A 72089-nucleotide genomic window follows, 5' to 3' on the forward strand; every position below is an offset into this window, starting at 1 on the left:
GTTTACTAAGCTTATATTTTTTGCTATAAAACAGCAACTAAAAGAGAACTCTATATATATATATATATATCTCTTTGAGCGAACATTCTATCGCTTTCTATATTTATATGAAAAAACCAGTCTTCATCAGATCGAGGACATATGTAAGAAATTGAATTCGTCGATCTTTTATTATTAAAAAGAGAAATTGAGTGGGGTAACGTGGCGTAAATCTGCACGGGTACTTTCACTGTATAATAAAAAACGATTTTTTCAATATCAAACTTTACTCGACGTTCCCCTACGACGCGAGATTTACAAGAGAAATTCGCTGGTATTCGGGCCAATGTTACAATAATGAGGATATTAAGATTCTTTTTTACTGTATTTATTCTCGTATTAATTAGTAGGTTTTTACACGCAACAATAGCAACAAAAAGGAAAATGATTTATGATAATGATAACGGATATGTGACACTGAAAGAATATGAAGTCATGGGTCGTCGTGGGTCTTGTCGTAAAGTCAATAAATAAAATAAATTAACAATAAATAATTAAATAAACAGGTTTCTTAGCATCCTATTGGGTCTTATAGTTCTCCCATCCGCCATAAGCCACCTCGGCAGCCTCCCGTTTTCTTCGGTGGTACTCGTGGCCATGGCCAGCATGAATTACGTGATGACCTACAAAAAAAAACATTAATTAATCAAAGTACTTTATATAAATCAATCAATTTAAAATAGGATAGTTCACAAATTATACTTTCCTTAATATGTACAGTGCATCTCAAAAGTTATGTCTAAATTCATGTAAAATTCAGGGGTGTGTTTGAGAAAAAAAAACGCTCGGACCCGTCGATTTTTATTTCAAGTTGCGCATTTTTGTACGTGAAGTTCTAAGTAAAGGAAACCGTTAACCTAAAGTCAACAGTTATCGAAAAAAAGACGACCAAACATTATTATTGAATATCACCTTGCGAGTCACCTTTGAGAATTTTGATACAGAGCAAACTTCCATTCATTCGTGTTTTTTATTGTTGGTTGGATCAACCAAACACCCAGTACCCTCAAAAACTAAATGTATGGTGTGCGGAAGAGTAATAGGTCCCTTTTTCTTTGAACAGACTTTAATAGGACAAGTGTATCTCGTTTTCTCCAATTTGAATTAGTTTCAGCATTACTAGCTTTATTGGACCAAGACTATCCTGTCGAAGAACTAATTTTTCAGCAAGATGGCGCTCCTCCGCACGATGCGTACATTTTTGGATGAAACCTTTCTCAATCGGTGGATAGGAAGGAGAGGACCCATCGAATGGCCTGCTAGGTCGCCTGACCTAACATCAATGGATTTTTTTTTGTGGGGATACCTCAAGTCGAAGGTATTTGTTAATAGGCCAAATAATGTAGACGACTTGAAAGAGAGGATTCGCAGAGAAGTGCTCGCCGTTACTCCGGAAATGTGCAACGAGACTTTATTGATCGCCTTGGATATTGTCAAGCCGTGAATGGCAACATTTAACTTAATTTTTGTTCTTTTTTTATTTGTTACATAAATCGGCTTTTTTTCGATAACTGTTGACTTTACGTATAGGACATGATGCATCAAACATACGTAGAATTCCACGCGAAATTCAAAGATGAAATGAAAAAAGGCGCTTTCATTTGAAAAATTGATGGTCGTAATTTATTTTTGAGCAACCCTGTGTATACAAACTTCACGTACAAAGATGCGCAACTTGAAATAAAAATCGGCGTTTTTTTTTCTTGAACACACCCCTGAATTTTAAATGAATTTAGACTTAAACTTTTGGGATGCCCCGTATAAGGAGCATGTGAAGCGGTTTTTTTTTATAATCGATGAACGATTTTGTATTTGTATTCGTATAATTTACCTCCTCCGTCGTCGTCGTGATGCACCAACTTCTTCAGGCCGATTATGATGGACAGCATGAGGGCCAGAGCTGACACCATCAGAGCTTTCATGGCTAAAAGACCGACGCCGCCGATTCCGAGGGCGGCCAACAGTTTGCCCATCATTAGGCCCATCATCATTACGCCGCCTCCGCCGCCTCCGCCGCCGCCTCCTTTTCCTCCGCCGCCTCCTCCTCCTCCGCCGCCACGTGGTTCATCTAGTAATTGAGAAATATGAGTAGAATTATAGTTTATTTATTTTTTTTAAATTTATTAGTACAGTATTTGAGTATGAATGATATTTTTGTGATGATATTCGTGTGAATTCAAATGTCTCAAGTTTTCTGTTAGAGTTAATGAGGATAATAAAAAATATAAATCATTGCCTGGTTGGTTTATTTTTGCTGTCTTCCAATAGGCAGGGATCATCTGAATTTATATATTTTTTAAATAAAATTGGGCAGATTATGTTGATATATGACTCAAAACTGAATTTTTTGCCTTTTGAAGTTTGAAAATGACCACAAGTTTAATGGTTCAATACACTTTATCAAAAAGGCTCCTACTCTATTTAAATACCCACTAAAAGGTTTGGTCCTTAAAGCCTTTAAAGCTTTTTAATTAAAATCTTCCATTTTTACCATCACATATTTAATGCCTTTTATTTAGTTAGTAAATTTTCAATATGAGTTATACAATATGCTTTAATTTATTTCACCTGAAAATCAATGCATTTCCAACAAGGTTTTTGCATAAATTCAATATATTCCAAGAATTCTATTTATTTATTTTCCGATTCGAATATACTCAAAATTAAATTCATATCTGTGCTCTGTACTATTTATTATATTTGTGGAATACTAAATATAATTCCTGGAACATTATGTTTCATTTGCAATACGAATTTTAATGATTAATTTAATTTCAAGGCTTATCTAGAAATCTACTACAAATAGATGTGCTACTTTCAAAATGACACCACTATGCCTCACTTACTTTCACCCTCCTTACTCTCGACTTCGTCCATGGCAGTCTTGAACGCCCTACCGAAACCCTCTCCGGGCATCAATTCGGGCAATCGTATCCTCACTTCGTGACTATCCAGATAATTCTCGACCGCTCCCAGCAGAGTGGTGTCGTCGCCATAGGCCCTCGCATCGTTTTCACTCCTCGTACTGATAATATGCACCCCGTCACCGATTTTCACGTCGTCCGGTTGCGAATTAATGTACTGCCGTAAGACTTTCGCTAAGATGGCGAACCCTTGGGGCCCTTCGGCCGCCCTCACCGACCCCCTGCCAATCAACAATATCACGCCAGTTAACACGAAGAACTTCATGTTCTCGCAGTGACACACGCCGACACTAAAATGGTGCAAGTTTCGCCACTAATCCGCTACTTATACAAAGTGAAGTGCAAAAAAATCCAAAAGCAAGTTTTCTTCGATAGGAATTTAGTGGAGCATAAAAATCTAGGGAAATAATAACAAATCGGTAATTAGATCGAGATTGTCTGCGGCATGCAGCATCTTGGGTGACCTGGTTCGGACCGTGGCCAGCGGATAGACTGGATCGGATATTATTAATGCGTTTTACTATTTACATGGTGGTCAAGTCATGTTTTACAATTTTGAAAACCCTGAATTTAGTTTTTTTTATTTGGTTTTTTTAGCATAAACTTATCTATCCTTATAAAATCTTCTTTTTCTCTATTCAGACTTTCTTGAAGGATCTTATCTTATCTCTTTAGTAACTTTCTAAAATTTTATTACTAGTCACACCGGGTATCTCGAATATCAACGAGCTAGTTTTAATCATATACTGGGCGTGTCTTTTTAACACCATCATCCTTAAGCAGTGCAACTCCTGCTACCGATTCATTATTATTAGCGTCGTTTCCGTCATGATGTTCTCTTGACTCCGATTCTCGTTTGTATCATATTAAATTTTGCCATTTAATATTAAACCCACTTATAATACAAAAATCATGCTTTCTATCTATAATGGCATTAAAAAAATTCTGATTAAAAATGACCACATGGATCTTTAGTTTAAGTCCTAAAAATGAAGCATTTATTAAAGTGATAATAGAAAAAAATATTACAGAAAAACCAGTATCTTAAAATTGTCTAAATTCATACACTTGTTGAACTTATAAAAGTGTAACTAAAAAAAAAGCATGATATTTCTTATGTAGGGAAGCTGAAAAAGTAAGGGTTGACACGTGTTTCTGCTTATTGGCTTCCTTAGGGCAAGTCAACATAGAAATCAAAAAAGGGAGTAAGTCAATTAGTTCTTGTCTCATTATATAGTCAATTTGTTAAATTAAATTATTTTTTTTTTAGGCTTCTGGGGTAAAAGTGTGAAAACAATCAAATTTTTGTTTCTTCCAGGCATTTGGTCCAGAATTCTAAAAAAAAATGGGAAAAAATTATTATTTTTCCAGGCTTGAAATGTCTGGAAAATGAAATTTTTCAGCTTCATTTTTTTCAATTATTTGCAAGGTAAAAATGCCTGAAAAAAAAAATTAAGTATTTCATATATTCGAAATAATTCTGGCAGAAGTTTAAAAATATTTTCTGTTCCTTCTAGGCAATTGAATAAATTTACGACAACCCTAAGATATTTCAAATTTTTTCTGGCATTTTTGTAGCAAAAAACACTTATTTATTCTAGGAACTATATACTTAGATATATGGATTTACTCAGTTTTTTAGTATTTAATGCCTGAAATAAATAGGCATGTAAAAAATAAATTAGTAGTAAAAGTGCCTAAAAAATATGAAACTTCTTACTTCTTTCCTAATTTAATTCAAATTCTTGGAAGAAAGAGGAAATATCTTCATATGTTCATATTTTGGCTTCTTGACTTAGATGTTTAGAATTTAGGGAAATTTGATTTTTTTTTACTTTCTCCTGGAATTTTTAGCCGTAACAATGTAGAGGCTTTCATTTTCTTTTCCTTATTTTAACCATACTTGCAAAAATAAAAAAATCAATTATTTCTTAAAAATTTTCAGTCATTCATCCTGAAAAAAGGCTTGAAAAAAATTATAAAATTTTTCATATATTCCAGGTATTTGTGGAAGAAGTTCAAAAGGTTTGAAAGGTTTCTTCAGATATTTTTGCAGCAAAAATCACTTATTTATTCTATCCATTAAATACTGTAAAATTTGATGTATGGGTTTACTCAGTTATTTAGTATTTAATGCCTGAAATAAATAAGCATGTAAAAAATAACTTTGTAGCAAAAGTGCCTTAAAAAAATATGAAACTTCTTAATTCTTTTTTAATTTGATTCAAATGCCTGGAAGAATAATAATAATAAAGCATTTTTTTAGCATAAAAAGCTACATATAAGTACAAGTTTGCCTTATTAGTCTTATTGCAATAGTAGAAATAGAAAAAAAACAACATTTGTAAATATGTGAAAATTAAATAAAAATAAAAATAAAAAGTGTAATGTATGTACAGGACACAAACAAAACGAAACAAGAATAAACCTACAGTACCTAATTTAACAAAAACATTATTAATACAAATACCAGCGGGCAACAATAAAATTAAACAAAGATAAAACTTAACTTATTAACAAATAATAAATAAAATAATTAAAAACGGGCTAAAATGTGTAAAATTAAAAATAAACATGTAAAATATTGGACGAGAAACAAAAGAAACGAGAATAATCCTACAGTGCTATAAGTCTAAGTGCTATAAGTAAAAATAGTTAGTGCTGTAAGTAGTTATAGTTTATAAGATGTATAAATAAAATAAATAAAAAACGGGCTAAAATTAAAATAAATAAATATAACTATCTGTACTAACAGTTATTTAAAAGAAATTTTTTTAGGAGCTTTTTGAACCGGTTTAGATTATCACAGTTTTTTATTATCACAGGTAATGTGTTAAATTCAGATAATCCCTTATACAGGGTGAGTTTTTTAAAGTGTTACAATGCGATATGTCAAAAACGGCTGCAAATTTTTTTTTGACATTTTGGTGACATTTCAAGAATACCGGGGGGCACTTTTTGTGATATTTTTGACATTTGTTCACCCCCCTAAGAGGGGGGGGAGGGTCACTTCCTTATTTTAAATGGAATGACGTGTTTTTTATTCTTAAATACGAATCTACATAAAATATGAAGTCTGTTTACAAAAAATTTTTAAAATTGCTCTGCTGGTTACGGAATTATGATCAAAAATGTTTTGATTAAATTTAAAAATAATTCGAATATTCTACTACAATAAAAACAAATTATTTCCTACTTTTTAACTATTTATCGTCTATGTATTATGCCTAAGGAGCTGTTCGAAGTGACCGCCTTCGACTTCCAAACACTTTCTTATCCTTTCTTGACATGAGTTTCGTACCCGCTGTAACATTGCTGGTGTCACTAATAAACAAGCAAAACGAATCCTGTTCTTCATGTCCTCTCGAGTTGTAGGTGCACTAGCCATTACTTTGTCTTTTATAAATCCCCATAAAGAAAAAGTCAAGAGGGGTCAAATCTGGCGAACGAGCAGGCCAGTTGACAGGACCACCTCGACCAATCCACCTGTTTCCAAAAATCTCATTTAAATAAGTACAGGCCTGTATGGCATAATGGGGTGGAGCTCGGTCCTGCTGAAACCAAACGTTAGGATTTAAATTTTGGTTTAGTAGACGAGGTAACTGATTTCTTAAAAAATCTGTGTAGACCTGTCCATTTAAATGACTTTGGAAAAAATGCGGACTCTATCTTTGAAAATACCACACCATACGTTCACAGACCAGGGATGTTGATTTAGTACAGTTCTCATCCAGTGAGGATTATTTGCTGCCCAGTAATGCATGTTGTGCCTGTTTACCTTTTAGAAAAACAAACAACCAAAACTTGAATATGTTCTAATTTAAATAAGTTAAATCTTACATGTCCGCAATTATTAAAAGAAGCCTCATCAGAAAAAATAACGTTTCTCAAAAAATGGTTATTTTCACGCAATTTTGTTGAAATCCAAGTGCAAAAATTAATGCGATTCTCAAAATCATGTCCGTAAAGCTCTTGATGAAGTGTAATGTGGTAAGGATGAAACTTGTACCGGTGCAGAATTGTTATAATTGATGATTGACTAATTCCAGCATCTAAAGCAAGCCACCTGGTACTGATTTGAGGATCAATAGCTACTGCTCCTAATACAGCAACTGCCTTATTTTCATCTGTTTGCGTTTTAATCCGATTTCGTCGTTTACTTTTTAGACTACCAGTCATACGACTTCTGGTCTCCAGTCTCTTAAAGGCCTTTGGAATATCCGGAAACCTCTCGGCTCACACTACTGCAGCCTCCCTATAATTTTTTCTGCACTCCCCCAAAATTAACAACATATCTACTTCTACACTGAAATTCGCTTCCATTTTTTTCTTTTAAACACAATTTACTTGTTAATAACACGTCAACATTTTTATGTGACACTGCTTGTTATGTTGCCATGGAAATCCTACTGTTACTAGAATTTTCATTTCCATCCATACTAGTAAAATAAACAGTAGGAACAGTTATTATGGTAAAATATTCGAACTATTTTTAAATTTAATCAAAACATTTTTGATCATAATTCCGTAAGCAGCAGAGAAATTTTAAAAATTTTTTGTAAACAGACTTCATATTTTATGTAGAATCGTATTTAAGAATAAAAAACACGTCATTCCATTTAAAATAAGGAAGTGACCCTCCTCCCCTCTTAGGGGGGTGAAGGGACAAATGTCAAAAATATCACAAAAAGTGCCCCCCCGGTATATTTGAAATGTCACCAAAATGTCAAAAAAAAAATTTGCTGCCGTTTTTGACATATCGCATTGTAACACTTTAAAAAACTTTAAAAACCCTGTATAAAACCGAGTTTTGCATTTGGGTCGCATTGCACCGTTCCAATAAAATAAAATCTGTACGATTTCTCGTATGATAACTATGAATATCACTAAATATCTTCAATCCATCATACAAATAGTTAGGTAACAAATTATGTTTAACCTGAAAAAATTTTTTTTCTAGGCTATATAGAAATACCTGGAAAATAATCAAAATTTTCTTCTCAATAATTTATAAATTCACACCAAAAATATGAGAAAATTCAAAAATTTCAAAAAATTTATTTCAGGCCTTTTCATTCATTCGGGCATTTCAGATCATTTCTTTCAGGTATTTAACGCAAAAACCTGGACATCCTCCAATTGGAAAAGTCCTGAAATCTTTTATCGACGTTCTAACATTAAAAGAAAATTTTTAAAGTAAAATAAAGCAAAAGAAAAACGTTTTTTGTAGCAGCAGCATAACATTGGACTTTCTACAGTGTAGAACAAGAATCACTTTCTCTGAAGGCTGTGAGAGAAACTCGCACATTTTGATTCCTATTTTTTTTTCTTTTGGTAGTTATTTAGTAATAAATTGATTTTTAATAATTACAGGATTTTCTTATAAATTTTTGAAAGTTGTAGATAAATAATGGTGGTAATTTTAAAGTAATTTATAGCTCTAAAACAATTAGAATAATTATAATTGGGATTCAGAATATGAATTATTGTCATAAAAACTAGACAAAAGTTAATAATTTCACAGGCTTCTATCGTGTTGCATTTATTGATCATGGGCAAATTATTCTGCAACAAATATATATTTTTATGAAGTTAACTTTATATAAACGAAAGAATTTTTTTTTTAAATTTCTATCGAATTTTGCTCTTCGCCTACAGTCTGAATTACCTTCAACCAATTGTTCTTTTCAAAGGATTTTTATGCTTCTGGCTCCCTTTAAAGCCTGCAACTGAAAATAAACAAGAAAACCAAACAAGGAGAGTTAAAGTACGCCACTGCACATTTCCAACCTTAGGAGAATGTAAATGGCCCCGAACAATCGATTCAAGCAATCATCCCAATAGGATCACATCTCGCCGCTTATTGTTAACTTTTTGTTTCTTTAAAGTGAAAACGACAATGACTTTCGGTTCAATGTCAGTCGCTTTATGTTAAAATTTGAATATAAAAGAATTTACGTTGAGAATGTACCTGTGCTAACGGGACCGTATCGCTTAATTTATTTAGTAGGTTAGGTGCTCGCCTAATCGCTTCATAAATTGCACTTGCATCCTTCCTTTGAGCTAAATTCTTACGCAGTTAGTATAATTAATATCCTACTGATTACTTTGATAGCAAAAAAAAAATCTTATTTGCAAATTACATGCAATAAGGAAAAGCCCAATAAAGGGATATTTTTGTGTTAAACAATCTCATTGTGCAAAGATTTAAAAGGACGCGATAGTAAAGAATCTAGAAGAAAAACTATTGTTAAAAGTTTGCATGGCTTCAATCCGATTTGCCGCGTTTATTTTCTTGTCTAACAAAGAAGCGAATAAAGTATAATAAATTACATTTACAAATATTCGCTACTGAGTAACCCTCTCCCTATTGAATCTGATTATTCTAAACTTTCTTACGCCGTAAATTTCTAATCAAATAAATCAAAACAAGTGCTCTTATTCTACTGCAAAAGTAATTTTCTAAGAGCACGCCACTTTACCCTAATGAAATTATGCCGTAGCTCGCGCTTTTACACTTCATAGATCGCTTTAAATAATTTAGCAAAAAAAACATCACGCTAGTTTTTCAGGGTTGGTTACCACCCGTAAAGTGATATAAAGAGGTGCGTTTTATTTGTATAAGCCATTTATCCTTTAACCACTATATTTAGTTTTCTTCGATATGAAATCGGTTATTTTAGTGTCAATCATTGTGAGTGTACAGGCGGGTAATATTTGGTTAAAGGACCTGATTTCCCCGAAAGGTTGGGACGTTGGATACGGGATTACATTGAAAATAAACGAAAATGTTAAAGGCAGGAATTTGCCTATGATGGAACGGTTATCTTTGGACGTGAATTTGGGTGAACTGGTCGGTGTTAGTGTCAATAAAGGAAAAAGTGATAATGTGCAATTGGACTTTTTTGTGAAAAAGAACGTTGGGAATAGTGAGGGTGAGAAGCACGTTATAGAAATTAATTAAAGCCAAGTTTTTTTTTTTCTATTGTTTATTTTAGCTCGGTCGAGAAAAAATGGCGGAGGAGGAGGAGGAGGCGGAAGATACGTTTTCCCCCTGTTAATTGGCTACAAATTCGCCATAATCATCGGGGGTGCGTTTGCCGTATTAAAACTGCTTGCCCTCAAAGGAATATTCTTGGCCAAAATGGCCTTACTAATATCCCTCTATTTACTTACCAAACATAAAACCCGCTCTTCGGAAATAATTGAAATCGAGCAGCAACATACGCCTTATCATTTGGCAAAGGAACCTATTGGTAAGTAAATTAAAAACATCTAGTAAGCTTCCTGCTATAATTTTTTTTTTATAGGCCACTATGGTTATTACCATCATGGAGGAGGATATGGGGAACACGCTCAACCGAGTAACTTATACCCGGACGTGGCTTATGCTGCAAGTGCCGCAGGTGTCACGGCAGCAGGAACCGCGGAATCCCCCGCAGGATATCCGGGTAATCAGGACGATTCCAGTAACGGTATTCCATTAGGTTTAGGGAGAAATGGAAAGGAGTTTAAACGGAGACGGGATGCTTATATTAAGAGGAAAAAAGGGGATAACGTGAGTGATAGTAGTGTGGTGGTTAACACGTAGTTTATTGTTATTGAAGTTAATATATTTATTTATTTATTTATTTATCATTGCTGTTTTATTATTTGAAAAATCTTTTTTTTTCACTTTAAAAAAATAGCATCATTAATTTCAGACTAATTTAATTAATTGTACGCAATCCCAGTTGCACTAATTTCATATAAAACCATTATTACGTTGCCCTATACACTATTCAGTCGTTTATAGTAAATCGGCGATTCCTTAAACGGGGGTCCGAGCCGATTTGAAATACTTGTAATATCTGAAATGTTCCTGGCGCCTTCGCCAATTTTAAAGAATAATTTTAAATTATTTCATGTTCTGATAATGACGCGCTCTCCTGGCATGCGACGCGTGTTCGTTATTTGTTTTGATTAGGATTGTTTATTTTTAGTATGACTGAAAATAACATGAAGCAATAGACCGTAAACTAAAAATTCAATATACTGATTTATGGTATAATATTAAATATGTTAATTATGCTATGCATCCGGCATTTTTTTTACCTCTTTCAGTGGCAAACAAAACGCAATAATTAGTCTGCTGCATTTCTGGTTACTTATTTCTTAATTCTCGAAGAATGACTGTAATAAGGTTCAAGTTTGAGTTTCTGGCAACTTTTTCTTCAAAATAACCTAAGAACACTAAAATTACCACAAATATTATAGCAATAATTGACATGCGGTGAAGTTTATTCAATTAAATGTAATTGACTTGCCAAGCTCCTTGGTTCATGTGCCTTGAATATAATAAGTTTTTGATATTTGTAGTTTATATTCTTGAATTTCTGGCAATACATTTTACAAATTGTGAGGATTTAAAGTAGAATTAGTCCTTCTAGGGTTACATACTGACCGATTTTACATTTGATAAATATTTGAGTATTTTTAATAGGCAGGATCAGGAATTGTCCATCAGCAACTTGTGCAACTAATTGAGTATATATTGATATATAAATTATGGGAAAAAATTTGTTCAATAATTTAGTACGTAAGTAGGGAAGGTAGGGGGGCATCAGTACAAGGTTTTTTTTTTCAATTTCTGGGCAAATCCTTTCTTCAAACTGAATATCGTCTTCTTTTTGTAGTAATTAGATCTATTTTGAAATAATTATTGTGTACATTAGGAAGTAATTATTAACATTGGGGTTGTAAAATATTTTGATCGTCAAAGTTTGTCAAGAATTTTTAACGATCTATTGAAGCCATCTATTTGTCTTGGAATAATCTGTATAGGAGAACTCTATGGACTTGTAGAAGGTCTAATTATTCCTTTTTTTTACATGACATTTATTTGTCATATAAGAATATCTATATTTAGTATGTAAAGTAGTATTTCATCTTAAGCTTTAATTTCGTACTAAACTTTTTAAAAATATGTTTAAATTCTGCGCAGAAATTAATTATAGCTTCAAAATTTTAATGCTTTATACCTGTTACATTTTGAATATCATTAGTACTAGGACCAATACATATGTAGGGATTTTATAATTCTCTTGAGGTAGATTTTTTAATACGCATTCATAAGGATTTAAAGTTAAAGTAATATTGATATCATCGGATTGATGACATTTTATGATTACTAAAATTCATATTTTAATTACATTTAAGTCAGTGAGAACTATTAAATCCCCAAAGTAATCATGACATTTATTTTATGATCAATTCCATATTCTGATAGTAACGGAATTGTAAAACGTTACTGAGTATCATTAAAATCAATAGCTGTCCTATTTATATTTATAAAATTATAAATACACTTTAGAAAATATTTTTCAGCAATGGAAGTATTGATCTCTTTATTACCAGTATCAATTAATAATTTTATTTTAGGAAAGCTAATTTCAAAATAATGCAATGAATTATAAGAAGAAACAATTAGGTCTATTAAGGTGATTTCTTGAAAGTAATCATGTTTGTAAGCTATTCCTTGTTTATTACTATAACATCGGGAATTTCTACTCTCATCACGTGCAGTGAAATATTCTTGAAATAATCTTCATCATAACTATTATTTATGTCATATGGGTCAGTATATCTTGATGATGATCATTTTTGAAAAGTTTAGGTAAAACTCATGGATTTACTAGATTATGTTTAAAAATATGTTTTTCCCAATAATAACAAGACCCAGAGAATAACAAGAGAAGATGGATTTTTTTTCTTTTATTATAAGTAAATCACCAACTGAAATATTTAGTTTATGAATATCAGTCATAAATATAGCAGTTGAGGTTCAATATATTATCAATAATTGATGTATGAATCTAAATTCCTTTAACAACGAAATAATAGAGACAAAGACTTACAGTGACTTCTTCTTCCCGTGATTTTTGAAGCCTGCCTACAGCAGTCACTGGTTCTTTTGAAATGCACTTTCACTTTTCCTGAACGTGCATTTCAAAAACGGACGAAATTACAATCAACAGAGGAGTAAAGCAGGGAGACACCATCTCACCACAACTTTTTATTCTTACGTTGGAGGATGTCTTCCAACAATTTGACTGGCAAGAATGAACATGGGATTAATAGTGATGGAGTGCGTCTAAACTATTTGCCGATGATATTATGATCAATCCCCCTATAGGCGAAGAGCTGCTACAAATTAGATTCGAAATAAACTTAAACAAAGATCATGAGTACAGAAGACATCCAGAAAACTGTTAACGACCAATCCCTAGAAGTTGTCTTAGAATATTTTTACTTAGGCCACAATTCATAGGAGGAATAGGCCTCTCTTGAGCAGCTTTTGGTAAACTAGGATTTATCTTTAAATCTCGTGAATTTCCTATAAATTTAGAAAGGAAAGTGTTTGAAAATGGAAACTCCTGTGTGATGCCGGTGCTCATATATGGCATCGAGACAATGGCAATTTCCCAATAGACTGCAAACCAGCCAACGAGCAATGGAAAATGATAGGAATCACTAATTCTACAATTTTTTTTTTATTCTAGGGATAAAGTACGCAACGAAGAAATTCGTATAAGAACTGAAGTGACAGATACTGAGGACTACATAAGTGAAATGGAGATTGGCTGAACACTCCTAGAAGTTTCCTTCAAAGCTAGTGCTGGTTTTGGGATCTACCGACTGCACCAATAATGAACGCCGACAAATTAATAAGAAGCAACAAGTTATAAATTAAGAATGCATTTTATTATCTTAAAATTATGATGAATATGCTATGGAGAGTGAAGATACCAGATGACTTTGTCAATTACGCCATTGGAAAGTTTACGAATATCCTTGGTTTATTTGCGTTATTCAAACAGGGATTTCTTACGCTTATTTAGATGGAACTTAATGTTTTTAACACATGAATGATGATGTAGGTGTTTGAATGTAAAATAGTAATTCAATTGAGCCCAAATTAAGCTTATGTAATTAAGTTGGTTTAATTGCAGTTTGTTAAGAAAAACTTGTAGTTAAAAATTTAGCAAGAATAAATTTATTTAATTTTTTTAACCTTAAAGACTTCTCTAATAAAAAAAAAAAAACAAAAATTGCGGAAAACTGCTTTTTAAAAAAGTTATACAGGGTGTCCTATTTTCTATATGTATGACTGACTATTGCTATTTCCAAAACTATACGAGGGCAGTTAAATTAGAAAAAAGTTGCAAATTTCGATGCTTATTCTAAATCCTTTTATAGCGTTAAAAAATATTTATTAGTTCGTGAATTACAGGGTGATGATGTGAAAACGCCAAAATTTATTTTTATTATTATTTCCAAAACTATTATTTTTAGAAACTCACTTTTAATTACAAAGTTTTAGAATTTTTTTATGCTCTACAAAACTTCACCCTTAATTTTTTTTTATGACGTTTGGTATCTTGGCTATTAACTTTTTTTTTAAATACGGACCTGCATTTTTTATAACTTATTTTAAAAGAATATTTTATTCCCTTTAAAATGATATAACTCATTCATATATTTCCCAACGTTTCACCGTATTAAGAACCTTCATCAGGAATTTTTCCTTATTGTGGATCAGACTTTTTTCATTGCTAAAAACTTAAACTTACTATTAAATGTTTATTCTTTTCTTCGTGATTTAAAATTTAATTATTTAATAAGCCTCTTAAAATAGCGCTTATTTGTGTTAAACCCGATAAACCCTAATCTAAATATGTTAAAAAATGATAATACTTATTCATATTTTCCGTTCAATTTAGTTGGCTGTTACAGAAGTAGTAGTAGTAGTAAACAAAAATAATATTTTGATAAAAGTCATCAAGGTTTCGCGCCAGTTTTTATTCATGTTAGTATTTGTTGGATTGGTAATAACGGTCCTATAAATTGGCCCGCCAGATCGCCTGATATAACACCCATGGATTTTTTCCATATGGGCTATTTATTCAGCACTAGTTTTACGCAACAACGGCTCAAAATTTAGAGGACCTAAGTTTAATAATAAGAGAAGCGTGCAATAAAATTTCAACAACATTCAAAGAAAAACTGTAACCAATGCGCGCAAATGCTTACAAAATAATGGTGGTCATTTCGAACATTAAGATTAATAACAATTTATTTTATAATTATGTACATATTATTTATTTTAAGCAAGTTCTTGATTTATTTTTGTTTATTATTATATTGTTCATTAAAAAAAAATTTTAAAAAACCAATTCATTTTATGTCTAAAATGGAATTATTATTAATATTACCACTTATATATTATTTGAGCGTTTATAAAAAATTTAACTAAAAATTAACCTTTTAGTGTATTAATAAGTAATTAATTTACAATTTTAAAAAACTAGGCCCGCATGAATGAATAATTCCTGTTGATGGTTACTATTACGTCAAAACGTATGAATGAGATACATTATTTGAAAGGAAATAAAAAATGCCTTTAACATAAGTTATAAAAAATACAGGTCCGCATTTAAAAATAAGAACCTAATAGCCGTTGCCAAAATACCAAACGTCATAAAAAAAATTAAAGGCGAAATTTGGCATTTTTTATAAATCACGAACTAAAAAACAGTTTGCAACGCTGCAAATAGATTTAGAATAAGCATCAAAATTGGCAACTTTTTTCTTATTTAACCACCCTCGTATCTCCTGTAGTTTCGTAAAAATCAATTGTAAAAATAAGACACCCTGTAGCCTCATGAAAAAGGTTGTAGTCGGGATGTGGTAGTTCAAGCTACATAAAAAGCCAAGTTTAAATATAAACTACAGATTAAGGAATAAGAGAACAAACACAAAAAAAAACCATCTTATCAACAACACTTTATTATTTGACACTAAAAAATAATCACAACAAAACAATAAATTAAATTAAAACAATAAATAATGATAATAATAACTTAAAGATAGCACATACGAGACACCAATATGGTGGTACTAAAATCAATAATTTATCTTATTGGGTTCCATCGGGTACTTGGGCGCCATAAGCCAACTTTTGAGCTTGGGCAGCATCGAAGGTTCTGCCCCATCCGGGGCCCCCGTAACTGTCGTGGCCGCCGCTGCTCACGTGATGCTCATGGTGGTCGTGGTGGGCCTGAGGTACCACCTCGTAAGTCACGTGTTTCTCTTGACTCAGCAGCTTCTTCAAGCCGATGATGCCGGCCAACACAAGAGCAAGCTAAAATTAAAAAAATAAATAAATCAATTAATCTGATAGATAAACGATTTAATCGAGACTGAAAACATCTTTTTCACATCCGAATGTGCACAGTCAAATCGTGTGCCGCTTTCTCTTGGTCGGTATTTAATGTGAGGAATTTTATTTATATAAAATCCGCGCGCTTGTTCTCGCCTTTTAAGCGGATTTTCCTTTTCTTTTTTTCCATCGTTTTTATGGCCATTTATTACAGGTTGGCACGCTACCTTAAGGAACTACTGACCTCAAATTGGATGAAAATGGTTATCAAATTAGACTCTAAAAAAGTCCCTATTTGCCTCCTATTTGTTCTTAAATATTTAGAATTTAAGATGAAATATACGGGGTATTCCAGCGAAAACGACACAGAAGGATCACCCTTAAAATCTTAAATATCAAATTGAGTCGTGTTATGTCTTATTTTAAAGGCCTTTTTTGTTAATAATTAATTATTTATAAGCATAAAGAAGGCTCCCAAATATTTTTAACTTAAAGGAAATAAACACAAAATAAATCTTTATGTCTGAAATATTTTCTTATAAAATTTCTTTTTTTTTCATACAAACAAAACAAGGAAAATGCATGAAGCAATAGTACCTGTCTAAAGAAATAAAATTATTATTTGGTTCCTAAAAACTATTGCCACATTTTTATAAAATAATTTATTCATTTAATATTAACTAATATTTTAACGTTCATCTGATGCAAGAACTAAATGAGGATGATTATGATAGACGAGTGCAATTTTGTGAAACCCTTAATGAGTTCATCATTGTTAATTCACCTGTTATTTACTTTTCAGATGAATGTACATTTTTATTTACTTTTTTTGTACGTTTTTACTTAATGGATACGTAAATAGTCATAACTGGCGCTACTGGTCAGATCCTGATCCTGGATAATTTTGCAAAGTTAATACCCAATTTCCTGCATAAATATTTAGGCAGGAATCTTTGCGGACTGCATTTTTTTACCCGGAAATTTAAATGTATCAAGATCTTTTGGAAAATGTCATTGAAGGCGGAAATAATTATGATAAAGTTCAAATCGTTTTCTAACAAGATGGTATCCAAGGTTCCAACATGACGTAAAAATTTTAATTAGTGTTTCTAAATTTTGATCAATAATTTTTACTATCGCAATTAAGGTAATTAGTAGATAAAATATAAGAAAAACGATTATTTGTATATAGGGATAATTAAAATATTTATTTAAAGTTAAATTAGTTAGTTGATTTATTTGTCTTGAATTTCTTGTCTTGAAGTCCTATAAAAAGTATTATAAATCTAGGTAAAATAAATTTTTCATTTGATGCCAATCTAGTCATATAAAAATATATTACTAGTATACCTACAATTATTATAATGTATCTAAATCAGTAAATTATTCTTGAAAATTTACATATTAGAATTGTCTGCGTTAAAACTCACTTCCTAAGGACAGAGGGTGGTTTATAAAAATAAATATAATAGAGAATAAAAACTTTAAAATCAAAAAAGAAATTGTAATAACAGGAAATAGTTTATGTAAAATATTAATTTTGGAGGTGAATGAAAGAGGGTTCTCTTTTCCGAAAGTTTTAACAGAAAATCTAATTTCTGGTTTACAAATTCAGTATTTTTATTAAATTATTAAACAATGCTAATATTTTATACTAATTTTTTATTTTTATTATTCTTTACAGGGATCTTGAAATTTGTGTTAAAAAATTTCCATTTTCTCTTAATATTATTAAAATTAGAATTTATTGTTTTGTCTAATTCAGTTTTAGTATTAAAATTTTATCTTTTTCTTATTTTATAGGGTTAGATTTATTATCTTTTACATTAATTTTATTGAGACTCTGGGTTTGTGCTTCAATAATTTTAACGAGAGAAAATGTGTATTAAGAGAATTATTATTAAATAATATTGTTATGTGTAATACTTTCCTTGATACTGAGTTTACACCTCATTTTTTATGTATTTTTTTAAATAAGTTTAATTCCCAAGTTATTTTTAGTTATGGATCTTGATGATCTTGATGAAATATTTTCGGATCGTTGCATTGGAAAAAGGAGTCCGTGTATCGAATGGCCTGCTAGGTCGCTTGACTTGACGCCACCTGATTTTTTTATAGAGGCATTTAAAAACTAAAGTTTACGCTACCTAAGCGGAAAACTTACGCCAAAGGGACATAAATAATACCCGAAGTTCTAGAACTAGAAAATATCAGACTTTTTCAGAGCAAAACCTTTATTCTTGTATTTTTTTCTTACTACGCTCACTTACAGTTTCAGATTGCCCGTACCATATAGTGAGCAAATAAAAAAGTCTTTTGTAAGTGTATTGATAAGGGTTCTCCTTGACTTCCATTAAAATGTTAAATTTTTATTCCGATAAGTGATATGTCCAATTAGTTTCCTCATTTCCGATATTATAGGATTTACTTTATTCGACCATGTGTATCCACTTTCAATTTCTTGAAGTACGCACTTGAAGTCTGACGAAACCTTGAGGTTGATTGAAAAAAGTGCTTCCCTAATAGCAACAGTTTCAGATCTAAATACGCTGCAATGCCTATTAATTTGATATCTAATATCTAAGAGGGAATATAGATTCCTGCTCAATTACCTTTAGCATTTTTTGAAGCATTTGTATATATTTGTACGCTCTCAGAGTGATTTCTTATTTCTAATTTAAGCAGGCTTTCATTAAATAAAGAGTATTTAACTATTGTACTTTATATGGACTTAAATAGTCAAATTGTAAAAACTACAAATAGTAATTAACTCTAACATTGGGTAAAATACTTGTTGAAGCACATCAAGTTTGCAGATTTAATTCCAAGGGAGGTTCTATTGCTTCAACTAAAAGTGCTTTAACACGTGTAATAAGTAAGGCTTTATATTGAATTTTATCTATCTTCAATAGTAAGCTATTAGAGGTAGATTCATAGGCATAATCTTATGTAAGACTTATAAAAAATTAAATCCGTCGTTAATTCATAGCCCCATTAAATTTTTGTAACGTATCTTAGAAAGTTGAGGCCTTTTTCACATCTGAGGTACTTTTATTCCAAAATCAACGCAATATTGCATTGAGGAAATTCAAGGCAACAAGGGATATACAAGATTGGGAGAATTATACATTTCTGAGAAATCATACTCTGGCTACAATTAGAAGAGAAAAAAAGAAGCACCTAAATCTGTTGTGTAACGAAAAAAATAATACCAATATTCCGGAACTGTCTAATCCAAATCAAATTAACATCTTTTTTTCTCAATTTCTTCAAAATTCTGCGAATTGTGATGAACAAATTCAGTGTTATAATATTGGTGTATTTGATATTAGCCTGCATTTCACACTTAATCTTGCAACTGTTGAAGATGTAAGTAGAATTTTAAATATTAATATTTATATTATTTTAATTATTTGACTGTTTAATATGTATCAAACTTGCTGTTTTTTATAGAAAAAGAAAACTTTTTTTGAGTTACATTATAATTGGGAATGTTTCTTTAAATATAAAACATGTTATAATGTTGGTTTATATACTATGAATACACCCTGATCTGGTTCAGTGGAGAAGCTATATAAAGCTAGACTGCGCCAGGTTCAGGTACTTTGTTTTTTTTTGTATCAAGTTTGTAATGAATTTGAATAACAAAAGACATTTATTATTATTATTATTATTTAGAAGATATGCTTTTACTATGCGGTTTCAAAGTAAGTTTTTTGTTTAAAAATCCTTGTAATATTGATAACATTATACGCTGCAAAAAAATGAAGTTAGTGGGTCTTTATTTTCAACAAAGAAAGTGACCATAAAAAAGACATTTCTTTATATGGGTAAGAGTATCTTTAACCTCCTTCCTCTTGAAATTAAAACAGTATACTGTCATGTAAGACTTAAAACAGCTTTAAGGAAAATGATGGTCTCAAAACCATATTACACCCAGGATGAATATTTCTAGGTAACTTGAATTGGAATTAATTCTAGTCTACTTTTCTTTTATACAAGGAAGTCCAGTTTAAACGTCATTAATTTTAATATATGATAGAGAATTTAAAAAGAAATTTACTTTCATTGTAACATTTTTCTCACAAATGTTTAAGTGTGTTTAAGTTAACAATAATTAGTTGTTTATTTATCATAACTTTTAAACTAATAGCTTAATTTTAATTAAATTTCGCATGCAGGTTATTGTAGTCGATCAATGACTGATGAAGCCAGTTTTTAAAAAAAATTGTCAGTGGCGTAACATAATGGAGGTACTTTTTTGCCTTAAATCTGTGAGGTAATAAAATATTTTTTTTATATAAGAAGTCAACTGTTAGATTCTTCATTTAATTTGAAAAAAAAAGTTATTCCTGCAAAATTTTGATTTAGAGCACTTTTTTTAAATATTTTAGTTTAATTGTACAGTTGCCAAAATGCCGCAAAAACTTTGAGAAGAAAAGAAAATTAGGCTTAAATCTTAAATTAAACCTGTCAAATGAAAGTATTTCTGAACAATTAAATGAAGATATTTTAAAAACAGTGCGTTTAATCAAAATTGTGCAGTAGTCACTTTTTTTTCCAAATTAAATGGAGGATCTAACATTTGACTTAAAAAAAAAATTTTATCACCTCGCAGATTTGAGGCAAAAAATGACCGAATCCTTCCGTATGTAACGCCGCTGGCAAGTTTTTTTAAAAATTGGCTACATCAGTAATTGACAATTTACTACAATAACTTGCATGCGAAATTTAATTAAAATTGAGCTGGAGCTAAAAAATTAAAACAAATAATTATCCTTAACTTTAACACCCTGTATCTTTGTTATTAAACATTTGTGAGAAAAATGTTATAATGAAAGTCTATTTCTTTTTAAATGCTCTATCACGTATTAAAATTAATGCCGTTTACCTCGATCACCTTGTATAATTCGTGTATAAATTTTCATTGTATATTCTACAGATTTCCCATTTTTATATTCGACAATCGAGTCGTTCTGTATGCTGTGATATTAATTTGTAATTTATTAGAATTAATTTAGTTCATAATAAGGCATTTTTGTCATTGACTTTATTTGTGATAAAAAAGCTAATTTTTTTATTTAATTGAATTGAATTGAATTGAAATAGGTGAGACCTAATTGAAGCACTTAATAAATTGACCTAATTTAATAAACTTGTCTTATTTAAATGATATAAGGGTAGGTATTTCTTATCGAACTACCTTTCATTGGCAGTAGGCAGTTATTCCTTGCTTTTCTTAATTTTATTATGACTCAACATCAAATATTCTTCTCAGAAATTCAACAAGTTGTCATTATTAAAAAAGATCTCAGTCACTTTAAAGTATCTAGTAATATTTAAAAAAAAACATTAAAATTATATGACACGCGGTTGTTTTTGGCGATTTTAGTAACTGTAGGATACTTCCATGTAACCTTTATACATCTCTTTGAAAAATTAAATGAACGCATTTAAGATTTAAATAGATGAATTACTAATCAAAATGCCTGTGTTTAATTTTTGGCTAATTTCAGAGTAATAGTAATTTCAATTTAAGATCTCATATCCAGAGAAAGTTATATTCAGAACCTTTAAAATAAGATCTGGAGACCCCTGTTTCTTTCTAAGATTTTAGGAAAGATTTTACCTTCTCCTTCCTGACATAAGGATGTCTTGCTTATTAAAAATCATCTCTTTCAAAAATAAAATTGACATATAATTGCGAAAAAACAGGAACAATCCCTTACCGAAAATTCTAATAAAAAAGCGTATATATTGGCTGCTTATGGCTTACTGTGAGCCACATTAACCCATCAACAATATACTGTCTGTTTATTGGCAAAAACAATGCCCATCTAAAATATTTACTTAATGAATTGCTTTATAAGAAAAACAGATAATAAAATGCCTACTCTAGGCAGCGAAAACAATCATTACGCTCTTTTTTTATTCAGCTAAAACTTTCATTCTAACTCGACCTTCTTATGTACTTGACGTATCCGTTTTGAAAGTTCCAGTCAGTCAATTTCTCTTAGTAGTCGTTTCTGATTTTTTTTTCCTCTCGCCGAGGAAAAGTTCAATTGACCATTTAAGGAAACAGGTCTCGCCATCTGTTAACATTAAACCCAGAAACGAGGGTCATGAACAAGAAGAAATTGCTTTTATATTCTTGACCTAGAATGAGTAGAAGAGGCCGTGGGCGGCACCTGCTGGCGTGTACTTGACTTTAAACTTAAGATTTTGGCGGAAGAGAAAGTTGCGCGAATGAGTGAGTACCTGGTTGCCTAAGGAAGAATGTTTGATGAACATTCGTGAGAAGTGCAAGGAAATATTTAATTAAATAATAATAATATTAATTTAAGAAAAATGTCACAAATTAAATAAAATATGAGGTATAATGACAAATACAGTACAGATATCTTAATATGTTTGGGACAGAACAGCATCCATCATCATTAGTTCTCTCTTCAATTTACAGTCTTCCAAACTTCCCATTTTTCCAACAACATTTTTAATTTTTTTTTTAATTGACATAGTTACATAGCTTGTGTTTATTTTAAACGCTTGTAAGTGCCACTCATTTTGTATTAATTTTAAGATATTTTTTTGTTTTTTGTTTCTTTGTTCACGACCAATTCCTTCTAGTATCCTCCTGATGAAGGACATTGCTGCATCCGAAACGTGTTAGGAATGTTAACCTATATTTAAAATAAACGAATGAAATGCACCTATGTTTCTTTTTTTACCTGAATTAACGACTCTTTTGCAAGTATGGACTTAAATTTAATTTTCTTAATTACAAATTCTAACGCCTTTTTTTGATAAAAATTACTACAAGCTTCATGTTTAATTCAATTTTCCTGCATACAGTTCTGATTACAAATTTATTTAATGAATGCAAACTTTACACGAGTAAAATTATATTAATTATGCAACCCTTTTGTTTATTTACGTTCCACAATAAAAATGTTTTTATAGTTAACGTAATTTATTTTAATTTATTTAAAGTAGAGAAAGATATTATTGCTATTCCTGAAGAATTTTATTGGAGAGATTATTACTTGATTTTTATGGTGGTGCGAGGCCTTTGGCCACGCACAAGGTGTCTTTACTACAAAATTATTGTAACAATTCATTCTTGTATAATTTTTGCACATTGTACAAGAAATTTTGAACTTGTACAATTTGCAAAAATTGTACAAGAATTCGACAAAAAAAATTATTATCAACATGCCCATAACTCAAAAACCAAAAAATTTGTACAATTATTACTCGTGGAAATTGATGAGACACCTATTTTAGAGTTTTTTAAAAATTGTACAAGAAGTTGGAAAAAAAATTTTTTTTTCTTAAAAAAAGATTAAGAAAGTTATTTAATTTGTAAAATTATCACCTGCAAAAATTGAGGCATGTTTTACAAAAACCGCACATGTCCAAAATCAACGAAATTGAGCTAGTGGCACCATCTAATTTAAAAATATGATGTTTTTAATATCCTAAAATACGATTCTACAAAAACGGCACAAGTACTAAGATAGAGCTAATTGAAAATTCGATAATTCTGCAAAAAACACACATGTCCATTGTTTTTCCACCAAATACAGCATTAGTCCGTGCGACAGGATAGGACATGTGCGCTTTTTGTCGTAAAATCTCGCTGAAGCGCTCGAATTATTAGTCAGTTTGTTATTGTTTTGTCTATAAACCAGACGTGTTCTTGTGATTTTTGACTGGAGGTTAGAATTTGCGTTTTCTTGCTCAAAAATTATACTTAAAAAAATGCAAGATCATGAACTAATTGGCCTACAAAAAAGCCAAAGAAAATAAAGAAGGAGACAGTGATCAAAGAGTTAAAAGTTCATGGTGAAGAGCACATAAATCACAAGGGCAAACGTGTTTTCGCACGTAAAACTGGCGAAGCATGCAAGTATGTTAGAGGGTATATTTTTTAAATGTGGGTTTTCCAATAAAAAAAATATTTTTTTATAGTTGCAAAAATTCCTGTTTTTCCAAAGTTGCTGAAGAAAAAAGAATTGCCATTCTTACCCAGTTTAATAATATGACTGACAGAAATAATCAAGATTTTCATTTAACTGGTCGCATATCAATGAACCATATTATTAAAAGGCGTCCCCGATCTGAAATGAATAAAAAAACTCACGGTGCTAGTTTTACTTACAAATTAAGGATGGATGAATCTGAAATAAAAGTGTGTAAGAAAGCTTTCCTTAGCCTATATGGCATTAAAGATGCTCGTTTAAGGCGAATTCGAGATTCCCTTATGACTAGTGGAGCTTCTCCCAACGACAGAAGAGGAATACATGAAACTAGGCCAACAAAAACTCCAGATCACATTACAGGACTTCCATATAAAATCATTTTCCGCTAGACGCTTGCATTATTCACGTCGTAAAAATCCAAACTGTTCCTTTTTACCAGATTCTCTTACGTTAAGGGATATGCATGGAATGTTCCTATAAAATTATAATATAAAAATACCATATAAAAGTTACTGAAAAGTATTTAAGACATATTTTAACATTAAATTTGAATTTCCAAGATCTGACACTTGTTCAGAATGTGACAAACTTGCTCAGCAACTAAACCGTACAGATCTTAGCATAGAAGAACGAAATAGATTAGAATTAGAAAAGAAGATACACCTTTGTATAGCTGAGGCTTTTTTTGACCTAAAACGAAAATTTAAAATCAAAGCAAAAGCTGGAGAAGTAATGTGTATTAGTTTTGATTTTATGCAAAATTTGCCCCTTCCTCACATACCATCGAACCCTGTTTTTTATAGCCGTTTGGTATACATGACCTTGGAACTGATAATGTTTGGATGTACACTTATCTTGAAAATGAAGCCAAAAAAGGTGCCAATGAAGTCACTTCGATGTTACCGCATTTCCTTAAAAACCACATCCATAACCGCAGTTTGGTTATTTTTAGTGACGGTCGCCCAGGGCAAAATAAAAATTACGTAATGGCTCATTTTTTGTACACCTTGGTCAATATTCTAAAAATCGTTGATTCAGTAGAATACATATTGCCAATGAGGGGTCATTCCGTTTTGCCAAACGATTCGAGAAAAAGAAAAGGCGGCGCCTGGAGGGACCAGAGGATTGGGATAATATCATTTTAAATGCCAGAATGAAACCTGTCCAATTTAATTTGATAAAAATGAAGCAGTACGATTTTTTTGATATAAAAACTGCGACCTGCAACTTTTTCCTAAAAACTGCAAAGTCAGCTATCAACATTAAAAAAATTAGGATTATGAAAATAACTAACCAAACATCTTGACTTTTTTTAAAGGATTCATACAGTGGCCCATTCAGAAGCAGTCTTGTGGCCAAAGCAAATTTATCATGCAACATCCAACTGGAAAGGCTTTACAAGGAACCTCTTCCGTTTGCTTCAAATAACTGAGAATTTAAGATCACTGTTACCGTTACTACGTCTTGTAACTAATAAAAACTATGTATTCTGGATAATACTTAGAAGAAGATGATAATAGTAGTGGATGTGAAGATTAATTTACTACAAACTATTAAACTAATCCTTGTTTAGAATTTATTTTATGTTTAAATTTGTTAAATAAAACGTATGTTTTTTCTTTTTTTCCTTGCAAAAACAACTTATGTCCAACAGTTTTTTCAAATTTTTGATAAATATATTAGAATTATTTTTTTTTAAACAAGCATTAAATATATTAGTCTAATATACGCTGTAATTAATAAAAAAAATATGAAGAAATGAATTTGTTTTAAAACAAAATGTTTTTTTCATTTCCTGAAAATTTTGGATTTTGGACATATGTCTTTTTTGTATAACACGCCCTAATTGATGAGATACCTATTTCAGTGTTTTTTGAAAATTGTACAAGAAGTTGGAAAAACAATTTTTTTTTGTGAATAAATAATTATTTTCTTAAAAAAAAATTATCAACATGCTTATATTTCAAAAACCAAGAAAGTTAGACTTTTGAAAATTTGTACAATTATTATTGACACCTATTTCAGCTGTTTTGGAAAATTGTACAAGAAATTACAAAAAATGTTTGCGGATTTTTTACTTCTAATGTTGTTCACACGCAAAAACCACAAAGGTATTTTTAGTACAAATTTTTCAAAAAATACAAAGTCCTATTAACATTTGGTAAATACAATTTCTAGCTCAATTTAATAATTAAATTATACTAAAAGAAGCCTTAGGCCTAACCAGACTCCTTGCATCGCTAAGAAATCTTTAATCGATCAAACAACAGTAGTTGTCACTTTCTTTTGCAAATATTACCATGTTAATAAGACATTTAGCATAACTGTACTAAACGTTTACTAAGAGGCGTCAATATTTACCATTATAATATGTACTTTTACCATTACCACTGGAAAACTCCTTCCTATTGACTTACCTTGCTCACTAACAAAGCCTTTCCAACCAATATAACCAAAGCTTTGAAAGCCAGAGCCTTCAGGAGGCCAATTTTCATCAGTACGGCGGCCATGATGCCTCCCATGTTGTTTCCTTGATCTTTCTTTTTGCGTCCTTCCTCTGTGGCAGTTTCAATGGGTCTAATGGAGAAACCGAGGTTCAAACCTCCGTTTTTGTCACTGCCTCCTGACACTACCACGTCAGCAACGTCGGTTACCTTTTGAAGAAGAAGATGAAATTCATTAGATTGAGCTGTTTTACGCTACAAGTTGAAGGAAGCATATACTTCGTCTAGAGAGAATCATGAATTTATTATTTTTTCTAATTTTATTCTTTGCATAACATTTTAAGATTAAAGTAATGCGTCAAGTAGATTGTGCTGATAGTCGGCTATGATAAAGTGGCATGACAACAGTATCTATCAAATATTGTTAATTGTAAGCAGCTGATTGAAAATTGACACGCAGATAGACACGACAAGTTTGTAACACACGATCGCCCACTAAAAAACCCATGCTGATCAAGTAAAGACTCGTGCAAGGTTTTGATCTACATTAACTGTGACACCAGATGCTCTGACCTTGACGTCATTTTTCAAAGTTGATCATTGCCAACCCGTTACGTAATATCAAAATTTGAAGGGTACAAATTATGAAGATCTTGAATTTCAACTTTGAAAATGTTATGAATTATGAATGAAACGTAATCAATAATATTTAAGAATTTTTTTTTGGGTGATGTTGATAAGGTCAAATCGACGTCAAATGAACGACGTCTCTATAGTCATTTATAACCCCTTAAAGATATGAATGACGTACAATGGATGCGTTTACCTTAAAACCCAGTGGACCATTTAATAAATATAAAAAAAAATCTTTCTCACTTTACCAAGAATGCTTTACTACTTGATCTGTATTCTCTTTCTCTCTCTCTCTCTCTTCCTTATCTATCCTTTTTCATTCTTTTCTTGAATAATACATGCCCAGGCATGACAAATACCTCAAACAAATCTATTAGAGGTGAATATTCATTCGGATCACGTCCTGATATTAGAAGCCAATGTGTGTTCTACATTACTCATTACCCGTTGATAAGAATCGTAATTTACGACGCTGGAAACACCTGAATACGGTTATTAGTATACTCAATGAAAAGTTTATTGTGTATAGTAGAATTATGTATTTTACTAGAACGCAATGAGTTCCCTAAAGAAAAAAAACCACCCTTCAGATGAATGGTGGTTCTTGACAAAAGACGGGACAGTCTGGCGCCAGGGCTTTATTCAATACGTCCTGTTCTTTGTTAGGAATTCTGAAGAAAAATAGTAACTGAGGAATTCGATGGGTACAATACGAATTTTACTTACGTACGGTAAAACGCATTCTTGCGGGGGGTGTCAAATCCCCCATTGTCGGTCACACCTGCCTTTTGAAAATTACTTATTTTGTCGAGATAAGGGGTGTGAACGTGAGTCATTTTCAATTTCCTAATTAATAATAAGTCTATACGGGGAGATGATGCAAGTTGGAGTAAAGCACGTTTTCAGCAATTTCTGTTTATGTCAACTGTGTGAACATCTGGGAGACTACATGTTTCGATTATTTAATTAATAAACGTAGTTAATTACGTTAATTAATAAAGTATTGAGATTGGTTACTTAACTGGAGTCACCAGACTTTAATATTCGTGATATTCTTCTTCTATACATTGGGGAATTGCTCTGTAGACAGTACGAAGTTAAAAATCCTGGTAAGTGGAGCAGCCAGGACACCAAGGCAGATTTTGATAACGAAACCAGGCATAATTTTTAATCGCATTTTGCTGAAAAATAATTTCACATATAGAAAAAGGAAGAAAGGATGGAATGTTTATATAGAAAGGATGTTTCAAATGACTAAAATCGGAAAAAGTGCAATGTATGGGACAATTAAGAGGATAAAAACTGATCAGCAGATTTAGAAATCATCAACGAGGAATAATTATTTGTCCACAAATTGTGCTACCTGCAATAACACCTCTACAAAAGCAACGAATAATGGAGTTCTGTCAACGTTTTTAGGGAGATAATTGCAGTAATACCTTTATATCATTGAAGCGTTATTTCCAGACCATCTCAACAGAAAATGTTACTGTTCGAATTTCCCACTAAAATAATGCTTGGTGCTACATATCCCAATAAAGTTAATGGCATTGTTAGAGTTAATGGATATATAATAAAACGTCTCATGCCTTATATCCAGAGGGGTGGCGTTCTTAGCAGGATAATGCAAGATGACATACTCATGCTTGAATGCAAGAACGGAAACTGACAACAATTCTATGGCCAGCAGGTTCGCCAGATCTCAATTCTATTGAACACATAAATGGATTAATGAAGGTTAAACTGCAATGAGCAGATTTATGAATTAAAAAAGGTTTGATTTGCAGTATGGCAGTCCCCTACTTTTTGGTGTACCTGGACGTTTAGTTAACTGTTTAGAATTAAATTGAGATTGTATAAGCGATTAAATGAATTAATTGCTGTTATTTTATAATTCAAATAAAAAAATATAAATACTGCAAAATTATAATTAAAAATACTTTCTAGACGAACTATACATTCTATTTAAAATGATTTTAAAGTGTATTTTAAGTTTATTTAAAGGCAAAAATAAATACATATGTATTACTTTTTGTATATGGTTAAAAAAATTAATTATACATACTCGATATACAACGTAAAAAGTTCCTGTTATATTAATTATACATAGATGCTCAAAACGACAATTATTCAATAATATTCAAAAAAAAAAGACACTAATTAAACTCATTAATAATTTCGTGTTTCCTGAAACCGAAATGATAATTTATCAGTTTTCAATTAATCCGGCAGCTTGAAATTAATTATTAATTCGACTAGACAATATGGAATAATTGTTAATTAATTAAAAATTTATTATATTTAGTACTCGGTATAAAGGTGGTATTACAATGTAAAAAGATCAGTTGATTTTAGATTATTTTCAAACATAAAATAATAAGCTGGTAAGCTTCCAGAGGTGTTTTAAAAATTATAATTCATATAAGCTACAATAAGAATTAACGGAAATTGTTTGAAACAATAGTATTTCTGATGTAACTATTTTAGGAAACTTTATTCATTGGAGATTATGAAAATATTATTAATCATATGTGTCCCAGGGTTAAGATACTCCAATACCAAAAGTATGTATTATATAAAAAGTTTGTTGGTAATGGAAGTGAAAATAATTGGCTGGAATATACAGTATAATATAATTTTCAATATAATAAGAAAGGAGAACAGAGATTTTATGCAAGGATAATAGAGTTAGCTAAAAGCAACCCAAAAAACTTACCTGAAAAAAGACAAGTACATAAAATCAGGTTTGAAACAGAAATAATTAGAAAAGAAGCAGACATAACTGATGAATTTAATAAATATTTTGTATATAGCATTGATTGATAGTATAATAAAGAATCTACTACGTCCACAAAATGTCATGCATTTTTATATTAGAACCACAGTCCCACATAATAAAATATTTAGTCATTTTGATAAAAAAAATTTTATAATCGTGTTTTAGATGTTATTATAGATGTCAATCAGCAATAATGTCTTTCCAGAATCATCAGTCATCCCCGTTTTGACAGTAACCAATAGAAAATTATTTAATGAATATCGTCCAATAAATACGATGCCTATTTATGAGAAATAAATAACTAGAAGTGTTTATAAAAGAACAGTTGCTTGATTTTTTTAAATTTAAATTAAATATTTATTTATTTCCGGAATACGACTTGGCTTAATTATACGTAATATTTGCTAACTATAAATGTGCGGAAATAAATAAAACCGTAAGGCCTGCGAAAATCATAGATTTATAATATGTGGGATATATGCGTATTTATACAGGGTGGTTCAGAACTATGGGATCAAACTTGTAGGGATTATTCAGTGTAACAGTAGAAAACATTTGAGTATATGGACCCATGTCCGGAAAAGTGTCACTACGCCACTACGGCCCTAAGACGCGTTAAAATTTAGAAAGACGATTAATTACCTAAATAGGATTTAATGCATTTAATTTTTGCCTTTTTTACATGATATCACTATAAATTTATTCGTCCTACTTGAATACACCGCTTTAAAGGTCGCACATGATTTCGGCGGACTTGACTCAAAATTTTATACTCGTTTTGGATGATTTCAAATGCTGCTATAATTCGTCCATTGAAGCCTTGTTCTGCTTCTATTGGAGTTTCGTAGACTAAACGTACCCACAGGAAAAAAATCTAGCGACGTTAAATCGGGTGACCTAGATGGCCTAGAAATTGCTCCAACTCTGGCAACCGTGCCCAAACCGCTGAGCAAAATCTTCACGTACTTGTACAGAAAATAATCAGCAATGATTGCCCATACGTTGACAGACCAACGTTGCTGATGTTGAAAATCAGCAGATATACATTTTTTAAACACTGATATTGACATTTTGAACAATAATTGTTGTGATGATATCATATACAAAAGGCAAAATTAAATGCATTAAATCATATTTAGGCAAATCATCGTCTTTCTAAATTTTAACGTGTCATAGGGCCGTAGTACCGTACACTATTCCGGAATAACCCCTAGAAGTTTGATCCCATAGTTCTGAAATACCCTGTATTTATATAAGTTAAATGTACGTTCCTTGGTAAAATTTCAATTAACTTCTTTCTAACCCATTCTATCCAGTACATCCCTATCTCATCTATGTAGTCAATCTATAGTGCTCTAATGCCAAGAAACCCTTTACAAATATTTTTAGTGCCTTATCATTATTTATATGCATTCTCCTTTTTTTTGGTTGTCATCAAATGACTCTAAATTAATAAATTGGTGTATTTTCGGTAACCTTTTCTTTTCTATTCTAATAGCCATTTTTTAAAACTTAATGCAATTTATAAAATATTCCCTTAATTCTTTGGTATAAAGCGGTATACGTAGGGTCATAAAAGCTCCATAGATTTTTGTTCAATTTTTTTTAAATACCCTATAAATTTTTTTTATGTTTAATGTGTAATGTTTTGTAGTTCGGTTGTATTCTTGTGTTGCCTTGTTATCATCTTAAAGCAACATATTTGATGAATATCCAACGGACCACTCTCCCCGTATAGTAATTAATTCTTCATTAAATATTATTTAAAAAAAAAGTTGTTGCATTAATTCCTTGACTTACTTTATATACGTACTCAAAACTCCGTATTGAATATAAGAATATTGGCACGCGTCTAATATTTGTTTAATTTCTTTAAATTTAAATGTAATTGCTTGTAGAGTTTTTTGACGACATTCTCGACATGTATGTTCCACTTTAATAAATTATCCTGTATGTTCGGTTGGTGATGATTTATAGGCAAGACTGAAATAAAATAATTGTTCTTAACCAATCAAGGTTTAGGGAGAATATTGTTGTTAATATTAGTGTCGATGGTCGTTTTTGTGTTCACTTTCAAATTAAGCATATTGTTTTAAATTGGTCGAGAAGTTCAACGTATTTATTGTAAAAACTGTTTGTCTCAGTCTATAAGTGTGAAATACGGTGTATTACAAGAAACGATTTTAGGTCCATTGTTGCTTTTTGATATACAATGCTTTTCTTTAATTTTCTTTAATGCTTCAAATAGCCGTCGAGGACCTATGGAATGGCCAGCTCGCTCGCCAGATTTGACACCTCTAGACCTTTTTTTTATGGGGCTATTTAAAGCAAAAGGTGTATGGAACAGAAATATAACGAATATTTGTAGAAATATCGCTGATAGTCAATTTGAAAATGTTCGGTGTGAAATTTCGGACCGACTGTTCTTGTGTCAAAATTTATGACAGCCCACCTGACAGTTCTGGGTTATTTTTAGATTAGTTTGGTTTGGCAATTAATCATGACATGGCACAGACTCACGCCGGAGCAACGTTTCCAAATTGTTCAAATTTGTTTTGAAAGACATGGTTCTATTCGAGAAACACTTGGACACTTGGAAGCCAACATACGACGCGATATTGCCGAAATACAGCCTGCAGTACTGGAAAGAGTATGTGAAAATTGGACCTCTAGATTACGCCACGTTCATTTTCAAATTCATTCATATCAATAAAATATTTTGTGTTTAATTTCAATTTAAAATTCTCCGCCTCTAAAAAAAATACCCTTTAGTAGGTAAAGATATTGAATTTATATTCTAGGGTTATTAAGTACTCGTCAGGAGCTTAAAGATGATGTACTACAAGACCACCCTTTTCATTTATTTTTTTTCCAAGATGGCGTCCAGTAGCCATCTTGAAATTTTCATTTGTCAATTTTGCTTTAAAACATAGTATCCATTCATCAATTGCATTACCTCAAGTTTCAATATTTTGAATTGATCCGTTCAACAAATAAAGAGGAAGGGGGGGTCATTAAGCACTCTATATCAATGATATGGAAACAGTGTAAAATTATTTTGTTTGCTGATGACATGATGCTCTCTCTATACTCTGTACAGTGCTTTCATTTCAAAACGATCCTTAATTACTTTCTTAAAAAAAAAAAAAAAAAAAAAAAAAAAAAACACCTCAAATTAGATATACAGGGGGACGTTTAATTATGCATTTACTGATGTTCTGTCAATCACCTCCCCACCTCCAGCTAACGTCACTTTAATATGTCAAATGGGAACCTCCATCGTGTGATACATTATAGTAACAAATTTATTTTATTAAATATTCAAAATGCGCGCCGTTATTAGCAAGACAATAAAAAAGCCTATTTTCAAACTCCTTACGAACATTGGCAAGGGTCTGCCCGCTAATTTCTCTGCATTCTTGAAATATTCTATTTTTTAAATTCTCAATACTCTCAGGTGGGGTTTTATAAACTTTGCTTTTTAAGTAGCCCCAAAGAAAAAAGTCTAGTGGGGTTAGGTCCGGAGACCGCGCAGGCCATTCGATTGCACCACGTCTGCCAATCCACTTTTCTCGAAAATAACGGTACACATTCTTTACTTAAAAAAATAAACAATTTGCTTGAACTAAATGTACTGTTTGTTACTACATATTTTAACTTCTAAATTGCTTATATTTTTTTTGATGATCTATTATAAAAAATTTAAGAATTTTAAAATTATGCAGGTACCGCACTAAAAGTAGTCATTTAAAATACCAAAGTTTGGCGTAAATAAAATATTCATTATTTCTAGACATTTTCGCTAACTATTTGCTTACACATTTACCGATTTCATTGTTTTTGGTACCGTTGAATAGAGAATTTTACGCTCCTTACTAGGATGTATCACACGATCGGGGTTCCCATTCGACATATTAAAGTGAGGTTAGCTAGAGGTGAGGAGGTGATTGACAGAACTTCAGTAAATGTATAGTTAAACGTCCCCCTGTACATCTAATTTGACGTGTTGTTTTTTTTTTTTTAAGGACGTTATTAAGGGTGGATCGTTTTAAAATAAAAGCACTGTATATAGAGAAGGACTTACAACAAATGCATATAGGTCAAAAATCTGCATATTTGTGTAAGTGGAGAAAATATTGTTTATCATATCCAAATTAATTATTTAGGCGTAATATTAGATTGTAATTTAAACCTTCAAGCTCATGCGGATTATGTGATGTGAAAGTTTAATAAAAAAAAATTGGCTTGATACTCAAATGGGTGAAAATCTGCCCAAAATTACAGATTTAAAAATCGAGCTTAATGTCTACAAAGTAAAAATCTGGACTTTATTTAAATAAACGGTGCCAAAATAGACCTAAAAGATAACAATTTTTTAGAAATAAAATGAAAGAGAAATATATTTTTTTTAAGGTAATTTAATCAAAAATCAATTTAATATGCAATATATATACCCTTTTTTTAATTAATTTTGTCACGCACATAGGATTATCCAATAAAGAATCGTGCCGTTTCAAAATCAGCATTAAAATTTTAAACGAAAATTCAATTTCAAATGTCCGGCTCGTGTTCATTGTTTATTAAAACCTACGTAGGTACAAACTATACTAATTACAAAAAAAAAAAGAGGGCGCCGCTATAAAGCGTTAATTACCGCCCATCTAAAGAGTTAATTCATGTTTCAACTTAATCGGGGCTTCTTTAACATCCGCTTTTCTACCTAAGTACATTAGTACAAAGAGAAAATGTTTTATATAGGCAAAACAGAATACTTACATGCCACTTCATAGATCGGCTCTTAATAAAACTGTACAGCTTATCACCGATCACTGTGCTCAGCTGAGCTTCCTCGGACATCTGATCGAAATCCTTTAGGCTCCTGGATGTTTCCAGGGTCTCGGTGGTCTCGGTGCTCGTCTGAGTGATCTCGATATCTCCCAACTCGATTTGGGACTTTTTGAGCATCCGATTGAAGTACGTGACCAGTTTAAGCATCATGCATGAGGAAATGTCGTGGTTGGAGCATTTGTTGTTCAGTTTTTTCATTAGGGACTCTTCAATGGTCGGTTCATTGGAATTAACCTGATTAAAAAAAAATTAACGGTGTCAATAGCGAAGCCACACATTGATGATTTCTATCAAGAGTTATTTATTACCCGTGTCGATGCAAAAACTACTTACAGGTTTATTTTCTTATGACTTAAACCGAGTAATATAATAATTTTGTAATTTGTTATTTAACCGCTCTAGCGGGAATTTAAAATAAAGAAAATATTTCATTTTAATTATGAGTGGCTAATTAGGTAATGTTTACGTTTTGCTTCAGGTGGAGAACGGTGCGGCCATATGTACCGCGAGATAATTGTTAAACTAATGTATTTAAAAGTAGGTAAATGATGGAGCTTGTTAGGATAGAAAGATTTTAATTGGATGCCATATAATAAAATTTCGTAATAAGGAAAAACAGTGGTTTTAATTAGCTTTTACGGAAGCCATTTTTTGCGCATTAATTATTAAAATAAAATTTCAAAAAATTAACGGTTTTGGAAAAGGGGAATTTTTTGTTTGTTTTTCTAATTGTTTTCCAAAGAAAATTATAAATATTGATTAATTGACGTGTAAAGGGAGTAAATAAGGTCGTCTGCCTGGAAAATGACCTTGATATTTGGATGAAAGTCCGAAAAAATTACAATTTTAAAAGAAAAAACAGTTTTTGAGGAAATTGATTTTTTCCACTGGAAAATCGAAAACGTGATCATTAGTTAAAAATTGCTCAAAATACTTCTTTGAAAATTGAGCACGAATTCCTCAATTAATTTGACTGGATACTTGCTTCAGGGTTTTAAAAAGAAAAATGCATTATTTTGAAAAAAAAAAACAATTTTTAAGGAAGCTGAATTTTTCCATTGATATATCGAAAATCACTCCTGGGTTTTTTAAAAAATAATTATAATATTTTGAAAAAACCATTTTTTAGACAAGATCAATTTTTCCATTGACAAATCCAGGCTAACTGAAAAATTACTTAAAATATATTTTTAAAAATTTATTCACACGAATGTAGGCCTAAAGCTTTTAACTGGCAATTTAAACCTGAAATTTTTGAATAAAAAATAAAAATTTTTATTTTTTTTTTTGAATAGGAGTCTAGAATAAAAAGTCCTTGAATAATGATCTCATTTTCTGAATAAATCATTTACATATTCCAGGCTTCTGGGCGACAGGCACTGCTACTAAAAATACAAATCTTTCAAGGATAAAATTAAACCCAATAATTAAAATAGTAATTTCATATGAGTGATTTTAAAGTATCAATGCTTTCAACAAGGAAAAGATCAAAGTTTTACTTAAATTTCTAAATAAAACTATCATAAGGAATTTTTTTTGCAATCAGAATCAACAAATACCTAAAATTCCTTTGTAAAAACCTTGGTGCCCAAATGAAAATAAATTTCTAAAAAATCTAATTAAACCATGTATTAAATCCAATAGGTTTAGTTACTTACAGAATTGATATGGGGTGTCTGACTATCATCTACGACCGGTCCAGCGGCTACCAGCGCAAAAGAAACAGCAAACACGACACAAAGCACTGCACACCTCATATTGTCCCCTTTAAATTTATTTTAATAGAAAAGAAAAAACCAAAACAACAAATTAATTACGAATTATTCTTTTTTTTATATTTTTATTTAATGCGCTTAGCACATGACCAAAGTAACAAATAAAATGAAGAATGAAAAAGAAGTGGGAACATTTTATAGACGCTACCAATGAGTAGTGGTCGTACCCGGGAAGTGTGTCGTATGGACCAGCTGAAAGAAATTAGGGTTATGGCCAGAGGAGAAGAAGACGAAGAAGAAAATTTCGCCGCTTATTGGTTAAAAGCGGCCCGAGATCGCGATTGTTGTTTTATTTGGACGATTGCATTTTGCTGCCCCGTGCCGTGAGAAACGCCGACGATGCGATGGGGGCAAAAGTTGTTTTTAAGTGACAGTGAAATTTTCACTGTCGAGGTCGCATGTTTGAGCAGGTCTGGTTGAGCAGCATCTAATTCATAAGCTGACTTTTTAAGAATTTTTTATTGAGATGTTAAAAGGCTTTCGCCACTCCCTGGGAAATATCTTTAAAGTAAGTTCTTAAAACATCTAAAATGTCCTCCTGACGCACAATGTGGTAGGAAAGTTTGTACTTGAAATATAGTTTTTTGAAACTTGATAGAGGGAAGTTATTGCTGATTGCAATGGATTGTAATATATCGTACTCTTTTTTAAAGGCTACATTGGAGAGAGGTAAATTAAATAGATCTATAGAAGAGAGAGTTAAAAGCAGTAAACTTGTGTTGGCCAGGAGAAAGGGAATTAAATTGGATAATATTAACCGAAGCGGATGGTTTTCTGTACACTTCAAAAGTTATTCTATTCACTGTAAAAAATCTAGTGTTAATTTTAACACGCAAAAGTGGTCTATATAGGTCCACACTAGTGCGCGTTAAAAAACCCATTGGTAAAAAGTGGTTGTTTTTATTTAAAAAAAAACATTTATTTTACCCAATTTAGCGTGTTAATAAACGAACGAAAATAAAATTTAAAAAACCCCTTCCGTATTGTTAAAAGTATATTTTGAGTGTCAAATGTATTTAAATAAAAGTAAAATTTAATCACCCACTTTGGTTTAAATTAAATTTACACAGGTGCTTAAAATATTTATTTCGGGTTAAATATATTTAAAAAAAATAAAAAAGTACACTTAATTTATGGTTAATTGAGTTATAAAAATTGGTAAATTTAACTTATCTAGGGTTAAAATTATTTTTATTAGTGTAATAAAGAATCTATTTAGGTGGTAGTTTATACTTTAAATAAAATATATTTTCCTTTATTTCGTGTAATAAGTATTGAATTTTAGGCTTGAAAGTAATTTTTTTAGTGTATTTTTTTTATAATTGGAGTGTGTTAGCCGAAAAAGAACCTAGCGAGCACAATTTTTAATTTACAAGAAAAATATTTAAGTAAAGTATTTATGATTTATTTTAAAACCGATAATTATATTAAAATACTTCCAGCCGATAAAGGTAATGCTACTGTTCTTTTAAATATTAACACTTATGAAAATAAATTAAATTTAATAATTAATGATAGCAATTATTCTAAATTATCTAAAGATCCTACAGAAAAAATTGAAAGACAAATTTATAATTTACTTAAAAAGCATAAAAACCAATTTTCTAATATTGATAGATTTAAATTAACTCCACATTATAGTAAATCACCACATTTTTATGGTTTACCAATAATACATAAAATAAATGTTCCTTTAAGACCTATAGTTAGTAGCATAAATTCACCTACTCATCCTCTTGCAAAATATCTTTTAAATATCTTAACTCCATACACTAATAATTCTGATTCTTACATTAAAAATTCTCAACACTTTTTAGAAAAACTTTCTACAATTTCTTTTAACCCTCATGATCTATTGGTAAGTTTTGATGTTGTAAGTCTTTTTACTAATGTTCTTGTTGACAAAACTTTAAATATTGTTAAAAATAAATTAGAGAATGATAATAATTTGGCAGAACGTACAACACTAAGCGTTAATACAATTTTAGAACTTTTAACCTATTGTGTAAAAACTACTTATTTTCAATACAATAATGAATTTTATCAACAAAACTTTGGTATGGCTATGGGTTCTCCTCTTTCACCAATTTTAAGTAATATATTTATGGAAAATTTTGAATCTGAAATTATTATTACACTTGATAAAAAACCTAAAATATGGTGGCGATATATTAATGATATTTTTTCAATATATCACCATAACGAAATAGATCTTATAAATGTTTTAAATTACATTAACTCAAAAGAATCTACTATAAAATTTACTCTTGAAAAGGAGGCTGATGGTCAGCTTCCTTTTCTTGATATTTTAATTAAAAAGGATTTACAAAATTTTGAAACTAAAATTTACCGTAAACCAACTCATACTAATAGATATCTTAATTTTAATTCTAATCATCCAATAATGGTAAAAAAAGGAGTGGTAAAAAGTTTATATAATCGTGCACACATTATTTGTAATAATCAATATTTAACAACTGAAAAAGATTTTATTAAAAATATCCAAATTTAAAATAATTATCCCAAAGAATTTTTAGAAAATTGCTTTAAAGAGTTTGATAATCCACGTATAAAATTGAATCAACCACTTTTTACGACGAATCTTATTTTACCATTTATTCCAGGTTTTTCTGATAAGATAAAAAAAATTGCTAAAAAATTTAATATAAGAACTATTTTTAAATCACAAAACACATTACGATACTTATTAACAAAAACTAAACCTTTCAATGAAAATGAATTTAATAAAAATGTAATCTATAAAATTCCTTGTATTTGTGGTGAATTTTACATAGGTGAAACCTGTAGACCATTACCAAAAAGAATTAATGTCACCTGTCAATATTAGCGATGCATATACCGATATTTCGCTTAAAATGTTTCATAATTTATGCCAAATTTATGGCCAAAACAAATCTATGGTATTGGAAAGGACAAAAATCATGTAAAAAATCAGATGCAGGGGAATCTGTTAATCAGTTCAAACTGTGCACGTAAATTAGGTCTTTTGATGGATACTGATTTACGTTTTGAAGAGCATGTTAATTTAAAAAGTTTGCTCTATACCCATATCATTGCAGAAAATGCAACTCTCTAATAATTTTTGTTCTAAGTAATTTTAACTTTTGTGACGTAGTTTATGGGCCCTGCATAGATCAGAATGACCAGTTCCGAATTTAAAAAGTTCAGAAATCCTGTTTGCGATTTATTTATGTTATTTTTTTATTTTTATTTTTATTTTATTTTTATTTATTTTCTTAAGGATACAAACAGGTAAACCCACTACAGTATCCACTTATAAATATAGAAACAATATAAACTTGCAGACACTAAAGTTAAATACCCTTAACAATAAGTCTGGGATACGAATTATAGTAGCTCTCTCTTCAATACACCTCTCAGGTTTTTCTGGGTTTCAAAAAAGAGATCTATGTTATTATAAAAATTTGATAATCTCATCATTCTACACAGTGAAGATGACCGACAACTGTTAGTATTTCTGAAAGGTAAATTAAAAAGATCAGTAAGTCTTAACTGTCGTGATGGAACATTAAACCTCAACCCCTGCATCAAACATGGACAATCCACTTTATTATTCAACAGTTTATGCAAAAATAAAAGGTCTGAAAATTTTCTTCTGTTGTCAAGAGTAAGTATACCAAAATGTTTTCTTATATCACCTAAGTCATTAGTAACAATATTTAAATTATCCCTATAATAAAGACACTTTAAAAATCTGTTCTGCACAGATTCCAATCTATCTTTATAAATTGAGTAAATCTGATTCCAAACAACACACCCAAAATTAAGCTTGCTATAAACAAATGCATAATACAAAAAAATATATAATCTAGAGGATTTCAAAATTTTAGCCTGCCTATTAATAAACCCTAACATTTTATACGCACTTAACACTAAGGTATTAATATGTTTATCAAAAAGTAACTTCTCGTCAAAAATGATTCCCAAATCCTTCACATCTTGAGCCCTTTTAAGATCAACATTATTTATATTATAATTAAATTGGATTTTTAATTTATTTTTAGTAAATAAAATAAACTGACATTTTTCAATATTTAAAAAAAGGCAATTGATCCGACAGTATTCAACAAGGCTTTCTATATCCTCTTGCAGGAGCTGGCAGTCTTCGTGCGATTTTATAGTTCTATAGAATTTAAGATCATCTGCATAAAGCAAACACTCCGAGTGTTTAAAACATTTAAATATATCATTTATAAATATTATGAAAAAAAGGGGGCCCAAATGAGATCCTTGGGGCACCCCCGAGGTTACATTAACTATTTCGGAGTTTATGCAGACTGTGAACCTTCGATTTGAGAGGTAAGATTCAACCCATTTTAAAAGAAAACCACCCACCCTTACCAAAGCTAGTTCTTTTAGCAAAATTGAAATGTTAATTTTATCGAAGGCCTTGCTGAAGTCCGTGTAGACGCTATCAACCTGAATATGTTTGTCCATATTTTTCTTAAAAAATTCAAGATAGGTGAGAAGATTGCTGTCTACAGAACGGTTTGCAAAAAACCCATGTTGTTCAAAAATCAGCTGTCCTTTCACCAACTTAAAAAAATATGTATATAAAAGTTTTTCAAATAATTTTGCAAATATACTTATTGGACGGTAGTTGGAGATAATATTTTTTTGTCCGTTCTTATATATAGGAATTACATTGGAAACCTTCCACGCATCCGGAAATTGACCTTGTAAAAGCAATTGATTATTACGTATAAAGGATATGAGAGTCCTCTAGAACAGTTTTTGACAAATAATGAAAGTATGCCATCAGGGCCTACAGCCTTTTTAGGATGCAGATCATTAATTCCTGCTACAACCTCATCCAGTTGAAATTGAATTAAACCTAGATTATCATGTGTCGTGTTACTGTTATGGTAATTATTTGATACACTTGACGCTACAAAAACTGATTTAAAATACTCTGAGAATAAATCGCTAATTTCTTTTGAGGTGGAGGCTTCAATATTATTATATTTCATAACTGAAGGTAAGCCAGAATTTCCCCTCTTAACAGATATAAGTTTCCAGAAAATTTTATTATTTGTTGATATTTCGTCCTCTAAAAAGGATATATAATTGTTAAAATCACGTTTTATTAACCCCTTAGATCGATTTTTTTAAGAGTTTAAATATGTTTAGATCAGATGGATTTTTATATATTTTCCATTTTTTGTGGAATTTATTTTTTTCCTTAATTACTTTAATAGTAGCTTTTGAAAAATAATGAGGGTAACCACTACTTTGATAAATAAGTGGGACCTTCTCTTTGATTATATCCATTAAAATAAATGTTTAAATTAATGTTCCTAATATTAACAGGCAGCAAGTTCTAGAAATTAAAGAATCTTAAAGTAATATTAAAATTACTGCTTGGTATAACAAGATGTTTATTGACGTTATTTCTAGTTCTATGGGAGTGATAAACTGTTCCAGCAGAGGATGGCTAGGCACACAGAATAAATATACACAGTTCTAATATTTGGAACAGCTTCAGAATACAAGAGAGATGTGGAGAACCTTTGTTCTTCTTCAAGATAACTTTAATAATATAGTTTTGAACTACGTTTAGTTGTTTAAGGGAACTGTCGTACAGACGACCCCAAATAGGAATACCATGCCTTATTAAGGATTCCACCAGCACCTTGTAAACCATTAATAAGATTTTTTTTACTTAAAATATGCCTTAGAGTGTAAAATCTCGGAATGAGTCTCCGAATATTGTTAGCAAGTCGTGTCACATGTGCGTCCCATTTTAGATGTCTGTTAGTTGTTATACCTAGATATTTGGTAGACTCCAACTCGAAACAAAGTAGTTTTTACACAATAGGTTAAAAGTTCTAAAATTGTATTAACGCTTAGTGTTGTACGTTCTGCCAAATTATTATCATTCTCTAATTTATTTTTAACAATATTTAAAGTTATCAACAGGAACATTAGTAAAAAGACTTACAACATCAAAACTTACCAATAGATCATGAGGGTTAAAAGAAATTGTAGAAAGTTTTTCTAAAAAAAAGTGTTGAGAATTTTTAATGTAAGAATCAGAATTATTAGTGTATGGAGTTAAGATATTTAAAAGATATTTTGCAAAAGGATGAGTAGGTGAATTTATGCTACTAACTATAGGTCTTAAAGGAACATTTATTTTATGTGTTTGTGGTAAACCATAAAATTGTGGTGATTTACTATTATGTGGAGTTAATTTAAATCTATCAATATTAGAAAATTGGTTTTTATGCTTTTCAAGTAAATTATAAATTTGTCTTTCAATTTTTTCTGTAGGATCTTTAGATAATTTAGAATAATTGCCATCATTAATTATTAAATTTAATTTATTTTCATAAGTGTTAATATTTAAAAGAACAGTAGCATTACCTTTATCGGCTGGAAGTATTTTAATATTATTATCGGTTTTAAGTGTCTTTAAAGCTTTTAATTCTAAAGAGTTTAGATTTTGTTTAATTTTAATTGGGTTTTCAATTTCTATCTTTGCCCTAATTCTAAATTCATCTTGTTGATCCCTTGGTAAGTCTTTCGTTGCGTTTTTTATAGCTGAAATGATATTTAATTTTGGCAGAATTTTTGGAGTAATTGAGACCTTTAGAAAGAACAAGATTTTCTGTATCAGATAAAACTCTATCTGACAAATTAATAACAGTTTTATTTATAAAATCATTATTATTTGTGTTTAAAAGTTCTTGATTTATATTTTCATTATAAAGTAGATTTATTTTATTTATCTGAATTTGTTTTTGTTTTTGAAAATTATTTAAATAACTATTATTTATTTTATGTAAATACCATGTCAATTTGTTTAAATGCAGGGAAAATTCTCCCTTTTGTAAACAGAATAGTACATGATATACGTAAATTCTACAGTTTAACAAAAAATGTCTTGACCATATACGGTTGATAACTATATCAAATCCAAAAATTTACAAAAAAATCGTTAAATAAATATATATTTACCAATAATAATATGCAGGGTGATTCAAAATTAAGTGCAAAGATTTCAAGGGCGTATTTACCAGCCAAAAATAAGAACTTTTTTTCATAAAAAACGTATGTTCTAACTTGTTTCGTTTTCTAGATACAGGGTGTAAAAGTTTTTTATAATTTTTTTTTTGTTATGAAAATTTGCTTTTATATGTATCTGTTACTTAGGCTAAGCTAAATTTTGAAAAGAAATTAAATGAATCACAATAATCGATGCGAATTTATTATTTATATTAATAGGACCAGGCACAGATTTCGATTTTTTTCCTGGAAACCAATCTAGGACCGCTTAATTTAAAAAAAAAATTAAATTGTCAAAAAAGCGGTGGCGTACCATAATTTTACTTATAAGTATCAAGTGGATAGCTCCCTGAAACGCCACTGGAATTAATAAATTTATTTTATTCCCACCAAAGAAGGACCTTTATGACGACAAATAAGCCTACAAAATTTTATTTAAATCGGCTCAAAAAATGTTGAATAATTTATAAAAAACCGTTGTTATTAAAAAACTTTTTCACTCTGTATCTAGGAAACGAAGCAAGTTAGGACATACGTTTATATGAAAAAAAGTTCCTAGTTTTGGCTGGTTGAAATTTTTGCACTCAATTTTGAATCACCCTGTATAATGTGTCGCTTAGGCAGTATGGTACCATCTCAGGATGCCAAAGTCGACCAGAGTCTACAGCTGTTAAATTATTTAATAAATTACCAACAAACAAAACCCTGAAATACAGCTCTGGCTCACCTCAATACCAAACTTGCTTTTAAAAATGCAATTAACGAGGAATTATGCTCCAGAGCCTTTTACAGTTTGCAAGAGTTTTTTCAACCCTAGACATCTACTGTTATATATTGTGCACTATTTGTTACTTTTCTGGCATATGGTTTCAAAAAATGTCATTCTTCGCCACTGGTCTTCTTTTCGGGTATATCTCCTGAGGTGTGGAATGTTTAAATGTTTTATACTATTTTTTCCAAATACTGATTTATAACAGTTTTATGATCCACTCTCAGCTTCTCTGGACAACTAGGACTTTTACTTGATCAAGTGAATCCACTTTTAGAGTCTTACAAACCATTTCTTCCAGTCGTTCTTGGTCCTGGACCCTTTCTTGAACTTGAAAACAAATCCTAGCATTCTACTGTCGAAATGCCTCCATAAAAACTATTTATCAATTTAAACTCTTTCGAAAGGAGAATAAGTAGCCATAATAAATTGACAAAAAATTAATAGCGCTTTAAAATTATTTTGCACAATGCGTAATCTTTAATTTCCTAACCTGTATACAGGGTGATTTTCAACCTATGCGCATAAACTTGGGAAATAATAGCTGATGAGTAATAATGAAAAAAAAATGTAGTAAAATATTTTTAGTTTTCGAGATATCCATATTTTTTTAAATAAAAAACGTGTATTTTTTAACGTGTTTAATTTAAACTAATTTAAAGCAATTGTTCGAAGTTGTTTCCATTATTTTCGATATAGACTTGAGCTCGTCGAATTCATAAAGACGATGTAAAATTTATTCAGGGACCCGAACTTTTTTAAATTGTCTTTTAGTTCCTTTTTGTGTTATTCTAATTTAGCTAAGTTTATTAATTATTATTGTAACTCTTTATATTGAATTAATGAAAATTTTATTATTATTATTATTATTATTAACAGAAATTGAGTTATTTGACAAGAACCTGCTACTCAGGCGACAACACATTAATTCAGTATAGTTAATATTAAGATTTTTCCATTTTTAGTTTATATTAAGGCTTTAGTGTAGTGTCATTAAAAAATCAACTTTATTTCAGTCTTTACTTTGCTAGTCCACTTAAAACGTTGGTTATGTAGTAATTATTGTTACTATATATGCAAGATAAATTTTTTTGAAAAATTCATTGCATTTGATTAACAATGAATTTTAAAACTATTACACTAATTTTTTATTCTAAGGAATTTCACTATATAGATTGGAGAATCATCATCATCGATCATTATGCATAGAAAGGTGCTTAAAGGCGAAATATGGTAGCGCAGACGCATAGTATTTTACTGATGCAGGTTTTATTTTCGGTGTACAATCCACATAGACTTGTAATCTCCAAATCCTTATTATTCTGTAATTTATAATGAAAATTAAAACATAGGCTCTGATAAAAGTATAAAAATCTAAACACTATACAAATATAATAACAAGCCTTTGTCATTAGCTAAACACTCAGTTTATCTATCATAAAAGCCATTTTGTACTTTTAAAAGAAATTCTGATAAAACGGCACATTCGTTCTCTCACGAGTCCTCTACATTTGTTGGCCCACTAAGTTCGTGTTTGTTAATGGTCACCCCAAAAATAAAATTTACTTGAGGATAAATCGGGAAATCAAGGAGGCCTCACTAATAAGATGGTTGTCAATTTTTTTTTTTTACTATAACCGTGCATGACAATCGTCTTGTGGAAGACTTATATGGCAAAAAGGACATCTTAGTTTTGCAGCAACTTAAGGTAAAAAATCATTTTAAGGCCATTGATAAATTTGTATTCCAAATTTCCTTAAGAAAGAAATTTTAAATTACCGTGCCATATCACTGTTAACAATTTTGTCAAAGATAATAGAAAAATGTTTAATATACACACTGACTAACTTGTTTATTGAAAGCCAATTTGAGTTTAGAAAAAGAAAGACTACAGTTCTTGATGTCCTTAATCTACTCTTTGAAATAATTGATCCTTTTGTAGAACATGGGCATCTCCTAGTAACTTTATATGACCTGAGCAAGGCTTCAGTACTATGTGTAGTTTCAGATAGTAGTAGTATACAAACTTAATCAATTATTAATGTTCCTGCTGAAGTAACGTTTCTGGAATATTTAAATTTAACTCACATTTATTAATTTATATTTCATACAAAAAGAGTGCTATTACATTGGTTATTATGGGCGAAAAATGGTGATTTTCAACAGAATTTTTTACTGAGAAAATGTTTGGGGTGGGTGGGGGGGTAAGGGTTGTGCCTATGAAAAAAAATTTTTTTGCAGAAAATATTTATTATAAGTATTCAATATTTAAGTAAATGCTACTGTTTATTTAAATTTGATATATATTAATGTATATATATTGTTATAACAGCGTTATTAGGGTGGATAATATAGACAAAAAATTGTGATTTTTCAAGAGAATTTTATCATTATATTTAAGGTCAAGTAATTAATTTTAAAAACTAGTTTAAGGCAGTATTGTACCATCTCAGGGTGCCAAAGTCGATCAGAGTTTACAGCTGTAACCAACAAACAAAATCATAAAATACAGCTCTTGTTCTCCTCAATACCAAACTTGCTTTTAAAAATGCAATTAACAAGAAATTATGCTCCCTTTACAGTTTGCAAGAGTTCCTAAAAACCCTAGACATCTACTGTTATATATTATACACCATTTATTACTTTTATGCAATATGGTTTCAAAAAATTTCATTTTTTGCCACTGGTCTTCTTTCCGGAAATATCTCCTGATTTTTGGAATGTTTAAATGTTTTATACTATTTTTTCCAAATACTGATTTATAACAGTTTTATGATCCACACTCAGCTTCTCTGGACAACTAGGACTTTTACTTGATCAAGTGAATCCACTTTTAGAGTCTTACAAACCATTTCTTCCAGTCGTTCTTGGTCCTGGACCCTTTCTTGAACTTGAAAACAAATCCTAGCATTCTACTGTCGAAATGCCTCCATAAAAACCATTTATCAATTTAAACTCTTTCGAAAGGAGAATAAGTAGCCATAATAAATTGGGAAAAAATTAATAGCGCTTTAAAATTATTTTGCACAATGCGTAATCTTTAATTCCCTAACCTGTATATTGCTCTACATTTATTTAATAAAAATTCGAAATTTATGCCTAATCAAGCATTAATATTTAAAGAAACTCCATCTTTGAAAATTCAGTAAACTCAAATCTTTCATTTTATAATCTCATTAGCGAATAAAAAAAAATCTTAAACAAGCGACACAAAGTAAAAAAGCGTAAAGTCGAACCGAATCGTTTTTTTCCTTCTCGTTAGCCGCGTAATCAGAATTCTTCAGGAGCAGTCTGAATTTACTTTCACTGCGAATAAAATTATTCTCAATCAACGAAATCACGGAATAATAAAAGTTTACATTACAAAATGAGGGCCTGTAACACCACTTAAGTCCAATTTAAACGGGGTGCAAACAAAGCTTTTTAAAAACAAAAGTAATTTGAACGAAAGCATTTTATCTAAAGCTCCCGTCATCTATTTTAAGCCCCATTCATCAGACTTCATGAAATATTCAGTGTCAATTTTACTAAGTGTATAATATTTGTCGACGTAACGCCATATACACAGTCGATACTTTCGTTCAAATATTTGAGCGCAACAAGGTGCGTTTTTAATGTTTCTGTACGAACAGATTTGCACCCGTATCGATGTGAATTTTGCAAGTTTAAGCATCTACCGAAAATAGAAATCAAGGCAGAAATGCGGCGCTTTCCATTGACCCTGCGGTCGTTTACAGTCATAAAGTAAAAGTGAAGATGATCTCTTCGGATACCATCGGACGTGAGCTAAATAATAAAACAAGTATTTTTTTATTAATATTTGCGGATTTTGTGGAATTATTAAACAAATTGTTTTTTTTTTTTATAAGAAGAACCCGCACACGTGTTTTACTATAATTACATCATAAACTATATAAAATCATTTAAAAAAGCCGTTTTTTGACCTATTTATTACCTTCAGACCCAAAAATCAGTAGAGTGTATTCCCATTTAGGAATGTTTACTTTGAAATATGAGAGTCTAGAATCAAAATATTTAGAAATTACGTAGAAATTAGGGAAGATAAGATGTTTCCTAATCAATGAAAAAAAGCTCATATTATTTTTTTACCTAAAACTGAAAACTATAGAATTTAATCATATTCGATCAATTTCCTTACTTCTTATACTTTTAAAACTTTATATTACTAAATATTATTAAAAATTCTACAGTATTGGTTCTTGAAAAAAAAATGCACTGCAAACACCGTTGTTATAAGGCCTTTTTAGCCTTTTTAAAAAAAATACTGAATTCAATGAGCTAAAAGTCAAGATATTGAAATTCTTATATCAGGAGTGCCTGTAAGAAACAAAAGACTTTCTCTTATTGACAAATGAATATCTCGAGTTCTTGTAGTCAACATTTAGAAAATAGTAATTCATGGACTATTCTAAAGACTTTCTTTAAAAATCTTTAAAGTAGATTTTTTGATATTTAAAAAAAAATGACTTGTGAAAGTTTTTCCAGTTTTTCCTCCAAAATTATAAAATTTCTTCCATGCAATTGAACCCATTTCTCTTATCTTTCCAAATTATTTCCTGGTCTTTCTCTGGTTGGTTATCACTCTAATTTACTTATACTTCATGGATTTTCTTCATTTACTAGACTACTATTAATTTATATTTATTCGAATATATAAACTTTTAGTCTTGGTTCTGAAATCTTAGAAATTTTAAAAGCTAATACTACATTTATTATGTATGAATTCTCCAATTGATTTTCAAGACTATATTTATATCAGTTATTCTTTTTTTAACTTTTGATCTTGGCTCTTACATCCTGGTAATAATGGAAGTTAATACTAAATTCTTCAGAAAAAAATGTAATAAGACAGTTACTTTCAAGCAGTCAAAAACGTTAATTCCTTGAGATTAATTTGAACTGTTTGGAATATTTATTAAATTTCAACGACATTAAGCCTTCTTTTAGCACTGAGTAAGAAGGCATACTTTTTAAAAGATTCGAAGAATGATAGACGTGTAAAATTGAGATCTGTTCCTATAATTACTTCCTCTGGTTTTTAATTTATGAATCGGTTCGCTCTTCTCTCAAATATGCCGGCACACCTGCAAAACGATTAAACACCCAATTGGTATTCAAATTCTAATTCGATAAAAATTTCTTTGAGATATTGACCATGCGAGTATCGGTGGTTCATTTACACGTACGTCCCAAAAATTAATTCAACGTCCTAGATTTTTTTTATTTTAGAAAATTATCTAGTGGGCATTTTATTATTTTAATTATTTGGTACTAATGTGTGTCGTCATCTTGTGGTAATATGCCGTTAGGTAAATTTAGCCATTAGCATAACACGTTCCTCGGTACCAGCAATAAATACAATAAAAGATTCAAGTAAAATCTAATCGCAATACGAGGTCACAATTATTTAACAAATCTAGCATAGGTTGTTCTCTCTCACATTTAATGCGATATTATTGCCATTCCAGGTTAATTTAAGGCTTTATAATGATACCGCGAGCGGTGCTCTACCGGACGCGATGTAGATGGTTTCACTCTCACAGATTTCTCCGACTATCCAATTGTATTTACTAATTAGAAAAACTCGCTTGGCTGTACTGGTCTTTTAACGGTGATCACCGCTATTGTTTATGAATATAATAATGAGATTAATATAATTAGTTTGATTTTAAACAATTCACTAGAAAAGGAAATAGTCCAAGAAAACTATTTAATTCATATGGTTTATTTTAATTTATTAGTATTGATATATTTTTTGTAAGAAAACTGTACTGGGAAATTGACTTAGGAATTTAATCGATTTCGGTCTTACTCGCACCCATTGCAAGCAAAGTGTCGACGTTGATTCTGTTTTCTTGGTCCAGGCATTTTTTATAAATAATCTAATTAAAGTAGATTTTTTATTAATTTTCAAATAAATCAGAAAAAAAAGAGAAAACTACTACTTTAGTATTTAAACTAAAAAAAATTAGAAACAAAAAATGCGTTGAAAAAAAATACATCTGAACTATAAAATGAGAGAGATAGCGTTGATAAATCGCTATTACGGTCTCACTCGAACCCACTGCAAACTCACTGTCGTGGTTCATTCTGTTTTCTTAGTTCAAGCGTTTTTCATAAATAATCTAGTCAAAGTAGATTTTTCATTAATTTTCAAATAAATTAGAAACAAAAGAAAAAATCACTATTTAAGAATTTAGACTAAAAAGAAAGAAGAAACAAAAAAATGCGTTAAAAAAATACATTTAGACTATAAAATGAAAAAGAAACGCTATTTCGGTCTCACTCGAACCCACTGCAAAGAACCTGTCTATATTGATTCTGTTTTTTTAGTTCTTTAAAAAAAAAGAAAAAATTTACATTAAACGCCTGGATTATAAAATGAAAGAGATGGTACTGGTAGATCGCGATTTCGGTCTCACTCGTACCCATTGTGAGCAAAGTGTCGACGTTGATTTTGTTTTCTTAGTCCAGGCGTTTTTCAAAAATCAGTATTTTAATTTAATTTAACACACTATTTTACCGTGATATATCGTCCACCTTCATCAGATATTAACAGTTTTCTTGATTCCCTTGAGGATCTATTTACAAATATTGTTCCTTTATTTGATCATGTGGTTTTTATGGGGGATATTAATATTAATTTACTAAAGAAGTGTAGACTTTCTGACAGATTTTTAGCGCTCCTAAATACATTTGATTTAAATCAAGTAATAACCGAGCCTACAAGATGGAATATATCTAACAATACAAGTACCCTACTTGATGTTATTATTATAAATAAGCATTTCCCAATAAATGGTGTCGGTTCGTTGTCTTTGTCACAAACCATTAGTGATCACAACTTAGTATTCTGTTGTCTTGAGTTTCCTAAAAGTAAAGAGGGACATTTTAAAATGAAATGTAGGAACTATAGTGTTATTAATACGGATTTATTTGAGCATGACGCTTTAAGACTTAATTGGGATAGTATATATATTACCTAAATTCCGTTAACGATAAACTTGTGGCTTTTAACAACAATATACTTTGTTTAGTTGATAAACATGCGCCAATTAAGACTAAAAATATTAAAAATAAACCATTTACTCCTTGGATAACAGACAATATTAAATTGCTTATGAAGTTCCGAGATAAAGCACTGCGAAAATATAAAAAAAATAAAACTGAGCTAAATTTAAACTATTATAGGCAATTACGAAACTATACAAAACATGCTATTCAGCGGGAAAAAATATCATATTTTAACACACTTTCTACAAAAAAAAATTGTGATTTTTGGATAAATGCTAATAAACTACATCTAACTAAATCAAAGAATACCGATCTGCCTTGTAATTTTACTAATCCAAAAGCCCTAAATAATTATTTTTCTCAATGCGTTAACCAAATTAACAATAATATATCACAAACCAAATTAAATTTTTACAATGAAAATAAATGGAATAATAGTATTCAAGAATTAAATTTAAGTCTTCTTGATGAAGAAAGGGTTAACAGTATAATTGAGACCATAAAATCAAATGCTATAGGAGCTGACGGACTTTGTATAAATGATATCAAGCTTTGCCTACCTTTTTGTAAAAAACCACTTCTAAACATTTTAAATACTTGCATTCTTACAAATGTATATCCTGATATCTGGAAAAAAGCACTTATAAGACCCATTTCAAAAATCTCTAATCCAAAATAACTAAAAGACATAAGGCCTATAAGTATTTTATCAGTAGTTTCTAAAATTCTAGAAAAGCATATTCACCAACAACTTTATAATTTTGTTAACTCATTTGGTATACTTCCAGATACGCAATCGGGATTTAGGAGGAATTATAGTACAACTACTAGTCTGGTGGGAATGTTAGATAATATAAGACTTAACGAAGAACATAACCAAAGTACTTGCATGGCGGTGCTTGATTTTAGCAAAGCATTTGATACTATAAATCACTCAATGCTCCTTGCAAAGTTGGGATATTTTGGTTGTTCCGAATCTACAGTTTCTTTTTTTGATTCCTATCTTAAAAATAGATCACATTCGGTGTTGTTAAAAACCAACAACGGAAGTTTGGAGCAATCAAGGTATCTTGACTTGGAAGTTGGTGTTCCTCAGGGCTCCATATTGGGACCTCTTTTATCTTCGATTTATGTTGCGGATATGCCTAACTGTATTGAACATTGTAAATTACAACAATATGCTGATGATTCTCAAATATACATGCCATTAAATTTTTTAAATTTTAATATTTCTGAGCAAAAAATTAAATCGGATATACTAAACATAGTTAATTTTTCCATTGAGCATAACTTAAAAATTAACCCTGCTAAATCTAACATCATTTTATATGGCTGTAAGTCAGGAATTCTGAGACACTTATATGAAAGTATAAATATTGAGAATAATGGAGAAAAAATTCCAGTTGTCAATGAAGTGAAAATATTAGGATTGACTTTAGATTCTAACCTTTCTTTTGAGACACACATTAAGAACAAATTAAATATAGCATATGGCTGTGGTGGTCTTAGAAATTTGTACAGATTTAAAAATGTCTTAAAAAGTAAAACCAAATATTATCTCTGCAATAGCCTCATTCTCTCCTTACTCGACTACGGTGATATCGTATATTCTAATTCTATAACATCTGAGCTTTCTAGATCTATACAAAAATTGCAAAATAGCTGTATAAGATTTTCTTATAGCGCTGCCTATCGGGAGCATATCACACCTTATTTAAACATAAATTCTATTTTAAATATGGTAAGGAGAAGAAAATTACACATATATGCCTTCATATATAAAATAATAAAGTCGGGTCAACCCCCTTATTTAAATAAGTTATTTACTACTCTCTCGCATTTGCATAATACTCGTAATGTTGGAAATTTTAGGATACCTCAACATAGAACAAGTAACTTCCACAAGTCATTCTCGGTTGTCGGAGTTACAATGTGGAATGACTTGTCAAATAATATTAAAGATTTGTCATTTAATAAATTTTACACCAAGGTTAAGCAAATTCTTCTCGACTCCCAACGATAGTATGATGCCTAATAGTATGCTAATAGTATGACTAGTAGTATAAACTGCAAAATCAACTAAGACCAAAGAAAAGCTGGCCTGTCCAATCTTTCTTTTGTGGTTCTTTTTTGTCAATTCTTGTTACCTTCCGTCGCATGCCAGCCAAATTGCTCTGCCATTTTTTGTTTCTACCCTTTTTTAGTTTTAGTTTTAGTTTTAGTTTTAGTTTTAGTTTTGTTGTTTTTTAGGTTAATTAAGAATTTTTTTTGGGAATTTTGTGTTTATTTATTATGTTTTCAAGGCCTGTTTCACGCAAATTGCGCTATCGGTTTTATATAATCGCGAAGCAGTTCGTTTTACCAAAAATTGTCAATTTTATTTTCTCATGTAGCTAATTATATTTATAACTATTTTTTTGGTAATAAACTTCTTTGACTTTGACTTTGACTTTGACTTTGACTTTGACTTTGACTTTGACTTTGACGTTGACTTTGACTTTGACTTTGACTTTGACTTTGGCTTTGACTTTGACTTTGACTTAGACTTAGACTTTGACTTTGACTTTGACTTTGACTTTGACTTTGACTTTGACTTTGACTTTGACTTTGACTTTGACTTTGACTTTGACTTTGACTTTGACTTTGACTTTGACTTTGACTTTGACTTTGACTTTGACTTTGACTTTGACTTTGACTTTGACTTTGACTTTGACTTTGACTTTGACTTTGACTTTGACTTTGACTTTGACTTTGACTTTGACTATTTAAGAATTTAGACTAAAAAGTTAAAAGAAACAAAAAAATGCATTGAAAAAAAAACACATTTGGACTATAAAATTAGAGGGATAGCGTTAATGAATCGCTATTTCGGTCTCACTCGAACCCAATAAAACTGTCGATATTGATTCTGTTTTCTTAATTCTTTCAAAAAAAAAAAAAAATTGTATTTACTAATTAGAGGAACTCGCTTGGTTGTGGTGGTCTTTTAACGGTGATTTGATGATGAAATGATTTGTGTTGAAGAAAAACAATGATTTTGCAGAAAATATATATTCAATATTTAATTTAGTAATCCTGTTTATTTAAATTTTTTTATATAGATATTTAGTATAAAAGCAGCGGTATTAGATCGAATCATATGAACGAAAAACAGTGATTTTTCAGAAGACTTTTATCAATTATTTGAGGTGTATGGAAATGCCGAAATTTTCTCCCTTTTTTAAACAGAATAGTATGTAATATACGTATATTCTACAGTTTAATAGATATACCTTGACCATACACCGTTGATAAATATACAAAAACTAAAAATTCGTTGAAATAATTAATATAATTAACGATGATACTACAGTTTGTACTACATTCTATGTAGACTTCTTCAAACTTATGATATCATTATTTAATTTAGACTATCGAAAATTTTTGATATATGCTTATCGCTGCAGAATAAAACTGTTAATTTTTTAATTGAATTAATTGTTAACAAAAGATTTTCAGTTTTTTCTGGTACAACCTATTAAGGTCCACATTAATAAATTAACTAGCTCGAATCACATCAGTGTTTTTAAATGAATATAACTGACGTTTATATATACTAACGTATATAACTTAAATACTTGAAAAAGAAAAAAAAAATTTCTTGCCCCTAAAAATCTAAATGCTTAAAAAATCGCAATAATTTTATTTTTCGATTTTTTTTTGCCCCTGAAACCTTAAATAATTAAAATGTAAGTATTTTTAATTTCCTTTTTATTCCGGAGATTCTACATTCTTTAAAACTTGCCAAAAGTTTTAATTTTTCAATTTTTTTTCTCTTGTCCTTAAACATTTAAATGCCTAAAATATGGTTAAAATGTAGATTTTTTCAATTTTCTTTTTACCCTTGAGAATCTAAATGCTTGAAAAATGCAAAACTGTTAATTTTTAAAAATTTTTCTTGTTGCTCCTAAAATTCTAAATGAGTGAAAATAATTAAAATGTATTTTTTTTTCAATTGCCTTCTTGCTCTCTAAAAGTTAGAATGCTTAAAAAAGGAAATATTATGATTTTTTACCCCTAAAAATCTAAGGGCTTAAAAAATTTTAAAAACATATTCTTCCTTTTTTTAATTCTTAATTAAAAAGGTCTAAATCCCTGAAGATGGTTAATTTTTCTTCTTGCCCCTAAAAGTTTTTTTCTTTTTTTTTGCCCTTAAAAGCTCCAAATGTCTTAGGAATTAATTAAAAGTTGACTTTTCCAATTTTTTTATTACCCCTAAAAAACTAAATCTATAAAAATGGAAAAATTTGTTTTTTTTTGTCTCTAGAGGTCTAAATGCCTGAAAGATGATAGCAATATTAATTTTGTCTATTATCTATAATACTAACGTATATATAAACCTATAACAACGGTGTTTGGAGTGCATTTTTTTTTGTTAATTATGAAAACGTCCAAGAAAATTACTTTGGGAAAAACCTTTGACGAATTTCCATTTACCATGAATTAATAGTTTCTAAATTTTGACTACAAGAACCTGAGATATTCACTTGACAATAAAAGACAAAGTGTTTTGTTTCTTACAGGCACCCCTGGAATAAAAATTTCAATATCTTCATTTTTAGTGCATCGATTTTAGCCATTTTTTAAAAAAGACTAATAAAGTCTTCACAGTAGTCCATGAATCCATAATTTCCAAATTTTGACTACTAAAATCTAAGATATTCACTTGTCAATAAGAGATTAAGTCTTTTAATAATGGTCTTAAATTTTCGATGTGAAAAAATCTTTACAGTTCCTAAAAAACAATAAAAATTTTAAATTTCAAAACTTTCATCAAATGCCTGGAATAAAACGATATTTTTTTTAATTCCAAAAAAATATTAAAAAATAATATCCAATTCCTGGAATATATAAAAATGACGCCAAATGTCTGGATCAAAATCATTTTTTCTTTCAAACAATTAAAAGATATAAAAAAATTATTTTCAATTCATGGATTGCCTGGAAAAAAATTAAAAATAGATTTGAAAAATAGTCCAAAAAATACAGAAGTGGTAAATTTGAGACCTGTGAGCTTATTTCATTACTACTATTTAAGTCTCTTTGAGAACATATGGACTATTTCTTGGAATAAAGTCTTTTGTTTCTTACAGGCACTCTTGGAACAAGAGTGTTAATATCTAACTGACTTTTAATAGATCGATCTCAATAATCTTTTCAAAAAAGACTAAAGAAGGCTTTAGAGTAGTCCAAGAATCAATAATTTCTAAATTTTAACTAAGAAAACCTGTGATATTCACTCTCTTCCTCGTACGCAAATTCCCATTTAAAACTCTCATGACCTTCTTAACGCAAATGAAACCAGCAAAATCTATATGTTAAAGGTTAAAATTTCACTACGAATAGTCGAGTATAACTCAATGAAAGTTAACAATATACGAGCCAAAATAACTATTTCCTTTAAGTTTAATACAATTCCATTTGTAAAAAAAGTTTACTAATATTTCTAATGGGGCAAACAAGGAGCAACATCCAAAGACGCATCGTTTTTAAATTTATTGGCAATTTACTAATGCAGGTCGCAGTAAAATGAAGCAATGCGCCAAGAATCGATGCATCTTATGTTTCTCATAACGAATTTTGTTTGTCTATTTTAATATTGATTTTGGCATTAAATAGACAAGTCTTTATCATTTTCCACTTTTCATTGAATCATGCAGGGATTACATATAAAGCTATTAATGTATAGGAAATGTTTGCCTAATAATTTTGGGTAATATTAGAGTTTCCTTTATGTACATTTTGGCAAATTTAATTAGTTATGTTAAACTAGGAATATCTTCCTGAACCCACATTTACCCTCATTTAGATCAATTTTAGGCTTTAAATAAAAATCAAATATTATAAAAAATTAATTATATTTACAAAGAGTATTGTCTTATCATAAATACTATGCTATAAATACGATACTTAAAAATAAATAAATGTCACTTTTTACACTATTGATTCTGCTATTAAATATGAAGATGTATTTGAATATTGTTCTTCTTCTTTCTCACTCACACTCATTTATCACAAATTAACAGTACAATAATCTTCTAGGAATCAGGCAAAATTGACTTCTTTGATGACGTTTCCGGTTCGGCTTGAATATCTTTCCCGGAATTCCTAAATTGGCCGTTCCATCCGTTATAGGATAAATGTTGGGCGGCATTTTCATCCCTAAAACTGAATCCGTTCCCGTGGGAGGGCGAATATTCTTCCTGGTACACTTGGGGTTGCGCGAAACTCGGTTGTTCCCTGAAAAATTAATTTTGGAAACTTTTTAATTGGCTGTAACCACTCGGTGTGGTTTTTGTTATTAAAAAAATCGAGTTTTTCCATAAATAAAAGGGCCCCAATAAATCCTAAAAAGAGTTTAGTTGGGGATTTCTGCAAAATCCGCCCTTTTTTTTAATTAGATTTTTCAATTGTTTAGTGAGGTTTGTTTGCTGCCCTTTTGTTTGTAAAGGATAAAAGTGACAATTGAAATTATCGTTTTTCATCCGACTTTATATAACGTTAAAGTCATAAGAAAATTATTATCGTAATTTGGTTATCTGAATATTTATAAAAAAATTTTTTTATTAGGCAGTACTGATCCATTAATTTGCCATGGGTGCGACTGAAACATCTCTTTCATCTCTTTCATTTTATAGTCCGAGCTTTTAAGGTCATTTTATTTTATCTCATTAATCTTATTGTTTCCTCTTTTTTGCCCATATGTTTTTTTGTAATTTATTTGAAAACTAGATTATTTAGGAACAACGCCCTGACTAAAAAATAGAGTAAACGTCGACAGTTATCTTGCAATAGATGGGAGTGAGACACAAATAGCGACACTAATTTTATAGTCAAATGTTTAATGTAATTTTATTTTGTCTCATTATTTATGTGGTTTTCGCTTCTTTAATTTTTTTTTAGTTTAAATTATATTTTTCTTGTAATTTATTTGAAAATTATTAAAAACCTCTACTTTAATCAGATTTGTGGTAAAAAACGCCTGGACTAAGAAAATTTAGCCAAATTCAAGCAATCAACTTACAATTGGTGTAAGTGAGAGAAAAATCGCAATCTACCAGTACCGTCTCTTTCATTTTATAGTCCAGGCGTTTAATGTACATTTTTTCTTCCCAACGGTTTTCTTTTTCTTTTAAGAACTAAGAAAACAGAATCAATATCGACAGTAAGTTTGCAATGGGTTCGAGTAAGACCGAAATAGCGATTAATCAACACTATCTCTCTCATTTTATACTTCAAATGTATTTTTTTTCAACGCATGTTTTTGTTTCTCCTTTCTTTTTGGTCTAAATTCTTAAATAATGATTTTTCCTTTTGTTTCTAATTTATTTGAAAATTAATAAAAAATCTACTTTGATTAGAATATTTATGAAAAACGCCTGGACTAAGAAAACAGGATTAAGTCGACACTTTGCTTGCAATGGGCGCGAGTGAGACCGAAATCGTGATCTACCAGTACCAGCTCTTTCATTTTATAGTCCAGGCGTTTAAGGTAAATTTTTTCTGCCCATGGTTTTCTTTTTCTTTAAAGATCTAAGAAAACAGAATCAATATTGACAGTTAGTTTGCAGTGGGTTCGAGTGAGATAGAAATAGCGATTCATTAATTCTCATTTTATAGTCCAAATGTATTTTTTTCACGCATTTTTTGTTTCTTCTTTTTTTTAGTCTAAATACTTAAATAGTGATTTTTTTTTATTTATTTGAAAATTAATAAAAAATCTACTTTAATTAGATTATTTATAAAAAACGCCTGGACTAAGAAAACAGAATCAACGTCGATAATTTACTTGCAATGAGTACGATTGAGACAGAAGTAGGCATTCACCAGTGCCATCTCTCTCAATTTATAGTTTCATGTAATTTTTTTTTCATCGCATTATTTTCTTTTGCTTCTTCTCTCTTGTATTGTCTATACCTTTAAATAATGATTTTTTTTCTTTATAATTTGATTGAAAATGAACAAAAAATCCACTTTGATGAGATTATTTATTAGAAACGCCTGGACTAGAATAACTTAGCCAAAGTCGACCCATTAACTTAAAATAGGCGCGAATGAGATAGAAATAACGATTTACTAGTGACATCTCTCTTATTTTATAGTCCAAGTGTTTAATATAACTTTTTTTCATCGCAATATTTTTTTTGTTCTCTTTTTTTCCTAAATTTTTAATTATTGATTTTCTCTTTTTTTTTGTAACTTGTTTGAAAATGAATAAAAAATCCACTTTGATGAGATTATTATTAAAAACGCCTGGACTAGGATAACTTAGCCAAAATCGACCCATTAACTTAAAATAGGCGCGAGTGAGATAGAAATAACCATTCATTAGTGTCATCTCTCTCATTTTATAGTCCAAGTGTTTAATACATATTTTTTCATCCCAATATTTTTTTTGTTCTCTTTTTTGCCTAAATTTTTAATTTATTGATTTTCTCTTTTTTTTTTGTAATTTGTTTAAAAATGAACAAAAAATCCACTTTGATGAGATTATTTATTAAAAACGCCTGAACTAAGGAAACAGAATCAGCGTCGACACTTTGCTCGCAATGGGTGCGAGTGAGACCGAAATCGCAATCTCCAAGCACCATCTCTTTCATTTGATAGTCCAGGCGTTTAATATAAATTTTTTGCATCGCAATTTTTTTTCGCCTAAATTTGTAATTAATGATTTTCTCTCAATTTTGGTAACTTGTTTAAAAATGAATAAAAAATTCACTTTAATGAGATTATTTATTAAAAACGCTTGGACTATGATAACTTAGCTAAAGTCGACCCATTAACTTAAAATAGGCGCGAGTGAGATAGAAATAACGATTCATTAGTGTCATCTCTCTCATTTTATAGTCCAAGTGTCTAATATAAATTTTTTTCATCGCAATTTATTTGTTCTCTTTTTTTACCTAAATTTTTAATTAATGATTTTTTCTTTTTTTTTTTGTAACTTGTTTAAAAATGAATAAAAAATTCACTTTAATGAGATTTTTTATGAAAAACTCCTGGACTAGAATAACTTAGCCAAAATTGACCCATTTACTTAAAATAGGCGCAAGTGAGATAGAAATAGCGATTCATTAGTGTCATCTCTCTCATTTTATAGTCCAAGTGTTTAATATAAATTTTTCTCATAGCAATATTTTTTTTGTTCACTTTTTAATTAGTGATTTTCTCTTTTTTTTTTGAAATTTATTTAAAAATTAACAAAAAATCTACTTTGATGAGATTATTTATTAAAAACGCCTGGACTAAGGAAACAGAATCAGCGTCGACACTTTGCTCGCAATGGGTGCGAGTGAGACCGAAATCGCCATCTTCAAGCACCATCTCTTTCATTTGATAGTCCAGGCGTTTAATATACATTTTTAATTAAAGATTTTCTCTTTTTTTTGCAACTTGTTTGAAAATTAATAAAAAATTCACTTTAATGATATTTTTTATGAAAAGCTCCTGGACTAGGATAAATTAGCCAAAGTCGACCCATTAACTTAAAATAAGCGCGAGTGAGATAGAAATACCGATTCATTAATGTCATCTCTCCGATTTTATAGTCCAAGTGTTTAATATAAATTTTTAATTAAAGATTTTCTCTTTTTTTTGCAACTTGTTTGAAAATTAATAAAAAATTAACTTTAATGAGATTTTTTATGAAAAACTCCTGGACTATGATAACTTAGCCAAACTCGACCCATTAACTTAAAATAGGCGCGAATGAGATAGAAATAACGATTCATTAGTGTCATCTCTCTGATTTTATAGTCCAAGTGTTTAATATAAATTTTTTTCATCGCAATTTTTTTTGTTCTCTTTTTTTACCTACATTTTTAATTATTGATTTTCTCTTTTTTTTTGTAACTTGTTTGAAAATGAATAAAAAATTCACTTTAATGAGATTTTTTATGAAAAACTCCTAGACTGAGATAACTTAGCCAAAATTGACCCATTAACTTAAAATAGGCGCAAGTGAGATAGAAATAACGATTCATTAGTGTCATCTCTCTCATTTTATAGTCCAAGTGTTTAATATAAATTTTTTTCATCGCAACATTTTTTTTGTTCTCTTTTTGCGAGAGTGAGATGAAACTAGACATCTACCATTGTCATCTCTCTTATTGTCTAGTTCAGGCGTTTAAAGTAAAGTGTGTTCATCTCATCAATTTTCTTGTTTTTTTGGTCAAATATTTGTATTATGATTTTCTAACTTTTTTTAAATTTAACTTGAAAATTAATAAAAAATCAACTTCATTATCATATAGTTTCCACCCTATTTTTAACACATTTAGGGTAATTCACGTTAAAATTGAGAGAAACATTGGATTTTTCTCAATTTTCAAACTCAGGCAATCAATCTGAAGCAAGCAAATTAAATTTGGATTAATGTGTTATAAATAGAAATTCTGAGGGAATATGCATACAATGTTTCTTTGCAAATGTTCATGGAACCTTTAATGGCCTTAATAGAAGGACACATTTATGAGTATTACATATTTATCTAGAAGTTGTAGAATATGTATATTAATATATCCATCCGAAATTCTCCGAAAGCAAATAGGGATTATTTTTAAATTAGAAAATGTTTTAAATATTACAGAAAGTATTATCTTCTTCGTAAACAAGTAACTTGCTTATACTTGAGACGCATTACGGACTACGTGCTTCACGCGATGTTACAGAGATATTTGATTGTACACAGAAAATAATCAACTTGAATTATTATGTTTCTTAGGTATTTATTTCCTATATATTCGTGGCCGTGAGATGTAGAGAATTCTTTCAAAAAGTACTAAGGCATGCAGCAGACGGTTTTTAGGCATTCAAACTCGGGTCACTGTCATTATTTTAACATCGTTGAATCGTTTCAGAGTTGGTTAAGAAGGAGTTTGTTCAAGAAGTTCAGGTTATTGTTATGGTGCTGAAAGATCCTGAAAAAGGGAACCTCGAAAATCTCATTTCTGGCACTTATTTGAGTCTCTTTGTTGAGTCAGAAAAGACTTATCCCTTTATTCGTAAAAATATATTTAAGATTTTACAAATTTACAGTATACAAAAAAATAAGCAAATATTTCTGACATTTGAGCCTGGACTAATTTGGCCTCTTAACGAGATTCCTAGAATATTATTATGCGCATAGATTTAAAAGTTCCTCGGAATTTAGAGTTTAAAACGAGTAATCCTCTTGATAATAAAATACCTTTCTGTGAGGCTAGTACACAAAAATGTCGATAATTTTGAAATTTGATCTTGGATTATTTGAATCCTTGAATCTTTAAATACCAAAGAATTCTCTTTTGAATATTATATATTTTAATATTTTGTTCTTTAGACCTTAAAATGAATATCTGGCGGATCCAAAATTTTTCTTCAATGTAACTATTTTAGAAGTTTTAGCTTGGACTAAACTTGGACTCCTGAAAAAATCAAGTGATTCAGTTGCCAATAAGAGACAAATTAGTTAATTTCTTCCAGGCACTCCAGTGAGTAAATATCAAGATCTTAATTTATAGTCTAAAAACTATAAAGTTTATTATAGAAATATAGGCTTGAATTTCTAATTTTTAGGACACAGGTATTTTATCCATGATACTTTACCGTTAGGTTAACAAAACAGTTGTACACACCTATAATGTTGACCATAAGCAACTCCAGCTGATGAATAGTGAGGTCCGGCAAACTGCGTAGGTCCAAAATTAGTAGGGAAATTGGGCTTGCAAAACTTAAAGTAAGCAATCAAACCTAAAAACGAAAAATCAACAATCTATTATTCCAATAATAAACAAATTTCTAACTTACCAGGTACTAAAATAGCAAAGAAACTCAGCAACTTCTTGAACGAGGCCAGGCCCAAAATCAGCGGCAAAAACAGCAGCAACTTCAACTTGAACAGTTTCAAAATGAGCAGCATCGGGATAAAAAGTTTCTTAAGTTGTTTCCGCTCTAAAATAAGCAAAGAAAAAAAGAATAATTAAATTGCTTGCCGGCGAATAGTTTTTTTTAATGAACCTTTCGAGCTACGTAGCTTGGAAAGTTAGAAAGAGTGAGAAATACAGTATCCGCAGTTTACTTTGTAGTTAAGCTTTTAAGAAGATAGAAGTCAAGTAAGTTATGTTTAGTCTGCTAAGGAGAATATATAATAAGGGTGCTATTAGAATTTTTGAGTTTCTTAAGTGCACTCTCTAAAATATAATAAGACTGTCGGAGGATTCCTAAAAAGTCGTTTCAGAGGAATTAAGGAAAAATTAAATCCGGTTTAACAAAATGGGGAAATAACTTATAGTTTCCTCCTGAATCACAGAAAATTATTACATGGAAGAAATTTCATTTTTTTTTCATAAGAAAATAATGGAATAGCTTTTAAACGATGTTAAAAAAATCAACAATTGCCAAATTTCGACCACCTAAAGTGAGAAATTATTTTATTTCTTACAGGCAGTCCTCTAATAAGCATGTCAATATCTTGAGTATCACTGCAAGAATTTTCACAATTTCTCTAATTGTGAAAAAGCGTTTTCCATCAATTTCCTAGACAACTAGACTAATAAAGTTGCTCGGAAAAATTAGGAAATCGTTAAGAAAGTCTGGAAGAGGATGGAAATGGATTTCAATTGCCTGGAAGAAATTTTATATTTTTGGAGGAAAGACTGAAAAATCTTTCAAGGAATCTCAAAAATTAAGTATTTTCCAAATTTTATATACTAAAACCAAAAACATGCACTAGTATTTTAGTAAAAAATAATATTTTTTTCATAGGCACTTCTATGGTAAGAATTCCAATTCCTTGTAAGGATTGTCACAATTTTTTTAAAAAAGCCTGGGAAAATGTTCAGTTTTTCTCCTAGACTCTCAATTTAAAATTAATTTCCTGATCAATTAATGTAATAAACAACCAGAGAAAACCTGAGAAATAATCAATTGCTTAAAAGAAATTTCATTTTTTTTCCAACCTTTTTTTTAACCAAGAATTGCCAAATTTTAGCTACTAAAAGTGAGAAATTATTTTATTTCTTACAGGCTTACATGAAACTTTTTTCTACCAAAAATCGATATTCCAAGCACGATATTTTAAAAACTATTTCAGGCACTTTAATGTGAATTTTACTGTGAATTAGGGTGTTTCTCAGCAAATAGTTTGATATACAAACGATCCTTGTAGCTTAGGAAATCACTGAGTTACAGCGAATTATGTGAGCTATGGTACAAAATGACTAGAAAATATACTTCTGAGGCTTAAACAAGAACCATTTGAGGTATTTACTTAATTTTTTCAGAAGAGTTTTGCTCCATCCTTTTATTACTTATTTGAAGTAAAAAGTATTAAGAATTCCAATTTTTTTGACTAAATCATTGTAAGGATTTTCAAAATTTTTTCAGAAAAACCTGGAAAAATGTTCAGTGTTGATCCTAGACCCCAAATTTAAACTTAATTTCCTAGTCAATTAGATGAATGAATAACCAGAAAAAAACTGGGAAATAATTTGGAAAGGCTGGAAGATGATAGATATGGATTCAATTGCCTGGAAGAAATTTTATATTCTTGGAGACAAGACTGGAAAAAATCTTTCAAGGATTCCTAAAAATTAAACATTTTCTAAATTTTATATACTAAAACCAAAAACATGCACTAGTATTTCAGTAAGAAATTATTTTGTTTCTCATAGGCACTCCTATAGTAAGAATTCTAATTTCTTGACCATCATTGCAAGGATTTTCACAATTTTTTCAGAAAGGCCTGAAAAATGTCCACTTTTCCTCCTAGACTCTAAATTTAAAATAAATTTCCTAGTCAATAAACAACCAACGAACAACCTATGAAATAATTTGGAAAGCCTGGAGAATGATAAAAACGGGTCCAATTGCCTGGAAGAAATTTCATTTTTCTTTGAGGAAAAATTCGAAAAGCTTTCATAAACTAAGAATTGCATAATTTTGGCTACTAAAAGTTAGAAATTATTTTATTTCTTACAGGCTTACATGAAACTTTTTTCTACCAAAAATCGACATTCCAAGCACGATATTTTAAAAACTATTTCAGGCACTTTATTGTGAATTTCACTGTGAGTTAGGGTGTTTCTCAGCAAATAGTTTGATATATAAACGACCCTTGTAGCTTAGGAAATAACTGAGTTACAGCCAATTATGTGAGCTATAGTCCAAAATGACTAGAACATACACTTCTGAGGCTTAAACAAGAATTATTAGAGGTATTTACTCAATTTTTTCAGAAGATTTTTCCTCCATCCTTTTATGCATTTGAAGAAAAAAGTATTAAGAATTCCAATTTATTGACTGAATCATTGTTAGGATTTTCAACATTTTTCAGAAAAACCTGGAAAAATGTTCAGTGTTGATCCTAGACCCCAAATTTAAACCTAATTTCCTAGTCAATTAGATGAATAATTAACCAGAAAAAAATTGGGAAATAATTTGAAAAGGCTGGAAATGATAGAAATAGCTTCAATTGCCTGGAAGAAATTTAATATTTTTGAAGAAAAGACTGGAAAATCTTTTAAGAAACACCAAAAATTAACTATTTTCCAAATTTTATATACTAAAACCAAAAAAATGCACTAGTGTTTAAGTAAGAAATTATTTTGTTTCTCATAGGCATTCCTATAATAGAAATACCACCAATTTCTTAGTTATCATTGTAATGATTTTCACGATTTATATTTGTAGAACCATATCCTAGAACTCAAATTTGTAATTAATTTCCTCAGCTTGGTCGATATGCTTTGGAACGTTATTGATTTGGAAAAGGTAAATATTATTTTTTTTCGAGGTAGTTTACTCAATTACGCAGGAAAAAACTCTTAATGGGCTATAAAATCACTGAATTTTTCCCTCTTTTTAAACATCATTGTTTAATTCCTGGATCATTTGGAAATTGCTTTTTCTCAAACTCCTAGAAGAAATCACTCAACTTATTCTTCTTCTTTGAGTGCTCAGCCGTTAACCTTTAAAAAGTTGCCCTGAAAAGACCGGCCATTGTGGTATTTAGCCTCAAGTTCACAAATTCTTTAACCAAGAGGTTCTTTTCCAGGTCTTCTCGGTCCTAAGACTCTCCCCTAAAGAAGTAGCTCATGTCATCTAAGTACTCAACATTTTTAGTGTTGACCTTCTTTATGATTATCATATCTTTTTTATTTTCTTGAGCACTCTAACATTTGTGACAATGGCTGTCCAAGGTATTTTAAGTATTCGTCGATATAGCCACATCTCTAATGCATCAAGCTTTTCTATGTATAAGTGTCCATGATTCTGCTCCATAATGCAACACCGAAAAGATTATGTTAGATTAAGGTCATGGTGTTTAAAAAGGTTTAATATGGTCCCAATCGTCGTTTATTGTTGTGCCTAGGTATTATACGTGTATGAAGCAACGTTTTCTAATTGCTACTTTTTCGATTGGTTGCTTTCCGGATTCACCGTTAGACCGTATTTTTCATTGATAACATCCAAGGAAAAACTAGGAAACAATTTATTCGAGTAAAAAAAATATCAATATCTTGATTTCCAGTATATGGATTTCAATCATTTTTTCAGAAGTTGCTAGAAAAGCCCTTGGAGTATCCTGGAAATCTATAATTACAATATTTTATTTACTAGAAATCAAGTGATTCAGTTAGCAGTAAGCGACAAATTATTTTATTTTTTCCAGGCACTGTAGTGAGAAAATGTCAATATCTTGATTTTTGATGCATGAATTTTAGTAATTCTTTCAAAAAAAGCTAATAGGACCATTAAAGTATTCCAAAAATTAATAACTACCACATTTTAACCACTAAAAATCAAGATATTTACTTGCCAATAGAAAACAATTTATTTTATTTATATCAGGCACTTTAGTGAGAAAAACATCAATATCTTAATTTTCAGCGAACGAAATTTAAGTCTTAGCAACCATTGGAATACTGCAGAAATCAATAATAACAATATTTTATTTATAAGAAATCAAGATATTCAGTTGCCAATTAGAGTCAAATTATTTTATTGCGTCCAGGCACTCCAGTAAGTCAATATCTTAATCCTTAGTATATGGATATTAGTATTTTTTATTAGATTTTAGTAATATGAAAATACCTCTGACGTATAATATTGGGAAATCGTTTGGAAAATCTGGAAGATGATAGAAATAGGTTCAGTTGCCTGGAAGAAGAACACTTTAACTGCCTAAATAATCTAAAAACAAGGAAAGAGATAGTTAAAGATCATTTTTCTAAAATGGACTTTTTCAAATGCCTGGAAGAAGTTTTATATTAGTTTTAGGTTTAAGAGTTGGCCACTAAAGGTGATCAAATATTTTACTTCTCACAGGCTCTCCTATAATAAAAAATCCCATATCTTGACTACTAATTTATCAACCGTATCTAGGCAATCCATAAATTGCCGATAATTTGCAACAATTTTAATACAACTACAATACTACAATTTTAGAAATAGTTGAACAAGAAAATCATTCATCATAATATAAATTTGAAACTTTGACCAAACTTGTAATTTTTTGAAAATCTTGTTGTTGAAAAAAAATCAATGACTACGGTAAATTGTACAAAAAATGTTGCAAATTATCGGCCATTTATGGATTGCGTAGATAAAGTTGATATGTTAGTAGTAAAGATATGGAAATTCTTATTACAGGAGAGCCTGTGAGAAGTAAAATAATTGATCACCTTTAGTAGCCAACTCTTGAACCACTTGAATAATTTTTCAGTTTTTCTTAAAATAATATGAAATTTCGTCCAGGCATTTGAAAAAAACCATTTGAGAAAAATTATCTTTAACAATCTCTTGTTTTTGTATTGTTTAAGCAGTTAAAGTATTTTCCGTCCAGGCAACTGAACCTATTTCTATCATCTTCCAGATTTTCCTAACGATTTCCTAAATTTATACGTGGAAACCATTTCCATATTAGTAAAATCTAATATAAAATCCATATACTAAGGATTAAGACTTACTGGAGTGCCTGGAAGAAATAAAATAATTTGTTTCCTAGTGGCAAGTAAATCTTTGAATTCGTAGTTATTAAAATATTGTAATGGATTCCTGTGATACCTTAATGGCCCTTTTAGCTTTTCTTGGAAGAATTCCTAAAATTATACACTAAAAATCAAGATATTGATATTTTCTCTTACTGGTAACTGAATCGCTTGATTTCTAGTAAATAAAATGTTGTAGTTATAGATTTCCAGGATACTCCAAGGGCTTTTCAAGAAACTCCCTGAAAAAATTATTGAGATCCTAGTAATGAAAATCAAGATATTGATATTTTTCTCAAACGAATAAATTGTTTTCTTGGTTATTAATTAGTCTAATTGAGTAGGAAATTAATTGCAAATTTGAGTTTTAGGAGGCCCTAAATAAATTGTGGATATCTAAGATAGCTAAGAAATTGGTATTTCTATTACAGAAACGCTTATGAGAAACAAAATAATTTCTTACTTAAACCGTGTGTGTGTTTTTTTGGTTTTAGTATATAAAATTTGGAAACTATTTAATATTTGGGACTCCTTGAACAATTTTCCAGTATTTTCTCCAAAAATTTTTTCCAGGCAATTAGGTTTAAATTTAGGGTCTAGGATCAGCACTGAACATTTTTCCAAGATTTCCTGAAAAAATGGTAAACGGTCAGGTCTGATGATGCCTTTAGGGTCGAAACACGTGTTACATAAGTTCTAGACTTTGACGTATACAAAGAAAAAGTAGACGACTATTTTCAATAAGATGTTCTACCAATGAGCGCCAGAGTCATATTAAATAACTTACTAAAAATCGTATCTTTTTTGTCCTCAATTACGTCAATTTCGTCGGCGATTTCGTCGATAAAACGGGGCGCGTAACGACCCCTTTCAGTCACTTCGCTATCGAAATCCACTTCTATCGCGGTGGATTTTAAAAATTTCTCGACCTAAAATACAAATGGGATGTGTCAGTTGCAGCAGCTGCGGCATATGCTTAATGGACTTTATTATTTATTATTTTCAATAGAGCCAGTTTCTTATTTACCTTTCTCATTCCGAATTTAACTAGAGAATCCCATTCGGAATCTTCGGAACGCGGTGCGGACGAATACTCGTAGTTTTCTTGTCCTAAAGATCTTAAATGCTGCTCTGGTAGTCTGAGCACCCTCGCTCGTTCAGTTAGGGTATAAGATGGCTAAAAATTGTTTGTTTGAATTAATATTTGCACATTTTATATACAGGGTGATTCATTAAAAATGAGCAATCTCTGAACTGGAGGTACTGCACACCAAAATATCGCGATTGAGCTTACTATGTCTTATACAAATGTTCCAGGTTTACGAGATACAGGGTATTTAAAGTTGGAATTTTAATTTGAAATTTCTTATTAATTTTGTGATTTTAAGCAGTATCGTCTTGAAAATTGGCGACTTTATGTGTTTTGTCATGAAATTACGGATTTTGTGGCGAATTTAGCATTATTTGTACAGGGCGTTAGTTACATCCTTTTACTTAGGTAAATTACACCATATCTTTTTTGCCTAATTAGTTATGGCTAAAACGACTAGAAAATCTAAAAGGCCGTTCAATTTTAAAAAAAAAGTACTCTTGTTTATTTCATGTAACTCTATAAGTTTCTAAGTTATTTGCATTTTAAACATTCAGCGTAAAGAATCCTAAGCCACATTTATTACATTGAATTTATAGGAATTTATTTATTTAAATTACTACTATGCTGGTTAACAACAGTATAGACAACAACAAGTAACAATCAGTAACAATATTAAAAGAAAACTTTAAAGTAAATGCTCAAAATGCTCTCCTTCCACTTCAATACACTTTGTAAAGCGTCTCCTTCAAGATCTTTGAATATTAAATAACATTTGTCGATTATTTTTGATAATATTAGCAGCTTCTTAAATTTTCTGTCGACGGAATTAATTGTATCTTTGTAAGCCATCTCCTTCATGTGTGACCATATTGAGAAGTCTAGAGGGTTTAAGTCTGGACTTCTAGGGGGCCAAACAAATTTACTGTCACGCCCAGTCCACCGGGGAGGAAAATGTCCATTCATGTGTCGCCGTACTGGCAGAGAAAAAAGGGACTTCTAGTAGTGGGTTAAACAGCTGTTTAAATAGAAGGGCCAGTTCAGATTAGGAGGAAGGACCAATAAAGAAACCCGATATGACAGCACACCAAATATTTAAATTGAATTCATGCTGAAAATGTCGTTTCTTTAGAGCATGTGGATTTTCGGAGTCTCATAAATGATTGTTTCTTCAAGTAAAAACACCTCGTCTAGTAAACGTCGCCTTATCGGTGAAAAGAAGGTTATTAGGAAATTCCTAGTTTTCAAATTGTTTATTTTTAAAGCAAAAATTAAGCAAACTGTAGGTGAACAGGAGTATAGCGATATGGAGGAAGATTCTTTTTCTTTAAAATTTTTCAGATAGACGATTGGCTTATTCCTGTTGCCGTGCTTAACCGACGAGTACTGAGATCTGGATTTTTCGAAATACGAGCTAAAATTTCTTAGACGTTGATATTTTTTCGAGCCATATTTAAGGTTTTAGGACGAAAACACCCTGTTTCGCCTAGCCGAGGAATAAATACGTCTGAACTATTTGTTATAGGGTTGTCTTTGATTTGGGTATTATTCTACATACCTACTGGCTGTACCAAGTCCACTATAAATTGACTGAGCAAAAACGCACTGTTGGAATATTCATTATGACGTGGCATTTTCTTATTTTAGAATTTTTACTACAAATAATACACTCTTACTAAGTGATACTAAAATTGTCATATAATTTCTTTACAAGAAAAACTGAAAGTGCTGACACAAGCCTACTTGAAAAAAAGTCAATGTAATAAATTAGGTGGCTTAGGATTCTTTACGCTGAATGTTTAAAATGCAAGTAACTTAAAAACTGACAGAGTTACATGAAATAAACAAGGGTACCTTTTTTATTTAAAATTGAACTGCTTTTTAGATTTTCTAGTCGTTTTAGCCATAACTGATTAGGCAAAAAAGATATGTTGTAATTTACCTAAGTAACAGGGTGTAACTAACGCCCTGTATAAATAATGCTAAATTCACCACAAAATTTCAAAGTCGCCAATTTTCAAGACGATACTGCTTAAAATCACAAAATTATTAAGAAATTTCAACTTTAAATACGCTGTATCTCGTAAACCTGCAACATTTGTATGAGATATGCTAAGCAGAATCGCCATATTTTGGTGTGTAGTATCTCCCGTTCAGAGATTGCCCATTCTTAATGAATCACCCTGTATAAGGAAAACTGTAACATTGTGAAACTCTTATAGTAATAAAATGGTTATAGACGTAGCCGTAAAGCTGCATGGTTTTCACAGGCCACATAAAAGCTTTCTTTATTACACTGTTAACTTTAAAAAATATAAATTTGCTATGCTGCTTCGTTATTCATAGCTCTCTCGGAAAAACTGGATGTTTGTCATCTCCTGAAATATACCAGTTACGTTTACAGTGGTTACAAAGAATTTTAAATATAACGAAAAGAATTCCATATTGACTTTAGAAAATATTCCTTAGAAATGAGTTTGGATATTCATGGAATTTTTACTAAATCACACT

General features: G+C 30.3%; 4 protein-coding genes across 4 annotated transcripts in view; 1 reads left to right on the forward strand and 3 right to left on the reverse strand.

Moving 5' to 3' along the window:
• Positions 1-351: 351 nt before the first annotated feature.
• On the reverse strand, positions 352-3272 carry LOC126742325 (uncharacterized). The gene is made up of 3 exons (XM_050448970.1): positions 2886-3272; positions 1871-2107; positions 352-662 (listed from the first exon to the last, which is right to left on the reverse strand). Exons 1-3 carry the CDS (start codon positions 3226-3228, stop codon positions 559-561), a joined length of 684 nt encoding a protein of 227 aa, XP_050304927.1. The 5' UTR covers positions 3229-3272; the 3' UTR covers positions 352-558.
• A 6715-nt stretch (positions 3273-9987) lies between these two features.
• LOC126742567 (uncharacterized) lies at positions 9988-10595 on the forward strand. Its single transcript, XM_050449290.1, has 2 exons — positions 9988-10219; positions 10274-10595. Exons 1-2 carry the CDS (start codon positions 10108-10110, stop codon positions 10552-10554), a joined length of 393 nt encoding a protein of 130 aa, XP_050305247.1. The 5' UTR covers positions 9988-10107; the 3' UTR covers positions 10555-10595.
• A 5182-nt stretch (positions 10596-15777) lies between these two features.
• On the reverse strand, positions 15778-36732 carry LOC126742386 (uncharacterized). Its single transcript, XM_050449035.1, has 4 exons — positions 36509-36732; positions 34779-35084; positions 26564-26800; positions 15778-16146 (listed from the first exon to the last, which is right to left on the reverse strand). Exons 1-4 carry the CDS (start codon positions 36605-36607, stop codon positions 15922-15924), a joined length of 867 nt encoding a protein of 288 aa, XP_050304992.1. The 5' UTR covers positions 36608-36732; the 3' UTR covers positions 15778-15921.
• A 20627-nt stretch (positions 36733-57359) lies between these two features.
• LOC126742088 (uncharacterized) overlaps positions 57360-72089 on the reverse strand; it is a 22949-nt gene continuing 8219 nt past the window's right edge. The window contains exons 3-7 of the mRNA XM_050448624.1: positions 69516-69665; positions 69276-69417; positions 63306-63449; positions 63134-63248; positions 57360-57758 (exon numbers count right to left, since the gene is read on the reverse strand). Coding sequence (XP_050304581.1) covers positions 57557-57758; positions 63134-63248; positions 63306-63449; positions 69276-69417; positions 69516-69665 — 753 coding nt within the window. The 3' untranslated portion in view covers positions 57360-57556. The remainder of the gene's footprint in view (positions 57759-63133; positions 63249-63305; positions 63450-69275; positions 69418-69515; positions 69666-72089) is intronic.

This window comes from Anthonomus grandis, chromosome 11 (genome assembly GCF_022605725.1).
Source record: "Anthonomus grandis grandis chromosome 11, icAntGran1.3, whole genome shotgun sequence".
Lineage (NCBI taxonomy): Eukaryota > Metazoa > Arthropoda > Insecta > Coleoptera > Curculionidae > Anthonomus > Anthonomus grandis.

Bases quoted from the DNA above. Each gene is read 5' to 3' on its own strand.
- LOC126742325 (XM_050448970.1), bottom strand. From the start codon at position 3,228: ATGAAGTTCTTCGTGTTAACTGGCGTGATATTGTTGATTGGCAGGGGG. The intron at 2,108-2,885 runs GTAAGTGAGGCA...CTCAATTACTAG, and splicing joins CGAGAGTAAGGAGGGTGAAA to ATGAACCACGTGGCGGCGGA. The intron at 663-1,870 runs GTAAATTATACG...TTTTTTTTGTAG, and splicing joins TCACGACGACGACGGAGGAG to GTCATCACGTAATTCATGCT.
- LOC126742386 (XM_050449035.1), bottom strand. From the start codon at position 36,607: ATGAGGTGTGCAGTGCTTTGTGTCGTGTTTGCTGTTTCTTTTGCGCTG. The intron at 35,085-36,508 runs GTAAGTAACTAA...TTTTTTAATCAG, and splicing joins AGACACCCCATATCAATTCT to GTTAATTCCAATGAACCGAC. The intron at 26,801-34,778 runs GTAAGTATTCTG...CTTCTTCAAAAG, and splicing joins GCCGATCTATGAAGTGGCAT to GTAACCGACGTTGCTGACGT.
- LOC126742567 (XM_050449290.1), top strand. From the start codon at position 10,108: ATGGCCTTACTAATATCCCTCTATTTACTTACCAAACATAAAACCCGC. The intron at 10,220-10,273 runs GTAAGTAAATTA...TTTTTTTTATAG, and splicing joins TTTGGCAAAGGAACCTATTG to GCCACTATGGTTATTACCAT.